General features: G+C 41.4%; 3 protein-coding genes across 5 annotated transcripts; 1 reads left to right on the forward strand and 2 right to left on the reverse strand.

Annotated features, from left to right (window-relative positions):
- Window positions 1–11,909: 11,909 nt before the first annotated feature.
- On the reverse strand, window positions 11,910–24,009 carry kif7 (kinesin family member 7). Of its 3 annotated transcripts, none has more exons than XM_041934530.1 (20): window positions 23,945–24,009; window positions 22,373–22,765; window positions 22,020–22,217; window positions 21,494–21,893; window positions 21,047–21,394; window positions 20,044–20,224; window positions 19,770–19,937; window positions 19,372–19,530; window positions 18,947–19,092; window positions 18,691–18,812; window positions 17,573–17,728; window positions 17,282–17,487; window positions 16,968–17,165; window positions 15,629–15,754; window positions 15,283–15,459; window positions 14,984–15,199; window positions 14,488–14,694; window positions 14,173–14,371; window positions 13,425–13,586; window positions 11,910–12,652 (listed from the first exon to the last, which is right to left on the reverse strand). In XM_041934530.1, the coding sequence occupies exons 2-20, from the start codon at window positions 22,701–22,703 to the stop codon at window positions 12,258–12,260; spliced, it is 4,095 nt and encodes a 1,364-aa protein (XP_041790464.1). In that variant the 5' UTR covers window positions 22,704–22,765; window positions 23,945–24,009; the 3' UTR covers window positions 11,910–12,257. The 3 variants fall into 3 exon arrangements, with proteins under 3 accessions (XP_041790464.1, XP_041790446.1, XP_041790454.1); XM_041934512.1 differs by having other exon boundaries at window positions 20,032–20,224; XM_041934520.1 differs by having other exon boundaries at window positions 20,032–20,224; window positions 22,373–22,891; window positions 23,945–23,998.
- A 7,343-nt stretch (window positions 24,010–31,352) lies between these two features.
- Window positions 31,353–37,538, reverse strand: LOC121608649 (fibulin-7). Its single transcript, XM_041939922.1, has 8 exons — window positions 37,470–37,538; window positions 35,471–35,630; window positions 35,208–35,378; window positions 34,499–34,624; window positions 33,212–33,397; window positions 32,986–33,123; window positions 32,531–32,666; window positions 31,353–32,337 (listed from the first exon to the last, which is right to left on the reverse strand). Exons 1-8 carry the CDS (start codon window positions 37,536–37,538, stop codon window positions 31,974–31,976), a joined length of 1,350 nt encoding a protein of 449 aa, XP_041795856.1. The 3' UTR covers window positions 31,353–31,973.
- Window positions 37,539–41,259: 3,721 nt separating this feature from the next.
- LOC121608370 (C-type lectin domain family 18 member A-like) lies at window positions 41,260–51,184 on the forward strand. The gene is made up of 12 exons (XM_041939630.1): window positions 41,260–41,383; window positions 42,373–42,464; window positions 45,830–46,063; window positions 46,191–46,288; window positions 46,684–46,805; window positions 47,199–47,306; window positions 47,402–47,494; window positions 47,993–48,099; window positions 48,232–48,361; window positions 48,511–48,607; window positions 49,244–49,335; window positions 51,147–51,184. Exons 1-12 carry the CDS (start codon window positions 41,260–41,262, stop codon window positions 51,182–51,184), a joined length of 1,335 nt encoding a protein of 444 aa, XP_041795564.1.
- The last annotated feature ends 13,024 nt before the right edge of the window (window positions 51,185–64,208 follow it).

The raw sequence follows: 64,208 nt of genomic DNA on the forward strand, positions 1-64,208 counted from the left end.
AATTTATTACTCAATTTAAAAAATATTCTGTTAGAAATAATAGCAATGTTATAATAAAAGAAATACTAATCTAGGCTTCCACATTTAAATACTGCTACTCCAAGTAATAATTACAAAAATGTAATGATAATAATGATGACAATAACAGGAAGAATAAGATTTGTATTATTTTTCTGACTACACTACCACATACAGTATCTAATACTATGCAGTCTCGTGGCATGTGCTTCAGACATACACACATTACACAATCTTTTTAGCAGACATGTTATTTAGCTGCAGCTCAGTAATAATGTAGCAAATATCGTCAACACTCAGCGCTGATCTCTATCTGTCTGCCTCAGGACTGCTGTGTCCTGCTTGTCTGCTCCGGCCTAGAGCCGATGAATGGCGACTGGTCCACATCAGGGGTCTTAGCTGCTCAGACCCACTCGACCATGGGAAAAATGGGCTGTGAAAGGTCCCCTGTCGCTGTTACAAAGCCAAGAACAAGCCGTAGCAGGATAATCGCATGTATCCCCAGATTAAGACAGGATCGCAGCTGCGGTATCCTTGTGGGAGGGAAAGCAGGCAGCAGGGACGTAAAACATACAATGTCCTGCCTTCAGGAGAGCTCACAGGCGTTCCTGTTCTGCACAGGTTCTGGTGCTGAGGCTGTTTGGACCAGCAAAGACATGTCTGGGCCTTACTGTAAAACAGCTCTTACAAAGGATGAGACCTGCCAGTGCGGGCTGACAGATGTCCATCACTGGTTCGATCCCTCGCTCTGATCTATGTGTTGTATTACACTCAAAATACTATACTATATATACAATAATTAAATCTCCTTCTATCTTAAAATACCAGCTGCAGATCATCAAACCACCCAAAAACACACTGCGCCAGTCAGCTGTCTCTCTCAGACACTGACAATAAAGACCACCATATTCTTGTATCTGAACATATTTTGCTGATTCTGCCAGTTTTAGTGTTTCTATATCAGGCTGCAGTGCTTCTACTCTTCTTTAAGTTTTAGAAACCTCTCAACTTTTACATGTGTCTATTTTTAACAAATGTGTGAACCCTTATTTTAAACATTAATTGAAGTAAGATTGTACTGTATTCTTTCTGTTTCTCTTGCTCCCAGACAAAATAACGTTTTAGATAAAATAAGACAAGATAGATAAGATAAAACTTTACTAATCCCCAGCCGGGGAAGTTCGGGTGATACAGACAGCAGGCGTTAGCAGGAGGAAAATAACAACAGAACAGAGATATACAAAATACAAAATAAAAGCTGACTATATATATGTACATTTTATACAAAGAACTATAAAAATATGTAAAACAATATATATATATATATATATATATATATATATATATATATATATATATATATATATATATATATATATATATAGCTGCAATTAACTGTAAAAAATATTGGCATAAAAATATAATGACAAGTATTGTATAGAATTTCACAGTTTTAGCAGAAATTGCACATGAATTGAAATTGCACATGGTGGGTACAGATAATAGTACAGCATTTACGGAAGTACATAAATACATTAGAAAAAGTATGTTTTAACAGATACAGATATATTTTGGATTTTAGAGATTGTCAGGATCTAGGATTTGTGGTATTGATCTTTTTTTTAACCTGCTTTCAGGTGACGGTGAGTTACTGTGATTGCTGATGTGATTTCCACATCAAGAATGTCCAATACCACATTTACATTAACTTTTGGTGTTTTGATCCATGTGTGATGCTTCAGTTTTATGTATAACATCTTCTTTATAGCATTATTTCTTTTGTTTCATTTTATCTTATTGTCTCTTCATGCCCAGGTCCCACGTTGGAGTGAATTTGCTCCTTTAGTTTTGGTTTATTTTCGTGTTTTGTGAATGTGTGGGGAAGTGTTGGTTGTTTACGACTAAACCAAACTAAACGTTAGGGAGGCCACATCTTTGCAAACAGGAGAATTGGAGTTCCTTCTGCTAATATCAGTCACGAATTATCCACATTTGACACAATGGCCACAGTCTTTTCCATTGACATTAGTTCTGGCATGAGACTACACACAGCCTGTGAGAGAGTCACTCACAGACATTAAGCTGCAGGAAGACAAAGGGACAACTTTTCCAGGAGACACTCATATGGCTGCAGTGCTTATGCAGGCATCTGCCACTGTCTGGTCTGGCGCGGTGTTCCCACCTCATTGCTCAGGGTTTACTGCAGCGAACCTCTCACATGCACAATGTTGGGAAAAGAAGTGGCGGACCTTTGTCAAGTGCTCCTTTCACAAAGCAGCCATTGTGGAGCGAAGCCAGGATCAGAATGATAATGTGGACTCTGGCTACTGTTTACCAACAGGGCCTCCTGCAGCTGCAGTGCACAGCAGCGACCTGCAGCCTCTGACTGGGCTGCACTGGGTTTGTGCATCACTTCGGGTCTTTACCTGTATACAGGTGCGTATCAGGTGTAGGTCACCTTGTGTTTGCCCACTAACGGCTCGTAAATCTAAAATGTTGCTTTAGCCTCAAAAATCATTTTCAGAAATTTCTTCAATTAAGAAATCATTTGCATTTCCAACAGACTCATTAGAGACTATTGTTGATATTGTTGTTTCTCCTGTAATCATTTTAACTATCAGACTATAACTATATTTAATTTCTGCCACTAAAACAAACACATCATGTAAAAATAAATTCAAATTTTCAGAAACCCCAGATTTAAATATCCTCTGGTGGTTTTTAATTAATTTGATTTAATTAATAATTGAATTAAAGAATAAACTGCATTTTTAAACAGGCTAATAAGGGTGATTTACACATGTGCTCTGTGTTGGTAGTCACACTGTATTTCGCTGTATGAGCTCATATTATCCCCCAGCTTCACACCTGCCCCTCCCCCCAGCTGCTGGTCTAATTACTGCCTGGTGTCTAATAAAGGAACAGTTCCCCTTTTATGTTTCAAGCCGTGGCGTTGACTATGAAAACCACTACTTGTCTCTGTGTGATGAGGAAACAGCAAGTCTGCATGAAACTCAACAGCAGGCTAACAGAATTATAAGTCTGATTGTTTATTGTGTGAGTTTATTCTAAGAACAGGACTGGTTCTAACTCAACAGTCTTATCAATAACGATCACTTTGGTTGTTTTAAATGAAAGTGGGACAAACGGTTCAAAGCAGTGACGCTCACTGAGCTCGTGCCCTCTTAACTTCTCTCTGGAGATTTTGCAAGTTTTGGGGGGGATTTACATTCTACATTCACAAAATGCACACATGGTGGGTTTCTGCAGGCTGATTCCAACAATACGTTCATTAATGATGAAGAGTATTTCCCCAGCAGAATTTAAATCCAGCTTTTTAGAAAGATTTTCCTTTATGCTTCAGAAAGAATGAAGAATTATACAACTATTGGCTCTGGTCAACATGTTCAGGGCAGGAGGGTGGCAGCATGCACTGAGGGGACGCAGGACTGTTTCAGAAACCCTGTTTTAAAGCCCTGCATGGTTGAAAGATGTGGATGTTTTAACTAATTCTGTGCTTTACTTCATATATAGAATAAAATTTCCTCCTGCTTTTAATGCAGGCCTTTCTCAGGGCACATCATCTTAAAAGATGGGGTTTCATTTAAGGATGGCTCATAATATATGCTGCACCTTTCTAAAAATATTTCATGCAAATAGAAGTGGACCATAAATGACGAACGGTCCATAATGAAAATCCCAGAGCTCCGTCTTGTTCTGCAGACGCGCAGATAACAGCGGATGGAGGGACGTGCTGCTGCGCCTTTAAATACTCGCCCTGCTCCCCTCGTTTCTATGCAATTATGTTAATATGCAGAGCTTGTCTGGCTCCTATTCATTATCGGCTGGAGTTGCGTGATTGTTTCCTTTATTTTGCAGCTTTGTAAGGCCACTCTTGGGTTTTTGGCAGGCCGGCTTTTATCCCACAGCCGCGGTCTGGCGGAGGGACCAACAGAGAGCGCTAATGTCGGGGAGAGACTTTCTGCTTAAGCGCTAACGTTTGCAGCACATTGTCCTCTGTGAGGCTCAGTCTCTCAGCTTCAACACTGCGGATACTACAGAGCGCTACATCCGCGAGTAGCCTGCTACCTCTGGGCTGTCTCGGTAAAATCACCCGGGTTCATTCTCCTGTCATGATGTCTATTTAATTGTACTGAAGTGGAGGCGGAGGCCCTGGTGGACCTCAGTGTCACCTTGTTCACATGTGTAACATCACTCATGTCTGCTCAGCAGCATCACCATGAGCTGAAACACTTGCAAATATTTGCAGCAAAAAGAAGGCATTTGTTTTTAATGCTGGCAGCAGAGTAAGCAGGCTGTGAAGGTGAGAAACTGATAAACACTCGTTTCAAATGGAGGTAAAGAAGGAGGCGTTCTGCTTTCTCCCTCCTATAAATCTTTATTAATTAGCCCTTGAGTTATGAAAAATGCCCAGTTGAAAATATCCAGTCTTTGGCTCTGACTCCTTTCCTGTAATTAATGTCTACTGATGAAAATGTGAATCTGCAACATTCTGCTCAGATTTTATTGGAAAAATACATCCAGATTTCTTTCCATCTTCACTGATCTTGGGTCTAGCTATCACACCTAAAATGCTAAATAATAATTAATGCAGTCATTAACATGAGCTGAATGTCCTGTAGATTTTACAGGAGATTTCCAGACTAAAGGCCTCTTGTTTTGGCCTTTAATTCTGTGCCAGATAAAAAAAAGAGGCAGCTCTCAGACAGAAGCTTCATATAAGGGCCTTACTTAAGGCCTAATAAGCCTTATTTATCTGCTGTATTTTCAAATAACTATTTGTCCAATAATTTCTGTAAATGCAAGCTAGCAATATTTTGGACTATTTAATAGTAAGATGGTGTTTCTTATTAAAGAAAACAAACACAGATTACACAAAAGCATATTAGTGTTATTTAAGTGTTTTTATTGCTGTCTTTTCTTCTTCATTTTAATGTTTGCTTTAGGTTTCTTTACTTTTAGGCAGAGTTTATCATAAAGGGTATGTGGTGACAGTGGATGTGACAGGTGATTTCATGCAGTTCTTCACAGTCTTTAATTACGTTACAATGCCCAAAATGAGGTGTGACTAATTAGATCTGTGAATGTTGTTTTTTTTTTTTTCTTGTCGGGCAACAACTGCTTTAACTTGTACAATCTGAATCAGTATTTTTTTAAATAAGAGCTGTCTAATGTTTGCTTATGAAAGGTTAAGTGTGTTACGAGGTGTTGTTTCTGTAAACTTGACTTCATAATTAGACTCACGGGCCTTCATGTCCCCACTTGTGACATTAGTGGGATCTCAGAGATTTCAGGTGTGCAGGAATGTTCCAGCAGCTTTAATGTAATCACATGTTGTGAGATTGTCCACCACTGAATCACAGATTCATTCATTCTGTGTTCAATTACAGTAGCAGTTACACGTACGCCGACTCATTTATTGGCCTTTAAAAGGTCTCGGTAATGTGACCTCACTAATTAGCTTCATCATGATCTTCCTATAGTGAGAGTTAAGACAGGAAGGCTTAAAGGCAGGCCGATTAGGGTCCGTCAGACAGCTAACGATGGACCAATTAATGCGGCCCTGCTATGTGCCAACACATCCATTTTAGAGGCAGAAGAGAGACTCCGTCAAGATGGCTTCCTTTTAGACAACATGATGTTCTGGCAGTGGAGGAGGCTGAGCTCTAACCTGCACCGTCTGACATGTGTCTTCACCACAGGAGAAGGCCTTTCTTTCACAGTACGGGTGTCACAGTCGTGGCAGACGAGATTCCTGAAAATATATTATTTTCTTTCTTTACATTTTCAGCACCTGCTGCAAAATTATTGGCAGTATAAAACTGCTGTTTAATCTGTGTGTGTATGTCAAACAATGGCTGAATTTACATCAAAAAATTGTGTGTCATTCAAAAAGAAATGAGGTCTTTTGTTTAGAAAAAAAAGAAATTGTTGCATTAATAATAATTCTGCCTTTTAACACCAGCAAAGGGAGATGGTAGATATTTGATTTGATTGTTAAATGCAGGACTGAAGTTCAGGAAGCAATGTGAGACTGTTTGTTTTTTCAACAGTGGAAATAGTGAGACTTTAAAATCAGTTCATTCATGTAAAATCTACATTAAATTTATATAAAACGTACAAAGTTCTGCACATATGGAGCCATGTATATTCTCACACTCATTTTGCATCATTTTCAGCCGTATGGTTAAAGGCAGAAAAAGCACAGAGATGTCTGTTTTAAAGGAATTTAGGATTTAATTACATTTTAAGAATTTAGACTGAATGATTAAAGCATAATTTCTGTTTCTATTTAGAACTAAAGTTGATTCAGCTGAAGGAGATTCAGCATAGTATTTAAAGTGTTTGAGTTTATTAAAGCGATAGGAACACTGAGAAGGAGTTCACTTGGTAAATGTTGTTAATTGTTTTAGGTGTGTGTAAAGGAGGTGTGGGACAGCAGATTCATGTGTGTTTGAGTACAGTCGTAAACAGCAGGGGCTCCTATTGGATCTTTAACTTTCAGATATATTTTCTCTCAAAGAGTCTAATTGGTTTGAATAATTATTCCCACGTTCCCTGCAGTCACAGATGACGAGCACATCCTTCTGAAAAGTTAGTTCCATCTTTTGATGAGTGGAATCAAAAGACACAAAGAGGGTAAATATTAAAACGTCAGAAAATGTTGTTTGTGTGTGGCCTTCTCGGCGGGGTAATTAAACATGGAGTGTGTGATACTTATTGGTACTTGAAAGCCTCAACAGGAGAAAGAGATTAAGAAACTTGTGAAATGAGATATTTATCAGCGGGCCTGAGGGGGACATTTTCAAAGCACATCTAACTGTGCACAGAAACTGAAATAAAAACACATAGAGCTATTTATGATGCTTGCCTGTCTCACTGTGACCATAGGCTGCAACTAATGATTATTTTCATTACAAATTTATGTAATTGTTCTATAAAATATCAGAGATCAGAGAAAAAAAGGCCCAAACTATTTATTAAAGGCTTAGATGATGTCTTCAAATTGCTTATTTTGTCCGATCAACAGTACAAAATACAAAGATATTGAATTTAGTATCGTACAGGATTAAGAGAAGCAGCACAGAGGAGGAGCTGCAACTGGGAAAAGTTTCCCATTTTTTACAGATTAATCTATTATCTATAGCTGCCTGTTTTTCTGTAAATTCACTAAATCAACTAATCGAATAATGGTAGCAGCTCTAACTGTGACAATAAAACCCTCATGTTAGGCATCATAAAGCTTAGTTTGTCATAACCTACCTTAAAAGACATCGTCATGTCCTCTCGCGTCTGTGTTCCTTTTGTTTAAGATCATGAATGCAGGAAGTTGAGGGTTCGGAGGTCATTCCTACTTTCGGTTATCTAGCTTTATGACGGATGATTAACACTCATACAGCTAGATAACCAAAGACAGGAACAGGCTCCGGTGTTTGCTGGAACAGCAAAAGGTAAGCCTGAAGCTTCCTGGGAACAAAGAGAATGATTATGGAGTTAATGCATGTCTAATTACAGGCTTAATTTAACACTGCAGGGGCTTCAACTGGCAATTTTAAAGCTGAAATAAATCAAGCTTAAAATTCCCCCCATAACTTTTCTCCAGTAAACCAAACCCTCTTTTTAGAGCTTTCCAATGACATGAAATGTTTTTCTCATCCAAATACACAATTAAACCCTTTAAAATACACTATCCCTCCTGCACTCCAACAGCTCTCAAGTCTATGTAGCCTAATTGTAATTAAACACATTTTAGGCAAATACAGAAGGCTAACAAACCTACTATATGGAAAAAAGTGATGTAGGGTGACAAACTGCAGCGTATGTAGCTGTTTTTGAGCATTGTGTCGACTCTTATTGCACCGCACATGCAACTCATTAATGATCAGATATGACACTGGCTTTCGTCTCTGATTTGCTCCGAGAGGGACTTCAGTGTTCAATTAGCTCCATTTCAATCACAGCCTCAGTTCAACAGTAAAGATTTTTGCAGTTATACCATAAAACTGCACAAACATTTGGGATGTGGATGCTTTCAGGGGCATGTAGGCCTCAACCCCTCCGCCTTGTAATTTACTCATTTCTATTTTTTTTAAATATGTTTTACAACTATACATTGCTGCATTTCTGTTTTAACAGTTGTATGTATCATAACAGATGTAATTATGTTATGATGCTGCCACTGAGTGAATACTGAACCTTAAAGATCACTTTTCTACACTTGCTGTATGTAGAATTTTTCCTCCAACTACATTTTGTTATTGTTGAAAAAAACAAAAACAAACAGCCAGTAATTCTTAAAAATACATCTTACATTTGTATTATAATTTACACGGTCACTCATCATAACCTGGTGATGAACTCGCGCTGTTCTTTGTCACTGCGCGTGACGTCAGTTGTTATAATTGGGAGTAGATGCACTGACAGGGCGTGCGTCACTTTCTTTGTACATCTGGGAGAAAACTCACATATATCACACATTTATCACAGCTCGGCGTTAATCAACACGTTGACAAGGCAGCAGACTGTGTTCACTGTGGCTGTGGAAGCAGGACGCGTTCACAACCCTCACACCATGGGTGAAGTTGCCTTTATTGATCCGGTGTACTGGGGGTCTGTGAGGGCCCCTTGGTACCACGGAGCAGGCCTGTACGCTCCAGCCTCATGGCCACAATAAACAACCTAACGTTGGCTTTGGCGGATGGGTCAACCCAGAGCTGAACAGATTTGCTCCATGTGCGATTTTAATGCGAGACATGTGAATGTAAACTCGACAATAATAGCCCGCTATGACTTTATTGGCTGTAGCTTTAACGATGAGCCCTATTTGAAAACTCAGCCTTGAATATAACACGGTAAGATGATTGCATGCTGTCTATATGACGTCCTGTGTCTAAAACATGTAGAATATTAGGCCAGTGCGCCTGCAGACTGGGGATGAGATGCATTCATCGAAACATGCCTGCAGATGATATCTGAGGAAACTAATCAAGACCACAGAATCCACAAGACTCACTTTCACATCGTGCAAGACGCCTCCTGCATCCGCGGACACTAAAACATCCACATGTGATGTCGGGGGCGGTCGGTAGCATCGCTCGGGCTCCAGATGTGCAGGACACATGAGTTTGTGTGCAGCCTCGCTCCGACGAACAGGTGAGCGCGTGGATCAGATCGATAAATCCCACACCGTCCGCCGAGGCTGTGGATCAGATATCCTTGTTGAATTGTGTGTTTGTATCCGTGAACAGGGTCCAGGTCCGTGTGCTGATGTCGGTCAGACGAGCAGAGATATGTGTGTGTGTGTGTGTGTGTGTGTGTGCGCTGGCCCTTCATCCGCAGTGTGTAAGTGAGTGTGTGTGTGTTTTCCCTCACTCCGAGCTCGTGAGGATGTGTTGTGTCCCCTGTCGGAGCCTTCACTGATCTCCTCTCACCTCCTCTCTGCCTTTTTCTCTAAACGCCTTCTCCCCCCCGGCGGCTTCGCTGATGTCACACAGACGGCAGGTTGCTGACAGCCAATCGCGTCTGTCCTCTCCGTGCGTGTGTGTGCGTGTTTTGGGGGTGCGGTACAGGAATTATATTGAGTGAATTATTTTACAGATGTGATTGTTTTATCTATGTCTCTGTGAGAAATATGTGCTATTGTTAATTATTAAGTCAAGTTAATTTTCTTCTTACATAATCAATAGCTCTACTGTGCAGCATGTTATAGTCTTATGGCTCATGTCATTAAATGGTAAAGGTTAGTTCCATTTAATTCCAAGGATGGGACCACGTATAGTATTGTTAAGAAGGAAATGAGGGAACAGTTAATGACTTAACTTTTAAAAAGAGGTGATATGTCCTTATTTATGCCCCTCAAAAGCCACTATAGAGAATTTGAAAATGGCGCCCCCCAGTGGCAATAACCTGTGGAAGACAACAGTGCACAGTCAGAGTCTGTGTTGCATGCAAAGGCCAAACATGTTGAGTGCATTTCAAAAATCAGCAAAGCCTGCCTGTATTTGCACGTGGTCCTCTCTTCTACTATTGGCTGACATGCATTACAGCCAGAAATGTGTTTCAGGTCACTCTTTGCTTGTGGTGTGCAAGTGCGTTCTCATGCCTGACCTGGTGGGAAACAAGATACAAACGGTACAGAAGCCCATTCATTAAAACTTTGCTCTACGAAACCACTAGAGGTAAAAAACTCCACAGTTATTTCAGAAAAAACTACAGTATATGCTTCATGGGCCTGTTGTACACTGTCCAACTCATTATCCGCAGAATAAAGACAAAAAAGATGTACCTACTGTGTCAGGAAGTTTGTTCTCTAATGGCTAAAGTTTTAAATTTAGACTTTAATTTATTCTCACTGGACTACAAGTGTCGATAGCCGTCCAGCGCTGATGGAATTAAATGCATCAGTGCAGGAAAGTGCAGCTCAGATTGATCCAGATTTACTTGGGTTTTGGTGAGTTAAGTAGCAATTGTGTAGTTTTCTATGAGGATGCGGCACAGCATGAAGCGGTTAAGGCAAGAATCTCCCAGATACACTGCACCCCACCTCCTCTGTTACACAGCAGTCCTGAAACCAGCCCTCCCCCCTCAGATGAGCTGGATCACCCCTGTGCCAGAGTTCCCTGCTGTTCTCTTTTTAAAATGATTTCAGTCTCATTTCTCATTTCTCTCTTGCAGCTGCCCTTCCCATTGCTAACATCACCAGGCCTGTGTTTGAGCTAGAATGATGCACATAACTCACCTTTCATTCCATTTATGAATTGCAAATATATATATATATATGTATATGTATATATATATATATATATATATATATATATATATATATATATATATATATATATATATATATATATATATATATATATATATATTTGTTCCAATTAATTGTAGCAATTGAGCTCAATTTAATGGATTTATTGCTCACTCCTTTAAATTTGCTCTTTGGTCCAAAATCAGCAATAACACATGGACTTCTTTTTGATCTGACAAAAAGCAAAAAACTGTTGCTTGACCCTCAGGGAGATGTCTCCGGAGATATTACTGACTCCCCTGAAACACTGAGGATATACTGCCCTCTACTGCTCAGATGGCAAACCCCCATCTCACGCGTTTGATTTCTCTGCGTTCCACTATGCGGAGATGACCAGCTAAAGAAATATCCTGCCTTTTCTTTACTGATTTGTCTTCCACTTGTATGTAACAGGACAGATCTGCCGAGCTCTTAATCATGAAATAAAGAACCAGGATTATTTTTAAGGTCCATGAAGGAAAAACTTTGATGACAATGAATGATGCTCCAATTAAACGCAGATCATAAAGCCTCAGATAGAGTGTGTATAATGACACAGTTATTATCTTCATAGACTATGTTCAGGTTTGACGGTTTCTTACATTAGGTCAGTATTAACCAATAGGCTAAATGGTCTTAGACTGTAGGTTCTTGATCTATATTGGAAACTGGCACCCTAAACCAGGCGGTTTCAAAGTATATTTGTTCACTCCTATTATTGTTCTTGGTCATACTTCTATTTGGGGGATATCATGTTTCAGTGTTATCTATCAGTTGCATTGTTTTTGGGTGCTGACTGAATTTTCCTCCTAGAAAAGGACTCCAGTCAGCTGTGGCCTCCCAGAACCAGCCTGGCCAGTCACAGCTGCACTTAAACCCTCACGGCTACACTAATCTGACATTTCACAGCAGCTTTCATGCCTCATCTACATCAACTGTGATAACATCCAACCTCACCATCGATTTAAAAAGGATTACAGGCCAAGCGGCAAAAATGATTTCCCTATTCCTGTGCTGTTCACGTAAAAGTTTTCTGAAAACCCTTGATTTGACCAGAGAGAAAACACATGCCACATGAATATGGATGCCAAAAACATTTTAATATAAAATACTGTAAAGGTAGAAAGGCTACATGAATAGAGAGCAAGAGAATCTCATTTTGTAATGATGCAAATGATTCACCTCTTATTGACTTTCATGGCTGGTAGGACCACATCCCTACCAATTACTGTATAATTACCATAAACTTTACCTTAGTGAAAGTGCTTCATATAAAATCAGTGGGTGTCCTTATTCATTAAAAAAACTTTATATACAAGTACAAAAGTTGAAATTGAAAAAACTACAGACAGATAATAGACGAAATATTTCAGAAACCACAGAACAAAAATCTATGTGAATGGTCTTAAGTAACATAATACACTGATTTTCAGATGGGATTCTTCCGTACATCAATGAATGCATTGTTTGAAGTCAGTGGTCCGACGTTGAGGCTGGAGCGGCGGGACTCTCGGCGAGACTTCACCACAGGCAGGGCTGTCGGCACGCCCAAAGACCCCAGACCGGTTTGAACTACACGGTTGACGGGAGCCTCCCCAGCCGCTCGAAGCCACAACTCCTCCATAACAGCAGGTTCTTCTGTGGGGAGAGAAGAGCGTCTCCATGTGGACGGGAGCGGGGTGTTCACCAGCTCCCGCATTTCCTCCCTGGACCTGGGAGGTTTGTCAGACTGCCCCGCCGCCCTGCCTCCGGGGCTGTCCTCGGGGCAGCGGGGCAACTTCTCCATGCTGCCGGTAACTGCTGGTTTTCCGTCAGATGCCACAACTGAAGACGACACACGACACCTCAGTAAGTATTACACAGACCTGAGGGCTACAACTCTGAACTTACTGAATCACTGCTGGGTTCAAACTAAGGTCTGAGTTTTTGTTTCATTTGGTTAGTTTTGCTTCATATTGCATTCATGTACATCCTGTCATCATCACCTATGTGAGCCTCCCTGTACTTGCAACTGATTGATTTGATGGGCGTGCGCTTGCTGTGGCGTATGTTTGGTAGGTAGGCTTCTAGTGCAGTTTAAATGAATGAAAAGATTAATTTATTTGCCACTATAATAATAATATGGCATTAATAAAGCTGTTGGACCAAATGTGCATGAAACATTTGGTCTCCTCCTCTTCCCATGTGCTACCGTGGCTCATTTTGTGTTGGCGTTTTGTTTTTTCATTTTTTTGAGCCTTACGAAACTTCCTGTAACTGATCCGAAAGTCCGAAGCATCCAAAAAAAAAAACCAAACAAACAATTTTCACACTAGAAACAGAGAGACCACGTCTTTTTTTCAAATTTCTAATTTTGGTTTAGATCAAACTGAAAAGTCCGAAATGACTTAAGAGAATGTCTTTTGGCTGAACTGTCAGTTTCTTGTTAAAACAAGAAATTTGAAGACACCACAATGAGTTTTAAAAAATGTTTACAAAAGTCTGCTAAGTGGGAAGAAGTGGAATGTATGCATATCTGAAGCTTGATTATCATATTAATCTATTATCATAATCATAATTAAACACAACAAACACCTCGATCTAATAATACGTTTACCTTTAGCGTGCTCCTTTGACTGCGCGGCTGAACCACAGAGCTCCCTCAGTTTGATGCTTAATTCCAGGTTAGCAGCCTTGTAGTAGTTCAGCTCCTTGCTGAGGTTGTGGATCCATCCCTCAAACTGCCGCTGTCTTCCTGCCAGGCCCTCGTCTATTTGCTCTATGTGGGTGAGAGAAGAATATCAAAATATTATTTTATTAATATAATCATTATATTAATATGGAAGAACTGGCTACCTGTCAAACAGTGGCGAAGGGATTTACAGCGGCTCTGACCAAAGACATAGCAGGCGGGGACAGGACAGGAGCGAGAGGGAGGTCGGGCATCAGAAACATGTAGAGCCAGAATATTTTCACATCTAACTCTGTGAATTAAGGGTTTATTTCAACCAAAACAGAGTTGGTGATTGTTGGCATAACGTCAAAACTGCTATTTCTTTGCGTTCTGTTGATAATTTAGAACATTTTAAAGTACAAGTCTTAGAAATTGCACCTTTATACTTAAAGAAAGAAATAATCTAATGAAAAAATCTAAAGTGTAGAAGATGTGCTGACAAAAAAGGTTAATAACTTCACTTGCCTTTCTGCATTAAACCAGTAAACCTAAAATATACCCGTGGAGACCAATGAGTGAGGAATTTCTAATATATTCTAAGTGGTGAAAGTACATGAACATATGCAGGCGACCTTTTTTAAGTGAGAGATAATAAATTTTAGTATTTGTAAGAAGCCCATGAGATCCGAACCTCGACACTGCTGCAGCAAGAGCTGAACGCTCCTCTCATGTTCCTTCTGCTGCTGTGTGAGCCGCCGATCTGTGTCCAGCTGCGTGCGATCGAGGGCGTTCTCCAACCACTGCACCAGCCTCTGCTGATCGTCTAACTGCATTTCCAGCTCAGCCAGGGCGAGTTGCAGCTTACGCTCCTCCTCACGCAGAGACACCACCTACAGGAAACATCATATCAATTCTCTTCAGCACACATATTAGTGAGTTCAGACATTAAGAGTCTTGTCAGCTCATTTTTAGGTGAGAACATGGTTAAAAATGGAGTTACGCAGACCTTGTCAAAGTACTTGCATAGCAGAGCTCTGGTCTCAGAGGCAGACAGGTAACTGAGTTTGGCCATAAGGTTCATCTCCCACTGGGAGAGCATACTGGCAGACGCCCTCAGCTGTCTCTGCCTCTGAGTGATGGCCTCGTTCTTGTACTCAATAGCTGCATCCAGAGCCTCGATCGCCTCGTCAAACTGGAACAGTGTTCGCTCCTCCTAGAAACGTTGAAGGGAACGGATGGACTTAATGAGAGCATGAACATTCAGTCACAAACAGGTAGTATTACAGTTACGAGTGAGGACTTGTTACATGCTGTCTAGTCAAAGTTTCTATTGTTGCCCTGTGAGTACTGAATACATGTTTGCAGCACAGCAATATCTCTGTTCCTCTGAAATAATTTGATCTGTTTCTGTCGCACAATTAAAATACAGTATGTTCTTGTCAGTGCAAGACACAAAAGGAGATACAAAATCTAGAGTCTTGAAGCCCAGAGTAACGCCTGACCTCGGGTGAGAGCAGGTTACCCTGCCGCAGCTTGTCGTCCAGCTCCACTCTTTGTTTAAGCAGCGAGTCTTTCTCTTGACGCAGGTTGGAGATCTCTTGGCGAATCTGTTGTGAGTCTTGAGCGCTGCTGCTGCGAAGAAGACCATTCCTCTCACTCAGCTCTCGCTCAAGTGACTCAATGCGCCCTGTAAGTGTCACCAGGTCTTTACTCAGGGCCTGGAGGGAAGACAAAGAATACATTTTGAAGTGTTTGCCAGTGTCATGTGTCTCCCAACTGAGCTGTTTGTGGTTGTTAATACCTGACTGGAGCGGAGCCTCTTGGTCTCCAGGCCACTGCGTTCCTGTAGCAGGGCTTCTTTCTTGGCCAGGATTTCCTCTCGTTTAGTGAGCTCTCCTTCCAGATCTTCTAGCCCTCTCCTCTGTTCCAGCACCCGCTCCATTTCTTCATCCAGCCAGCGTTTCTGTTCCTCAATCTTCTGCTCACACATCATGCAGGAATAGAGACACACAGACGGGCAAACTGAGGCAACAGGAGAGTGAGACAAGCAAAATCCGAACACCTCGCCTCAAACCTCCTCACTAAATTTCTTCTGGAGTTTACAGGGAGTGTGCTTTCCCTGACTGCCAAGCTAGCTTTCGTCCTACCTGTTGCTCTTCCAAAGAGATGACAGAGCCGTTACTGCCACTGCGTCTCTGTCTCTGGAAGGCAGCGATCTCCTCAGTCTTTATTCTCAGGATCTTTTGCTGCTGCTCATTCTTTATCTCAAGCTCCTACAGAAGGGATGGAAGGTCGATTAGAGGACAAGTATAGAACAAAACAATGTCTGCCTTAAAGACAAAAAATGCATTATACAGTATACAGATGTGTTTTACTTTAATCCATTGCCAGACATTTGGCTTTTTGATTGGTAGTGGTAACATTTTCCTTAAACAATTGCAGAGGGCTTGGACAGCGAATTGTTGCTTATTCCAAATAAAGACAGACTTTTTTTACACACACGAAAAACAAACATGTCATTTGCGATAAACTGAGGCTCACTTGGTTCTTTTTCACTCATTCAGAATTAGAAGCAAAGACTAGAACCAGAAATCTATGGTTTGGCAAACCTCTGCTCTAAATTTAAAGTGTCACAGCAGTCAGACGCATTGAACATTACTAGTAGTTCCCTGCAACTGTAAATACACACATTAAGTTTTAAGAATGTGGAGATGTGGAACTGGCTAAGGGACAGAATTACTCAATTGAGCTTCTGGATTCATCTGAAAGAAAATCTGAAAATGGAGAAAAAAATATTAATTGAAACTTTGCTGCTAAATTGAATCTCTTTTAGAGTATAGTTTCTGTAAACAGCACGAATAATTGTTATCTGGCGAGCTAACTGGCTATACACTTTGTTTTCAGGCGGCAGGTTTGTAAGAACACATAAGTTAAGGTGACTCCTGCAGTCACATATCCCGTTTGCAGTTCAAGTTTCAAGGGCCACTTCAGAATCGGTGCCTGACCTCGAAACAGTTCTGTGCATTTCGAGAGCCAAAGAACCAGCAAAGAACCAGCTCTTGGCCAGGAAAACTGGTTTGAGAGCGGCACCGACACTTTGCTGGTGTAGCACCAAGACCCGCTTACATCAGGGGCTGGGGGTGGGAGTATTATTTAGTTGGACAAGACCAACTAAAACCTTGTGACTGCAACTGCAATGCCTGAGGCAATGGTGCATTAAAACTTAAGATTTTGCTACATTTCTTGCTCATGTTTTGTTTTTGGCACGAAGTCCTGATCTGAACAAATAAAGTTAAAGTTAAATGAGTGCAACTAAATTGGATTACGATCTATGTTTTAATCACTGTTGGACTTCATTATGTACACTGGAGAGCAGTGTTCCTTCCAAATTTGAAACTCTATGGTGAAGTGACACCATTAACACAGAAAATACCCACAATTCTTTTCCACACGTTCCTGCCCTCTGCTGTATTAGCCCGGGGTTACCTTGACTCTGTGAGTTCTTCGTTGCATCTCGGTCTCCAGGCGTCGTTTCTGCTGACTTTCCTGGCGCAGCCGCCTCTGCAGCTGCTCCTGCTGCTGCCTCATACTCTGAACGCTTCGTTCCAGCTCTAACACACGACGCTCGCTCTGGGCAGGGAGGTTAGCGAGACGAGCTGTGTCCCTCTGACGCTGACTGAGAACCTAATACAAAAGACACGTTTTGATTTTCAGACGTTCAAATGTGCAATGTTTTGTGAACCAGTCTCTAGTTGTCTGTTGTATTATTGTTCACGAATACAGAGATGCGACAGTCAAACCTGAACTTTGCTCTGAGCAGCAGCTATTTTCCTGCGACACTCCTGTGCTCTGGTCTTGTCTGTCGCGCTGATCTCTCTCTCTTGCCTCTCCAGATCCTGCAGCTGCCTCTGGGCCTCCTGCAGCTCTTGTCGGGCCTGAACAGCTTCACTCTCCAAAGCCGTGATCTTATGGCTGTACTGCCTGTTCAGGGCCTGAGCATCCTTACCTAAAAACCCCCCACAAACGATTCATTTGAAAAAACACAGACGAGAACTTCTATTTAGAAAAGATGCAGAGATCTAAATTGCTACCTGTTTTGACTAGCTCTTTGATGAGTTCTTCCTTCATGCGGATGGTGACAGACAGTTCCCTGATCTTCTGCTGTGCCTGAAGAAGTCCGAAGTCTGAAACGCCTTCAAAACTTTTCAGACTTTCACGCACAGATGTCTGCCCTGTACTGGAGTTGGCTATACAGACATTTGAGAGAGGACACAACAGGTCATCAGGGTGGTATGATGAGGAAAGCCACAGGGCTTCAAGGCAACATTCAAGTTTTAAGCCCTCATGTCTGATGTTCCTGAAGTACCTGGACGGATCAGTTCTCCTTTGACTCCTGAGACTAAAATGCAGGCAACAAGAGCATATGAACAGATTTTTAAGGCCTGAGGTTACTTTGACTACCGGATCAACACAAACATCTGATTGCAAAAGGAACCAGAACACAGTACAGAACTTAATTATTGTGATCCCATATGCAGCTGGTGTCACTGAAATATATTTTAAGATCTTTCCATGCACAAAAAAAAAAAAAAAAAAAAAATCCAATATATCTCCAGTTAAGTTCACCACAAGACTGCATGCCTAAACACCGGCAGAGCGTCGCTCTGTGTGCTGAGACAGTAGTAGAAAGTTTATAGATTTGAACACTGTCGAAACAAAGCAACTTCACCACAAGCACATGATGTAACACAGGAGTGTACACATGTGTGGTCAAAAAGGACCCGAAAAGAGTTGAAGCATGTGAAATATTCAAGAAAAAGAAATCACAGCCTGTGGTTTCACTTTTTCTGTGGAACTGAAACTGTTTTTCGATAAATCACAAGTGAATTTTCCTGTGAAGATTCTCATTCATCCAGGTCATTGTAAGCTTCAGGGCCTTCAGTCCAGTTGCGAACGACTGAAGGCCCTGAAGCTCACGAGTGAATTTGCGTAAATTCAATCTGCAAATGTGCAGAAAACAACGGTAGTTTTAGAAAAATGTGTCTGTGTAAACAACATGATTTGAATACTGAGGTCACAATTTTGTAAATATCTGAGTCTCAACAAACAACAAAAATCCAGTGGATCCTTTTATTTTGACTTGGTTCTCCATTCAATACTCCTAAAATTGTTTCTCACATATAGGGACATCTGAGGTTGATTGACTTACATGCTTTTCTGGCTAAACAGGGGTGCTGGTCTGGTTCAAGCAGCTGAGATATGAGCCCTCTACCCCCGGCTGCTAGTCCTCCTGACAGCATGTCCCTCTTGGTCCAGGTCAGGTTCACTTGCCTTTCAGACATAATAGCATGAGCACATGTAAAATGACATATACACTGTCTTAGTGTATACATTATATATTTTTCTAACACTTAAGTTAAACAGTGTTTAAGTTGCAAGATATAATTTCTGTAAACACAACATACTTGCGTCTCTCCCGGATGAGGCTGAAATGACTGCCCTCTTCTTCCATGTCCTGCATTTCTCCTCCTGCTGGGATCTCCTGCTCCTCACAGAGACTACCATCCTGTTCAGCACACAGCCCATTGCCAAGGTAGCCCACTGGACTGGCCTGGAACCACACACATAAACCCACAGATCAATGAGTAGGCTATGACATATCCTGGTGAACTGTATAAAAATAAGCAGATGAAAGTAAAAATAACATAACTTGACCTTTTGTGCATCTTAAAATAGATTTTTCTTGTTCTATGTCAGTATGTGGGCCTCTGAGATGGTACATTGCAACTTTTGTATATGTGTGTCCCATAAAACAGCCTTCATTTCTTACTGCTTCTTAACTTTTGAATCCACACCACAGGCTGAAACAGTGGCTCTGCTGGTTGGTTACCTGTCTGTATGTGCCTCCATTCTGACTGTGCTGCATGGAGCCCATAGGGGCTGTGTGTGGCCGCGATCTCAAGTTAAGGCCCAGGCCCATCAGCCCTGGAGTAGACAGATGACACTGCAGCTCTGCTATCAAGTCCTGTTGCTCCTTCAGCTTATCACTCTGAGACAGAAGAGCACAAGCAATCAAATAAGTAACATATCACTTAAGGCAACAAAAGTGTTGAAAATCATGAGCTGGGGGTTCATACTCTGCTCCCAAGGTGGCTCATATTACAGCTCAGCTTGGTTAACCCTGCTATGACCCAGCAAATTTAATATCAATAAATGCAGCATGCCAAGACTGAACTGTGACTCACTGCACTAATGGAATAACAACGCTAGAATTCCACTGCATCTCACCTGTTGCTTGTATTGCTCCATAGCGTCCTCAAGAGCAGCTAAAAAGTCTGTGTTCTCTCTCTCCAACCGCTGGATCTGTGCTTGGAACTGGACAATGCTGTCTTCTTTCTCTCCATCTTTCTCACTTTCATGCTCATGGCTCCAACTCTCCTCCGCAGCCTCTGGATCCTGGGAAATATATAAACACATGTATAAACATATTAGTGCTTGATATCTACAATTCCTGAAATTTTGCAGACTTTGGAGGGTAAAAGAGACACACCGGATTCCTTACAGAAGGCCTTCCTCTCCTTAATGCGACACTGTCCTCGGTGGAGATGTTCTCAATACCGCTGTCTGGTCCTGAGGCAGTGGTCAGTCCGCTCCGTTCCTCCTCCACTGAGCACAGCCACTCTTTCACTCTCAGACTCTGTTCTGCAGTCAGAGCCCCTTCACTCTGCAGCTCCCGCAGCAGCCTGTGATGTATTAGTAACAGAAGAGTTCACAGGAAGGAATCACTAATGCTTCTTCAATCTGTAAAACACTCATTCGCTCGGGGCATTCATGGTGAGAGACACTTGAGTGAATGAAGCCTGGTATAGATGAGACAGACAATAGCTTTATGCTGCCTCGAACTCCATTGTTTACCAGAGAGTGTGTCATGTATTCCAGATTCTTAAGCCAGCAAACAAGTGTAAACATAGAAACACGTCCCTGAGCGTCCCTGGCCGTCATGTTGACTGCAAATATGTCAGTGTACGAATGGCTTTTATAGAATTTCAATAGTTTTGCAGTCGAGTTGTATTATACAGCGATAAAGGCTACCATATATTTGGCTTTTGCTAAACAGATACTGTAAGACTTTTGTCTCTTTAGAGATGTGTAGATAAAAATAAAAAGATAAAGAAATGAAATCTTATTATGTAAACTACGTGAAATTTATCAAATTTATGATAGAAATTGGATTTCATTTGGCTCATGTCCATCATTTGGATGGTTCATATGATGGCAGTGGTTTGCAGGAACAAACAAAATGAAGGATTAATGACTGCAAACAAAGACTGCCTGGAATGTATGGCATGAAACAGTGATGATGGCCATCATTTAATATCCCTAATTTAGTTTTAATACATTCTGAATTTGTGTGCAGGAAACCAATAGGTTCTTAATTACAAGGACAGGCAGAATACACACTAACTAAGACAGTTAGTAGTGGTCAAAACCAGCTATTTTGCCCTAAAAGCAAGTTTGAACGTGATACAGACTTCATTTATCTCGATCAATCAACGTGCTTTAACCTGTAAGCAGTGTCTGTGCACGTCCTATAGTGGGCACTCTGGACTTGCAGTCTGCTGATCTCTCCCTCTCCGAGTCGTGGTCTCCTGTTCGGATCAGCGTGAGAAATGATGCGGGTCTCTGAACGCTGGCGGTTTTCGAGAGCTCTGCGAAGGGCCTTGATTTGTTGCTCCAGCCCTTCCACCCGATCTGGCTCACGCTTGCAGTTGACTGTCGCCCGGTTCTGAATGTTCCTGGCCCTTGCAGCGTAGTTTAGTGTATTCAGACTCTCATCAAAGTCTGAGGAGGATGGACTGATGCAGGCAATCATCAGTGTTTTTGAATTTCCTCCCAAAGAGTCTTTTAGGATCCTGGGTGAAAAAATGAGATAATATAAATGAAACAAACTGACATTTGACACGATTTCTGTTAGAATATTACAGTATCTCAGGGACATACTGAAAATGTACCTTGTGATTTTTGAATCTCTGTATGGTATGTGAGAGCCTTTCCTCTTGGGGTCTCCCAGTGCCCCGATAACATTTCCCAGAGCCAGAAGGCCGCTGTTGATCTGGATGCTCTCTTTCAGTCTCTCTCCAGTGTTCCCTGTCCGCAAGATACGCTCTGACCCTGCCAGGTCAACAAAGTGGAACTTGGAAGACAACATTTGTGGTCCAGAGCTTGTGGCAGTCCCATAAAGGCGAGAGCTTCCCCGACGCTGGTCCATATACACAGTAAAAATGGTATGTGACCGGCTGGAGTTTGGATTCATCTGAGTTGCGCCAGTGTGCCTGGCTGTGTTTCCTGACTCTAGTAAACTCAGCACCTCATCAAGACCCTCCACTTCGCACTCCTTTATGCCACACAAAACTATGAAGTCACAAAGACAAAAATATGAAACACAGATTATTAAATACATAATACAAGTAAAATGCTGCTTAACATATCACAGCCACAGAAACATGCTTAAAGAAAATTAGGCTGCTTTTCCCATACCAATATTTCCTTTATCCTCCCGGATGTGGATGTCCTTGCTGGCTGTCTCCACCTCCAGTAAGTCCTTGAACTCCTCTTTGTATACCTCCAGATAGGAGACTCGGACAGAGAAGTCTGTGAGATCATTTTCATCAAGCAGCTTGAAGACATCCGCAACAGCCCTGGGGATGATACCCTGCTCCTCATCTCTAAAGGAACCTAGAAACACCATGAAAACACTCAACTCCATGCGACCGGCTTTTGAATTGTCTTATGCAAAATGGCCGAACCTTAAGCTGAGCCTGGTTTATATTAATAAAGGATAAACTGAACTGAGGTGGACAATGAAAGAAATGATAAAATTAATAACTTACAAATATTAGCTTCTCCAATAGTGTAAGTCTTGCCCGAGCCTGTCTGTCCATAGGCAAAGACTGTAGCATTGAAACCTTGAAAGAAGGCGTCTATGAGTGGCTGGACAGACACAGAATAAACCTCCTCCTGACAGCAAGTTTCTTCAAACATGTAGTCACAAAGGAAGTGTCGGTCGTGGCCCAGCGTGACCCGACATAGCTCTGAGTCCACGGTGATACAGCTCTCATGGCAGTGTAGAAGCTCTTTAGGCAGCAGAGGACGCACTCGAACAGCTACTTGGACCGCAGAATAATCCCCTCTGCTTTGGCCACCCGGCACTTTTGGAGACATTTCTGCTGCACCGCTGGAGCTCTTCTGAGTTCCTCTGCTATGTATGGATCATCTTTGGGCCACTGGAGGGGACAGAAGTATTGTGCCACCAAAGTTTTTTTTTTTTTCCAACATCTTAGGCCATCTGGCCTAAGGATGTAATATGGCCATGAGCGAGAATATGATTTGTATAACCATTTCACTTAAAGCTGCAACAGGAGAGGATGATATGGATCAATACATACTTCAATAATGCATTATAAATATGCAGTGTATTTGCGATATAGCAACTATCATGGAAAGTCAAGTAAGAAACTATTAAAGAAGAAAATTATCCAAACTTAATGCCTGATGTTGACTAACAAGTTAATTTAAAACCTGACAAATAAAGGTACTTCTTCACACTGATTTAAAAACAACAACAACAAGTTCAGCCTGCTCATTGATTTGCAATCACATCAGCAATGGCCTATCACAGGAGATAATGAGCAGACAGCTGACACATTCATACCATCTCACAGTATATGCCCTTGTCTCTGAGTAGGTTTCTGAGATACTTTAAAAGGGCTTTTAGTGTGCATATTCAGACTTAAAGCAAGATGCCTCTGTGCTCCTTATTTCCCTTACAACTTAAAAAAAAAACCCTCAGCACAAACAACAAGACCTTAATACACTGTTGATGCAAACTCAACACGTCCTGGAGCTGCTCTGCTACTGCACGTTACTGTAAGTAACGCGAGACAACGAGGATAAACAACAACACAACAAAGTACGTCAATCCATATCGTTTTGGAAAGTTTATCCAACTTGACTAACCTCCTTAAATTCACGTTAAAAAATAACTTCCGTCAACTGTATACGCAACGTTTGCATTTTAAAGCACGACGGGAAGTAATTAAAGTTAACTTACTTTGACCATGTTAGCAAGGTGATGTTAGCTAGCCATCTTTCCACTGTTTCACACAGTACACGGTAAGGTTACAGTTATCCGTTAAAAAATGCGTGGCGGCTTTTTTCTAACTCTCCTATAACAACAATATTGCCAACTTCCACACGCTAGTTTGGTCGACTGTTTGCCGGATAACTTCAGCTAAGCTAAAGTTAGCCAGTTAGCCAGCGGTCCGAGCGACAAAATCAAAACATGAGGATGAGGCTGGATGTCTGGAAGCGCTGCAACACGTTCCCGCGAGAAAAGGCTAACGTTAAACAGCATGCGATGACTGGGTGGGTCCTGGTAACCGCTAACAAATGACACTACTTACTTTAATGTCGCAGAAGCTCCACCGTGGACTCGGGATAACTCTGGAGTGATTTTGGAGAATGGAAGTGGAGGAGCAGCCGAGGGGAGGAGCCCGGGGGAAGTTTGGGCTGGATGTTGGGTGTGGTCTGTAAAGCATCATGGCTGAGAGGTAAAAACCAAAAAAGTCCCCTGTGGCTGTTACAGTACTATATATTATATCATTAAATTATTATTACTCATACGTTCATGTAAAAGCTGCGTTTTTGTATTGAAGTTGAGGTGGAGCTCAATTTGAGTTATTTTGTATAGGACTGCAGCTCATGATTATTTTCATTATGAATTGCAGTTATTTTCATTATTGTTTATTATTTTCTAAATTTGTAAAAATTCAGAAACCAGTGAGAGATGGCATCACAATTACCCAGAATCGAAAGTGACACCCTAACAATGCTTGTTTAACATCCAAGAAATTACAAACAAACAAACAAACAAACACTTAAAACAGATTTAAATTATTCAAAGCAAAATCTGCAAACCATCACATTTGTGAATCTGGAAACATTGAATATTTTTGCATGAAATGACTAATCGTTTCAGCTGTACTTATACTGTTGGGTAATTTCATTTATAACAAAACATCATGTTTTATCCATCCATCCATCCATTTTCTTCCGCTTATCCAGGGCCGGGTCGTGGGGGCAGCAGTCTAAGCAGGGATGTACAGACCTTCCTTCTCACCAGACACTTCCTCCTGCTCTTCCGGGAGGACCCCGAGGCGTTCCCAGGCCAGCTGAGTGACATAGTCCCTCTAGCGTGTCCTGGGTCTTCCCCGGGGCCTCTTCCCGGTGGGGCATGCCCGGAACATCCTCCCAGGAAGGCATCCAGGAGGCATCCGATAAAGATGCCCGAGCCACCTCAGCTGGCTCCTCTCGACGTGGAGGAGCAGCGGCTCCACTCTGAGCTCCTCCCAAGTGACAGAGCTGTTCACCCTATCTCGAAGGGAGCGCCCCGCCACCCTGCGGAGGAAATGTTTTATAATCTCTTCATACACACTGTGTGCAGAAATCTAACAGAAGCTGTATTTCCCTCCGAACTTAAGTGGAGTAGAAATTTGAAGCAGCATGAACAGGAAAGACTGAAGCAAATTACAAGTAAACTTGTACTTGACTAGTATTTGAGTACATGTAGTCACGTTCCACCACTGGGTACATAACATAAAACAAATGTGCTGTGGGGTCCTATGGAACATAACATGTAGTTGAATCTTGTTAAATGCAGAGCAAAAATCCATACAGGATTTTAATAGAAAGACCACTAACACTTTCGAAATAGATTTTCTGGCATCATCTGTGCGCTGAGCGGTCCTGAAACCAAACTGAGTTCAATGTGTGTGTGCATAAGTGGCAGCACATTGCAAACCTTCAATGGATCAGATTTAAGAGCTGCAGGTCCCAAATCATTCATCAGGAGTTCCTTCCATATACAGTACGTATCAGGTAAAAGGAATAAAATACTGAACTATTGAGACACACAAGATTAAAGGCCCTAAGGAGCTGTGGGGCGGCTGTGCTCAGAGTCAGAGGGTGAGATGAAAGTCTGCTCACCTTAGCCGTCTGTTGCCTTCTGCACAGGAAACATTCAGTCCTGGCTTTAATGTCACTGGATTTTGTCACTATAGAAACAAACACATTGATCGTAGAGGGTTCAATATGTATAAGCAGTAAGTCAAAGGCAGCTGTATTTCATTGTAACTGCACAGCAAGTCCAGCTGTCATTGCCTGAGTTCTTGTATCCTGTGACCTTATGATATCATCTTACCGTTCCCACTCTTGATGTCCAACTATCTCAGTCACAAAAACCAATGGTTCGGACATAGTTACATTGAGTCTGTGGCATAAATGTTTAGTATGGTTAAGACACATTGTGACAGGTTGAAAATCATTAGAAATAGCTGGAAATAGTCAGAATTAAATATTTCAAAGCTGTTGTGTAACTGTGATTTAGTTAATAACTTTGAGTTGCAGTGTGACCTTGGCTGGGTTGTGCATTTTGAATATTAAGGTGGACTGTGACATGTTGTCTTATTATTGTATTTACAACAAAATCGCCAGTCTTCCAAAGCATTCAAAACATTAACTTTGACACCTCTGTGTCATCCTTTGGTAAAGAGAGAAAAGGGAACAAATTGTTGGCAAAATATAACTAACATTAACATTTGATTTTATTCCTCTTGATGCATCACAAAACACACAATGTCAAACTCATCCATCAGCCTGATAAAATTGGTTTAAAATCTAATTTATATAACCAATATAACCATGTCTTGTCCATGTTCATAATGTAACAACATTTTTTAACTTTCCATTCAGTGTGTCAGAACCTCCAGAATCCATTCAGTTTTCATGTTCACCTGCATGAGAATGAGGACAGTCAACTGAATTAAAAGATGACAGTCTAACTAATGTTGCAGATATATCATATGCAAACTACAAAAATCAGAAAATAATAATTTAATACATCCTGGTGCTTCATACATGCTGTCGGTCCTATAAGCGCACGTTACTATTATCAGTAAAATGCAGTTATCTAGACACATTGCTGCATGCCTGGTGTGACATCCAATGCTGAGCTCTAGCAGTCTCTGAATACAGCTCCTTCATGCATTCATTGAATCTGCATGAGTCCCATTTACAAACATTACAATGACTCTAAGCTGTTGAACGATGGGGGAAAGTGGTGATTCCTCAGTTGGACACCATACAACGTTTCTGATGCTTTTTTCTATGCAGATTTCTGCATTTGCTCATGCTGACATTCAATCATAGTGCTGAGCTGAGACTCAGTCTTGCAGAGCTCCCTGAAAACATGTTTGGCTTTAGTTGCATAATATGGATTTATTAAAATTACCAAGCACATGTTTTGTTGTTTAACATTATGTTCAAATCCAAAATGAAGCAATGATTGTATCGTGCAAATAAATGGACTAAATAGAGCAGGGGAGGACAGATGCTACTGTCCAGTAATGTAGCACTGATATCAAGCCAGTCTGGACAAACAACTGTGATCAAAAAAACAAAAGAAAAAAGTTTAAAATTAAAAAAGTAAAGTAAAGTAAATATTATGTAAATATTGTAATACTTGTTTATAAAGCCCGCCTAACATGTCGGTTTCCCTCTCTCTCTCTCTCTCTCTCTCTCTCTCTTTCTCTCTCTCTCTCTCTCTCTCTCTCTCTCACACACACACACACACACACACACACACACACACACACACACACACTTATGCTCACTCACCCCTTTGGTATCACTTACCTGTCTTCAGTTTTTCTACATACGGATCTCTCGATCATTTTATCTCAGCTGCTCTCTTCTGTTCCTCTGTCTGGTCAGCTATTTGTCAGTCACCTACCAGCTGAGTGTCGTGTCCTTTATACAGCAGCTCAGTGACAAGTGGCTCGACAGCATCTTGACGTCATGAGCCTATAGAGCCCGAAATGCCCCTGTACCGCACTCCAAAAATATTTGTGTAAATTATACTGTTTGTGTGGAACAGTGTCACACTGTCTGATGGGTGTCAGCTTGACTGCTGCTGTATGAAAGTTAGGCGCCTTTACTGATCAGTGTCTTTGTTCTCTGTCATGACCCTACACATACTGTTGATTTATATGTACTGTACATATACTTGATAAAATGCTCAGTGATGAGAGCTTCTTTTTTAGATTCATATAAGCTGTTGATTATTGTCAGTTTTCTTATTTTAGTGCAAATATAATGGAAAAAGAAGAACTTCACAAAAGTTCACACCTCAACTATTGATTTGCCCCTCACAATCCTCACCTTCAGCTTTTACCTCGAGGGCAGGCATGTTCTGACACAAAGGTGCATGTAGTGGTCAGTCTTGATCTGAGACTGAGTGACATGCTGCACTATGATGCAGACTGTAAATGTGGATGGTTAGAAATTAAAGCCAGGCCTCAGACCACAAAAATATTGTTAAGTCCCAGCATGATACAGCTATTGGGTGTCAAATTTAAGTTTTAGCGTGACTTCATTTCATTATCAGGGCTATGTTCAGACAGACTCAATTGATGCACCTTCCTCTCACATCATGAGCCGTTTTATAGGTGCTGTGATGTGATTGTTCATCAAAAAGTAACAGTCGATTATTGATGTGAGCTTGTGCTCCGCACCGTTTCATAGACATTAAAAACTGTGACATATGATAAGAGAACAATGATGATGATGAGACAAAAATTAATCAAATAGAAAAGATTTCATCAATGAGGAAAGCTCAGTAATTACACTTCATGCCAATCTTAAAGGAGTTTCTCAAACTCTAAGTCGAGATCAATATAGAGTGACAAAACTGGATGACTTGAATGGTCAATAAGGACACCCTTCATGCGTACAGTGCAGTCACACCAACACCCACTAAAATTGAGTGCAGTTTTCTCTACAGCACTAAGACCAGTGAACAAAGGTTTCTTTTTTGTGGCTGTGAACAGACGATGTTGTGATGCTTAAAGAACTGAAGCTGCATGTTACATCTTAACAAAGCAGCCTCAAAGATAAAAATGAAGGAGTGCGAAAGATTGAGCCAACTCGTGTGTCACGCTCACTCATGAACTGACTGATCCTGCAAACATGCAAAAATAAGTGCATCACTGCCAATTACATATAGTGAAAGAAAAGACTGCAATCAGAGTCTCTGTTTATTGGACCTGGTAGATATTCACAGCATCTGTACCGTGCAGACAATTTTCCAGAACATTGTGTTTTTAAATGGGGTGGTTTTAGTGTGGGAATGTAATTGTTCATAGACATGCTCATTCACATTCTGACCTACAATATTCACAATAACTTCATTTATTCACACAACAAAGGCAGATGTGACTTGTTTTAATATAGTGGCCTAATAATAGCCAGTGTAGAGAAAAGGTGACTGGTAAACAGGGACACAACAAATTCTGAGACTGCCACAGAAGTTTTAGTTCACTTTAGAGGTCATTGTTGGATCCACAGTGTGTTTTTTTCTATCTCTCTTGCATTCTTGTCAGGTGTTCATTTCCATTCCCTATTGGCCTTTTCCTTTGCATAGTTTACATTCATTTCCTGGAAATTGGCCTTAACCATACCCATAACCAATACCTGCCTGGCCATAACCCTTACCCAAACCTTAACCGTACTTTACCTTAGCCCATGTCTTCACCCTATTGAACTGAATTGATTTATGTTATGGAGACTTGTGTTTTGTCCACATAGGGAACGTGATCATCAAAGAATTACAACTACAGCTGTTTGATCAGTTTTAGCCAATAAAAGTGACATTTTGGCTTTTTGAGTGAAAAACTGGAACTTTGGTCATTTTCTACTTTACATGTTACAAACTGAGATGACACACTCCAGAGTGATGAACCCAACAAATCCGTTTGCCAATTAAAGCAAGTGATGAGGAAACATCAATGTTTGTTTTATGGCTTTACTGTGCGTGTGCAGCATGTCTCCACTGGGACCAGCAGGGGGCAGTGTAACATCATAGTTTGAAGATGCACATGAACAGACACAAGTTTTCTGACTTTAAGACATAAACACAACAACAAAAATACTTATTGACAATTGACTGGACAATAATTGAGAATGCACTGAGCTGCAACAGAGCAAAAAGAAAAAGAAAACATCAGTGTCTTAATGGTGCAAGAGCAGATCGGATGTCTGATTTACAATTAGAAAGTGCCTTATACCCTCATATCCTGCCTCTACTGACCTGCAGCACAGGCCTGACCGCAACTACTGGCACTACAGGCACTACTGGCGTGCCTGTTATCCCCCCTCCCCTCACCTGCTCACCCACATCAAACAGTCCTGCAGCAAACTGCCTGTGAAGTCCTGTCTGCTCTCCCTTGAGCCTCAGCAGAGTCAGTCACACTCTCCTTTGTTCCATTAAACTTCAGATGAGGCTGAGGTATTCCCTTTCAAAAAGTAAGAACCTGTGATAACCCAGCCTGCTGTCAAAGAGAGACTGCTGGTTTATTATAACCTCACAACCAGACTGAGATCAGGATATTGATTTCAGCCCCGAACACACTGCCAGCACTCATTAGGAGGTTTTTCAAAAAAATCTGTACGGTGTGACTCAGCCACACTGGACAGAGCTGTAGTGAAAGGATAGTGAAGATGGAGGAGTGGGGATGTGAATGTGGATGTAATATGATATGGTAGAGGGAGGAGGAAAGGAGAGGACAGTGAGGGGTGAAAGAGCACAGACAAAACACCAGATTTCTTTCTCCAGTCCAGTTTATGTATATTTGCGCAAGTGGCTGTTGTGCACCAGTCTGGACCTGCAGTAAGCAATGTTACGGTAAAACAGAGAAAGGATAGGTTTTATATGGGCTCTGGGGTGGGAGCTATGGGGGGACAGGAGTAGAAAAGCAGTCTGGATACTGGATCATCACCTCTCCCTGAGGGGCAAACATGAGGACGGCCTCCCATTCACCTCTCCTTTTGCTTATTCTTCCATTAAAACAGAAGAGGCAGCAACAGAGTGAAGAGCAGTGAGAGGTCTATTCTGTGCTGGTAGTAAAGACAGCAGTTTTTAATTCAGCCTGCACCACTCGGCCTCCGACTGGCTGGCTGGTGTGAATCATCCCCTATTCAGCCTTCTCTATTCAGCCATCACTCTCTGTCTGCCTCTCTATCTCCATGCATCTTTTTTCTTCACTCAGCGTGCAATCTCGTTTTAGGATCCCGTGGCTAAAGCTTCCCCCCCGCCCCCCAAGCCCCCTTCAGTGGAGTCATCAGTGAGTCTCAGCCACATTGTGGAGCCCCTCTGCAACTAAAGACATCCTGTAAGTCTCCAGTGAACCTACACTTTGCCTCACTATCCACAGATGTACTTTTGTGCGGCTTCTTTTTCAGAAAGTTGTGTAACACCAAGGAGTAGATAGATGGCTGGCACAGCACGGAAGTGACACATTTCATCACACTTTTTTCAAACACACACCTCCTCGTGAAAGGAAAATGGTCGTGCACACATTACCTGCAGGGTGCATGTGACTCCTGTATTTTTCTGTGAGTGCTTGTTTTGCGAAGTTAAAAGTTAAAGTTTTTCATCCACTGTGAGAACACAGTGGCTCTTTGAGCAGCCTGCTGCTGCTGCTGAACAGCACTGCTCTGTACTGCAAGAACTGAACTGAAGTGTTTCCCAAACAACCACCGCTCATATACAGTACATCACTGCTTCTATATATATATATATATATATATATATGTGTGTGTGTGTGTATACTATGTATTTACTGTATGTATCAGACTGCTCTTACAGCATAGTTCACTTTAGGGAGACAGCAAATTTAAACATTCTAGTCATACCAAACATTTCATGCATGTGCAAATAAAAGACCAAACTTTGTAGGGGGTCTAAATGGTGTTTTAATGATAGTATTGGAGACAAAGACATAGCAGTTGTAGTAAAACAAGAATATAAATAAAACAGCAGTAAATTAGCAAAGAGAATTACAAAATCGTCACATGTCATGATTATGTGTCCAGTATACATACCATAAACGTCAACACAGCAGGACTGTCATTTATAAAATAACACTTTCTTTCAGGGTGGACTGTGGATGTTGCTGCTACATCATGTCGTTCACCTTTTATATCTCCTACAATCATTTATATCTTTGTGCAATAAATCTATTTTAGTTAATCCACACAAAACACTTGTTTCCATGGTTAGTCAACCCAACATCACACGTTTGTGTCTCCATAGCTTATTACCTATGCCCCTGAAGAACCCATATTCTAAAATATTTATTGCACACAGGTGTGCAAGACAAGTGCTAATCCATCCATCACTGCAGAGTCGACATGCTGGCTCACGCTTATTTAACTACACTTTTGAGCTGCAGCAACTTCTTTGACTTTATAGATGGTCGCCACGATACATGAGATTATTACACATCCATGGCCAAATATAGAGTGCTTAGCTAAATCCAAACCAGACTCCTGTTTGGCCTTTGTGCTCTGTGTGTTTCCACTTTCATTCTTCTCCTTCTAGAAGTCATACTGGGAAACAAACATGGTGACTTTGGTGATATACCTCCCCAGCTGGACTCGTCTCTCCAGCTCGCTCATCTCCACTTCTGCCTCTAGCGTGGCGGGGCCCTGCACGGGGGTCACCAGCATCAGCTGACCTGTCACACGGTCTGAACGCTGGACTGTGAAGTGGCGCCGAGCTTGCCTTCCCCCCAGCAGAGAGAAACGAAGTGTGTCACCCATTGGACGAAGCGCTGAGACCCTGAACATGACACGAGGAGCTGACAGGTTGGACACGACAGCCAGGTAATGGTAGGAGAAAGAGTTGGGGGTCTGAGCACATGCCTTGTTGTCCACCGGACAGGGGTTACGTTCACAACGCCTGGAAATGTAAGTGAAAAACTGAGGAAGATGTAGCTGAAAGAGTTGATTCAAGAGTGAGAGATGGTTCAGTGTATGGAATCAAAGCTTCATCCCCATATCTACTTGTTGCTGTGCATCTCAAATGAGAACTCTTTTATTTGTACAATGGGGAGTGAACTTGGATATAAAAAGTAGTTACAGCTGATACTCACATAGGCGATGTCTTGACATATGTCGCATTAGGGATTTTGGGGCAGTCCACACGGACACACTGGAAACCACCGTACGTATTAATGCACATCTGGTCTTTTGTGCAGTTGTTTTGTCTGGTGGCACACTCGTCAATGTCTGTGAGGGGACATCAACACAGTTAGACATTTACTCAAACAGGAAAGTTACTTGGGATGTCATTCACACTGTAGAAAATTAAATTCTTGATCGTTTTTGTGAAATGAAGCCATTTTTGGTGAAACTTGCAGTTAAATGCACTGTAAAGTTATTCAAATTTATGAGTTTCCAGAAAAAATGTAACAGTCCTACACATAGGAGGCTTAGCAAGTATGTTATATGAAAAATTGGAACAGAGGTGGTTGCGTTCTGCGGTTTGGATGTGACATTTTGAGGGCAGATTTTTACATTTTTTTTTAGATTAGAAAAAGAAAAACACCTTTACAGCTGCGTCCATCGCGGGTCACGTTGTATCCGGTGGGACAGGAGCAGCGGTAGCCACCAGGGGTGTTAACACAAGCATGTAAACACAGTCTCCCAGCCTGGCCATTATGGAACAGCTCACATTCATCTATATCTGAAGTGAACATTGCATCCATAGTGAACGTCCAAGGGAACATAAATGAGTACACCCGATTTAGTTACAGAGCAGCTATCAGTCCTACCAGTGCAAGTGCTGCTGTCCCTGCCAGAGATGGTGTATCCTGGCTCACAGGTGCAGTGGGTGGTCCCCTGCATTATAGTGCAGCGCGATGGACGAACAAAGGGCCCAGTGGTGGCAGCAGGCAGCGTGGAGGCCGCGGCAGTGGCTGGGGAGGTGGCGGCAGAGGTGTTTGTCATGGTGACAAAGACTGAAAGAGGAGGACAGGAAGGAGGTAAAGAAAGCTGTGTGTTTTCATTCCCTGCTCAGCAGCGTTCAGTCAGTCATTAACAGACAATGTGTAACAGATATTGCTGATGTGTACGACATTATGATGTGAGACAGAGTCAGTCACACCTGCCAGTTTCAGATGGAACTAAAGAGTAGAGTGATTGGCTTTTATCAGCATAAAGTGCTGGTATGAGGCTGAAAAGGTGCCTTTAATCCAATGTGCAGATATCACCCTGCCATGTCTTTCATGATGTACCTCCAAACATCAGCTGCAATTCAGCTAGAAGTCTTTTTACAGGGTTTGGAGCAATTACATTGTACATTTTTTTTAATTTGCCATGTAAAAATATTGGCATCATTTCATCATCAATTCACACAGATGTGTGTGATATCATGTGATTTCTAATGAACGCGATTGACCTCTGCTAGAATTATTAATAAATAAGATGCAGCAAAATAGACTTAGTGATGATTAGCATATAGAAATAGTGCATATCATTGTAAAAAATACTTTATAAAAGGGATCCTTGTTAATAGATACATATTCAGTCAATATATTATTATTGGTCATTATCTCTCTCTAATACTGATACCCACTACGGACTGGCCATAGTCTCTACAAATGAGGTGACCCACAGTAACAAACTGCAAGTTAGTGTGGAAATATTAAACAGACTGAGAAAAACAACAAACTGGGCTCAACAGAGCCACAGTCTCTCTTTGTGTATTAACTCCACCATCCACATCAGCTGCCACTCAACCAGCACCGTCCTGGACTTCAGGCTGGAATTCAATAAAACCCACTTTGTGGTATGTAGCACTGGCTTGTATTGGCAAGCCAAACCACTGGCCAGTATAATCTCCTTTAGCAGACTGGGAGGATTTGGATAGCTGCCTAAAAAAAATGTGCACAGCAGTGATTGTCTTAGATACTTGTTTGTTACATGAATGTCCTAATATTAAGATTAAGGTATCAAAACATTTGTGCCACCCAGGACCCAAACTCATACTTGTTATTTAAATGTGAACAGCAGTAAGATGTGTGTGTGTGTGTGTGTATGTGTGTGTGTGGTATACCTACATGTTGGCACAGGGCTCTGACAGGTGGCTCCGGACCAGCCTTTGGCACAGACACAAGAGAACTGATTCACTTCATCCACACATGTCGCACCATTCAGGCAAGGAGAGGACGCACACTCATTGATGTCTGAGGGAAAAGACAGAGAGGAAGGTTACACAAGGAAACTTCCAGACACGAGGACATATGGAACCAAATATCTTTGATGCTTAAAGATAAACTAATCATGGCATATGACATCATGGCATATGCATGTTAGAGAGGGAGCGGATGAGTTTATTTTAGGTGCAGCCAAAGCCTGATCAAACAGCCTTTCAGCTGTTATCTTAAAGTCAGCGAGCTGTCAGAGGACACAGAGGTTGGAATATCGCATGTCACAGCATTCAATCAGCTCTCTGGACAATGACCAACGTACATAAAGGGGAAATATGATCACGGGTCACGTATGAAAGGTATCTCTACATGGAAAAACACTGGTGACATGCATGATGCACAAAAGGAGGAATGACAACAGATAACAGGAGAGGGGAAGGTAACAAAGAGAACGATGACAAGCCTAAAAATGTGATCAGTGGGTTAGATAACAACATCAGCGGATGGTCAGGTCGAAGAAAAGGAGAGACACTGGTGGGAAGAGGATGAGGAGGAGGAAGTGGAGAAAGTGACCATCATAATGAGGCCAGGTGGCAGGAGACCGGTGCTGGTCTCTAACCTCGGCAGCTCGTCTGCTGGCCACCCCAGGTCAGGCCTTCCTGACAAACCCTGCTCTCTGATCCAACAAGTTCATAACCAGGGTCACACAGGAAGTGAACCTCGTGGCCCACGCTGAGTGACTTGCCAAGTTTCCTCCCATTGATGGGCGCGTCCAATTTTGGGCAGGTACCTGCAGGAAAAGTAGTAGGTAAGAAGCAGAATGGCAGATATTTGTTCATCTAGCATTTGAATAAATCCGTCTTTCTGAGGGTTTTTGCTCACTGTTGATGGCTCTTGTTGTCTGCTTCCCTGCATTGCTTTGCAACAAGTTTATTTTCTTCTTCAGGTTGCGAAGACTCTGCATGTACGAGGCTTCATGGGCCGAGAGAAGCTTCTGTACCTGCTTCAGAGAGCCCTGTATTTCCTGTCTACTCGGACAGTCCTGGAACAAAACAGAGAGGACAATTGATGTCAGTAAATGTCAATTAAAATGTCACAACAGCTTGTTCAAAGTTGATTTGCAACTTAATGACAAGATCGCAAAAATCTATATTGGAGTTTATCAAACCAAGGATTTCAATTTTTTGCTTTTTTGCAAATACACGTGTTGGCACATGATTGTAAGTGCTTTCATTCAATCATTTTGATATGAGAAGATTGTGATTTTTGTCAAAACACCATTCTTCTAATCCTTAGGAGCATTTAAGACTGTATTGGTTTATATATAGTGTCACTATTTAGATCTTGAAAGCTGCATACGTCACATTCACTTTTTCATCATTATATTTTGCTCCTACAATTCTGCCAACAATTAAATTTTTAGTTCCCAGTCACCAGATTATCTCTATCTAATTACACCTGCTGTTTTTTTCTTGTGCATATTTTTGAATGTGGCTTGGAGGGAAAAAAAAAATCAGATCACCTTAAACGCCTGTGAATTCCTGAGGTTACTTCACCAAAGTAAATCCATTGCTTTCTTACTCATTTGTGCAGGTAGATGGTTTAATTAAAACCAAAACAGAAGCGAGCTCCACTGCATGTCAGCAAATGAACGTCTGCTGAAGCCCTGTGCGGCACAGAGGCTGGGCTGTTACATGAGTGAGGGAATGCGGTGGGATCAGAGCATGTTTAGCTACTGTAAGTATCTGCAAGCATGACCCTCCTCTTCTCAAAGCTAGATACTGTAACCCAGTCATAAACACAGGGACACTCTCTGAAGGTAACCATTTACTGTGTGGTTTTTAGGTGTGACCCCGTGTGGAGGTTTAAAATCGTCATTACATGAAGTTATGTAAGCGTCACTGTAGCGGAGGGGATGAAATCAGCAAAGTATAGTCAGCCTGCTCTTTGTGATGTGGTAGGGTAAGCCAGCCGGGTATAAACGCCCTCATCATAAACACAACCTGTGTTGCAGTCCCCCTTTTGATTGGCTGGAGGGGCGAGGGAGTGGCAGTGTTTTCTATGCAAGTCGTCTCCTTCATTCAACAGCGTCATTCTCCACCTTCTGCCCTGTCCTCTCATGCATGTTTTCAGACAACCAATTAGTGTTTTCATCCAGCCAGAGTTATGTAAGAAGAGTCAATATTTGTTGAAAACACCTTTCTGATTTGGACAGACCTGGGGTTTGGAGAGACTTCAGTCGGCCGGGGGGGTCGGCTGGTGTTTATAGTGTAGTTGTCAAAGGCCTCTTTCTGCCCATGTTAAGCTACATTTCACATGGCTTCATGTTAACTGGGTGACAGTGTGTAGGAGGCATGCAGCACTGGAGCTCAAGATTACAGTACAGTACTGTTAAATCTACCAGATGTGTCAAACTGTTGAATGTGTGACAACTTTTAAACACTTTGAAATGCAACTTTAAACAACATATGCACACATACAAGACCAAAAGCATCACACTCGCAGTCTCATGGATGTTCATAAAGATATAGACATGTTGAATATCTCTCAGTAGTAACACACAAACAAACATGCACAAACACAGACATGCATGCAAAGGCCAAAAGAGAATCATTGACAGGCAGATGCAATTTTTTGGAAAGGTTTAGCAGGCTTGCAGCGAAGCACAGTATAGATATATTGAGTGCATGGACATTCACAGTGGGGCCCGTTTTACTTAAAGTAAGAGAAGAGAGCTTACGCAGATTTTGCATTTCAAGCCATGCACGGAAGTAAATTGATCAATTCAATAGATAGAGTAGAACTGATATAAGCTAAGGCACCCAACTGCAGCTGTAATTCATTGATCAGCTCATTAGACTGAGACACTGGACTCGCTCACCTGTCCAAAAGTTGCATAGAATGAGCAGAAGCACAGCATGGTGGTGACAATCGCAGTTGAAGCAAGCATGTTTCCACTGATTCCAATCCAATCGCGATCAGTCCTCAAATGTGTGAGAAGCTGCAGGCAGTGGGAACTTTGAGTGAGTGCAGGGACTCCAGGTGAGAGAATGACCACGGTTGGCAGTGGAAAAAGCTGCTGCAGCAAACCACTGCGGAATGTTGGGTTTACTCTACAGGAACCAATCAGGGAAAGAGACTTTAAGAAAAATGTGACCACATGATTATCCCTTTACTTAACTCAGTGTGCACTTCCTCCCTATATCATGTCTATGTAGACGAAGAGGAAAACTGAATTGTGCCAGAAAAGATGCATCATGCACAATCTGTCCAGAAACACCAGATGAGATTCACTCTGAAGGACAAAGACATGTGGCACTTTGCAAAACGCAAACAAAAGGATAAAGTTAAAAACACGGGATTAGAACATGCTATCACTAGTTTTAATGTTTGGTGTTGTTAAAGGCTTGTTTACAGCAATAATATCTGTAAGCTCAAGAGTAAACTCAGCCAGTATTGTCAGTTATATTTAGATGAAAAATGGCGTTACTATACATGCACTCACCTGACTCAGCTCAGTCAGCTCAGCTTTCGCCACCAGTGATGGACACAATGTTTATTACCTGTGATGAAGAGAAGCTACAGAGAAGCTGTGCCCTCTGCAGGATTATATTCACACATGCATTTCAGCACTGTATACTAGTTGGACTGAACGAAACAAAAAACATTTTTCTCTCAAACCTCACATGGCTGCATCCTGATAATGGGCTCAGAGCAGTCATATATAGCCCTGACAGTGGGGTCAGGGAATACAACAAGACAGGTGAAGGTGACAGGTGGTAAATGTTCATTTTCTCCTTATATATATATTACTATTGCAGACCAAACATGGTGATTTAAAGCTGTGAAAAGACTCATTCCCTTATTTTTCTAACCAGACTGCTAAAATCAGAAAATTTCCACCTGGCTCGCTGTTATTTTTTGAAACTCAGCGCTCTTCACGGTCAGACAGACCTTCATTTGTCCTGAGGGGAAACTGATGTGCAGCAGTTGCAGTACAAAGTAGGAAAAAGTGCAGTCCAACAGTCAGTACAAGTTAGCAAGTTAGTTAACAGTAATACCATTCTCACATCTGTCAGTATGGTGGAGTATGGTACTACAATACACGTTAGTAGGGGCAGTGAAATTGAGAAATGTTTGTCAGGCTGTAAGGCTGCATCTGTCCAGACTGACAAAGCCAGCGAAGTCAATATTACATCACTTTCAAATTTACTTTGTGAGATTCACTCTGCACGATGTCTGTATCCTCAGCTCCTAGTTACAGAGGAATAAAATTGCATTGATTCTGCATATGAAACTGTCGTTGTGGAAAATCAGATCGTTTAATTAAATGTAAATATGTGAGTGTGTCTCAGTTTAGTTTGCAACTGAACAACGCTGCCGCAGAGAAAACATTTACTGTGTAAATGGACTTTTGTCCTCAGTGTGCAGCCGCCACCACTGCAGTTCAAAGACTAATGAGGGGGCTCAGGCTCTTGAGTACTGCTTTGAGCCCAAGCAGCAAGGAGCTTACAATGATTCCTTCGGTTGTTGGATTCACCTGAGAAATCATCTTAGTGGGTGGCTGCGTCTGACTGGGGCCAGAACAGACTGTGTTTGCAGCTGCCGTTTGGCTCAGCAGGGTCAGACAGTCCCTGACTGATGCAGCAAAATCAAAGAGATAAGAGATAACTGGGCAGCCTGGGGACTGAATCCCCAGTGCAAAATCCATTCAGCCCACAGGGGAGAGAAAAGAGTGGGAGTCTATTGTGTTTGTGCTGCAGTCATCTCCAGACTCTGAATCATCCCTACAATGTGTGAATCACGATTCATGCTTCCCACACACGGCCCATAAAAACAACATTGTCCCCATGTCCAAACAGACACCCAGACAGCTCCATCCTGTACCTTTCCACGCTCAGACCTATCTGGACATTATGTACCACTTAAAGTTCTGCCGCCTCATTTTCTGCTACAAGAAAAATTACCTCCTACATCTCAGCCTGCACATCAAGCTTCACCTGCTGTGATTCATCTGAATAACGGACACCAGTCTCTCAAAACAAACCTCCCCTCATTTAACAGTGATGAATACTCAATCTCTACCAAGAGTAAACCTCTCTGTTTGTCATTGGGACATGATGTTAGAGACCATGAAGCATTTGTCCTCCATGGCTGACTGGCACAAGTAACACACTCGCTGTCTGTGCTGGAAAGTAGGTTAAATATTTACTTTAAATGTACTCAAGTACTTAAGTACAGCAGTGAGAAATTTGCACTTCCCTTGATTTCCATTTTATGTTATTTTATTATTCTCATCATTTCACAGAAAACACTTTTTACTCCATTACATTTGTTTTACAGCCTTCTCGTACGTTGCAGAACATGATTTTGCACACAAATCACATGATCGATGTGTTGTTAAAGATCAAAGCTGCTGCAGCATCATCTGCTGTGATGGCTGCACACTTAAGTGAAGTAATACAATTCTAAAACTTTTAAGACTGTTTCATAGGTTCTGGTATTCACAAGCAAACATGAGTTAAGAAAAGTGGACTTAGAGCAATGAGAAAGTTTCTTTGATTGAATCAGCTGCATATTTTTTAAGTTGTAAGTACTTTAACAAAACAGTAATTAAACAGTTACTTTTGTGTCTTTTTTCCTGGAAAGATTTGCTACCTGGGATTTAACTTTTATTCTTGAAGAAGGAGAGGTCAGACTAAGCTTTCTATTCTACCCTCCATGCAGTGGTGGAAAGTAACTAAGTACATTTACTCGAGTACTTCAGTACAAATTCAAGCACATCATGTACATATTGTACTTTTTATTCCACTACATTTGTGTGGCAGTTTTAACGGCTAGATGCTTTTCAGAAAACAATGTGCCACACCCTTGCTGTCTAGTGATTTTTTTATTTTATTTATAGGCAAAAGGATTAACAGTTCCTTTATTAGTGAGAAAACTTACTTAAGATGAATGCACCATTAAAAAAATGATTTAGCTGTAAAATGCATCTTCACAAAGCTGAAAACGAGGCTGTCACACATGTGAGATATGTGCTTCTCATGTGACAGAAACGCTACCAACATTTGCTGATTTACAGCATGTGATACTTTGCTGTAGGTTAAACTACCCAGCAGTACATGAAGAAATAATATCAATCCAACATCATATGTGATAGTAAAGAACTGACTCGGACCATTTTACTGCATACTGAGTTGCTGAATACTTCTATATTTCAAAGTAAGGCTTTGAAATCAGGACTTTTACTTGTAGTGGAGTATTTTCACAGTGTGGTATTACCACTTTGGATCTGAATACTTCTTCCACCACTGTCTCCATGAGGATGTTGTTTGCATCCACTCACAATGCAAAACGTGCAGGAATCACTTGGGGCATTCGCGTTGGCTTTGAACGCGTAGAAAGGCGTCAGATGTTAAATGCGTCATGTAGCCTGGCTTACTCGAGGAATAGCCTATTGATCTGCTGAAATAATAAAAGGTTAACGACACTCTGCAGTAGGTCTCCAGTCCCTGCAGGGCGAGTGAACTCTCTTTGAATGGAGACGTGCTCTGCATGCGCTGCAGCCCGAGGTGAAAGCTGTTCGAGTGGAAAGAGGGAGGAGAAGCTCAGGGAGGCAGGAGAAGTGGAGCAAGTGGCCGCTGATGGTGGAGACTATTCAGGGGTTCACGATGGAGTCTATCCCAGCTTCCCGGTGTCTGGATCTGTTCACCGTTTTGTTTCTGCTGCCTCTGCTTATCTCCGCGCATCGGATTATCAGAGACACACCGGACCTGCTGAAGTCCACCTCCACCGGTAAAGAGCACTTCAATTTGTCCACGAGACAGTTACCCACGAGGGACACTCGTCTAGACGAGCCCTGGTAGCGCGGGATGAACTCCAGCAGCGTGCACACATTCTCACTCCTAAATTCAATCTAGACTTTATTCTTCTTCATATGAAAGTTATGGCCAGTCAGTCTCAGGGGACGCAGTTTTTGTCCTCCGGGGTCAGTCTTCAGGCTGTGGACACTGAGATGTCCAAGTCTCTGTCACTGCCCGCTGCGCTGCACATGTTTGCCAGCAGTTTAGCAAATTGCCATTTTAATGGTAATTCAACAAATTATTAACCCATCACTGAGTTTTTTTTTTTTTTTTTTTGTTAAATCGGCTCAGTAATATGTAACTTAAAGGAGCAGAATAAGTGAATTTTCCTGGCTGGTTTCCTGACAGTAAATGCAATTAACAACAACCTGCCCCTATATTCATGATTTAAGGATTTTAGGCCCAGTTTAACCTAATATAGGGTTGATCCAAGATTACAGAGTAAGGTGACTTTACTTTCACCTCTATAAGCAGTATATAAACCTATTATAAACTGCTGTAGTCATTATAAGATGATAAAAGGACGTTTAAAGTGTTTATTAATGTACCTTATCTTTAACATATATAAACTCTTCTATAGAGCCAAGTTTTGTATTGTACATTTTTACTTACCAGGTTATTATTAAGGGGACTTCAGTGATATAGGCCTAAAACATGGCATGTGTGTTTGTACATTAACAGATGATTATTAGGGGATGACAAAAAATGTCAAAATATTTTTTTGAGTTTTGTGTGTTTAACCTGACTGACCCTTGAGTCCTGTTGTGATTAAAACTGTGACAGGCTGTATCATCTCATGCTCAAATCTTGCAGACACACACACATGCACACACTCAAACATCCCGCCAACACATTAGCATTCTGTTGCCACAGCAACAGCCGTAAGAGGTATACTAAATGAGCGTTAATGTTTTCTTCCAGGGCTCGGGGTGAAGGAGTACTCGCAGATTGTAGCCCAGCACAATAGGCTGCGCAGCCGGGTCCAACCCATGGCAGCTAACATGCAAAAAATGGTTTGTGGCATGTATTGTCTGCTTCTTCTGTGTGTGTTTGAATGGTATGAATGCTGTCATCTGAATGTGACACTGTGCACGCTGCTAATTTTCACACCCAAGTTTAGTCTTACTCTGCAGCAAACTTAAAGAGTCACTGTCCTTTACTGTAGACTCTCTCGCTCGCCACTAGTGGAAGATATTTTGCCACGTGTTGTAAACTTAATCATTATGCTTTTTGAGATTGCAGCTGCTGATGCAAAAACAGAGAGCAAAACAGCAATGAGACCTCTCAGTAATGATCAGACATGTGTTCATCTGCATGTGAGGCAACAGCTCTGAGATGCACAGAACGACAGTCCAGAAACCTGGTTCAGAGCTCAGTTTTTTCTGTTTTTCACAGCGTCGTCAGAGGCAAAGCACAATATCACACACAGTTCTCTCACAACGACATCTGTGACCAGGAAGGACACTTGAAAATGTGACCATTTGCTTTGGTCTTAAAAATAGTCCTCTTAAAGAAGTGAAATCACTAAACAAAGACATGGATTAAAAAAGGTTTTTAGTTGAGCTGTCTTCCTCCGTAGCACTGATAGTCTCAACAGGGTGAAATACTGGAGTTAGAGCACCATTTGTTCTGCCCTGCTGCAGGCTGAGTGATAGTGTGGACGGTTAGAACGGAGCCAAAATCAATTAGCTGTGCGTAGTCTTGAGAGGGTCGCACAGTGAAACAACACCAGTGAATCTCTCTGGGGGTTTTTCAGGTGTTGTTTTTTTTTTTTTTTTTTAGATGAATAAGCATAAAACTAAGCAACATTTTGCAATTTGTCTCTTTTTACTAATGATCAACAGGCATTGTTCAAATGTTGTGCACAACATCAGGAATGTGAGTGATAAAAACAGGTAAAGGCTCATGTTGCTGAATGTGCAGCAATCCAGCTAAAATGATTTTTTGACTCAGGTTTTTCTAATCCCACTTTGTGCAAAACACCCCAACTAAATCCTCTCCCTATCTCGTTCCATCTATTGCTTCGCCGTACAGTGCTTATCTGCGCAACTGTCTTGCCTGCATGTGATTATGACCAAGAGGTGCGTAATGATGGATTATGAAAGTCACAATGCACTAGATATCCTCTGGGCCTAATGTGAGATTTGTGCCAGGGCAAACTGTCGCTTTGTCGTAGATTACATCGTCAAAGCCACCCATACAGACTGAGCCTCCTTCTTCGACTGCTCTTCAGCCTCCGAGAACTGTGCTCGGCTGATAAGGCGGTAATGAGAAAAAGAGGATGTGGATAATCATTCTGCATTCACAACTCTGGTATTACAGGTAATTTCCCTGTGAAAACCCTCAGAGGAAGCTTTGCCGAGCTGAAGAGGCATATTAAAGAGCTTTACTGATAAACGTTAAAAGGCTCAAGGCTTCTGCTGTGTTTGTGAATATCTGAATAAGGGTTTTTTTTCTCACACAGTAAGCATTGTGGTGAGATTGTGTTGAAGTGATTATAATATAGTCCTTTAGGCTTTGCTTTCAGGGTGAGATAAAATACCAATATTTTAGGAATGAATGATTCTCCTCCCTTTATACCCAGTGCCCTGTCTGCAGGTTTTCTTTGAGCTTGAAGAGGCTAAGAAGTATAATGAGGTCATGCCATCACTCTCAGAGCCAGAAGTTCGAGTATTTACTTTTCATGTGTAAATCACGACCTCTGTTTGTGAGATTTTATTTCACTAATCTCTCTCAGAGCTTCTCAGGCGCCGGCGCTTCATGTTAATTTTATCAATTTAGCTAATTCAGTATACAGTAATATAGCAGTTGTTGATGGTGGCACAAAGACTATAAATACAAATCTTTTTTTTAGTGAGACGTTCACAAGTGACACATTCAAATCCCACTGCTGATACGACACGACGTGCTTTAAAATGAAACGCACTCAACGAAATATTGCCCGGTGACCTTAAACCCCTCTGGTGGCATCAAAGTGTAAGCCGATGACTTTGGCGGGCTGACATCAGAGAGCAGATGAACAATGAATTCAAGGGGGCTCAGCCTTCCTGCACCGCACATCAGCGTTGTGCCTCTGATGTCTGTCTCCCAAAGTCTTATTTAGAGATTCCATCTTTCATAGACGGCACAGACTGGAATACAAATATGAGCAGGATGCTCTGAATGTGCTTACAACAGAGGGATTTGTCACTTAAGATAAGAAAATTGTTCTGAACATTTGCCTCTTTGACCTAAAGGAGAGTCGAATTTATCAAGAGAGTCTACCACTTTGAAATATAGCACGGTTTTATCAACGGTTTATAAGTCTTAACATTAGCTGCAGAATTCACAACTGTAGGATGATAACCTAACGTTAGCAACTATGTGTGTGTCGAAGCAAAAGAGCGGTACCGGGATTAGGAACAGCAGATACCGAATTGTAATCCCTTACACTACACTGTTACTGCTAAACACTGCTATAGATGCATTAATTAATAACGTATTAATCCAGGATAAAGCCATTAACTACAACTTACAACCCTTTAATACAGGATGTCTTATTAGAATGTGCTGCTCAAAAACTGACCAGTTAACTTAATTTCTTTAACCTTATTAATATATTTATTTAGACAAAGTTTGAATCTGTAACTTTCCAGATGTGAAGCAGCGAGAGAACCTGAAGTGATGTCTGCACTACAGCAAAGAGTGATTGTGGAAAGTTTGTGGGGAAACCAGTTGTTTATTTGAATCAGCCAGTGCAAATCATGGAAAATGCACCAGTAAGTGACGTGTTTACACCAGTGTAGCACACGATGAGTGTCAGTCTGTATTTGCAGGCCCGGACGTGGGCTGGCAGCTTGCCTCAGGGTGTCTCCCTGCCTGCTGCCTGCTGCACGACTGGCACTGATCCCTGAAAAGGATTAAGCGGGTTAAGAAAATCACTTATGTACTATTAGGAATGACCTTCACGCCAAAGAGTTTTTCTTTCATTCACTTTTAATCAGCATATGCAAAGTACAACATGAGCCTTATTTCGGGTTTAAAGTGCAGCTTCGACCCCAAAATACCCCGATAACATATCTTGATAATTAAATGAGTTGGTGATGATTTTTATTTATTTTTGATGTAATTGCCAATAATTTTTTCATTACACATGTAGAATTTAACAGCTTCAGAATTACTTCATTTGTATCAGTTTGCAAAAAAATATAAAATAAACTCACAAAAAGAAAATTAAGGTTTATTGGACCCCAACATGAAAACTAAAAGGTAGCTAATGTAATTTAACATTAGCTTCTTGTGCATATAAGACACAGCCAGAAAAGGCAAAAATATGAGCCAGTTTTACTGTGCTTGCTAAATATTTGAGATGTGTAAAAACTTTAAATTGTCTTTCTAGGAGTGGAGTGAGAAGTTGGCCTTACTTGCAAAGGAGAGGGCAGCATTGTGTCATGCAGACGACCGCCCTCAGCGCTCCTCATCTTCCGGCCACATTGGCTGGAACACACATCTTTCTGCCTATGGTGTCACCTCGTTTCCTGACGTCATTGACTCTTGGTTCGAGGAGAGAAAAGATTTTCTCTACCTGAGTGGGAAGTGTGGCGAGAACGCCACCTGTCAGCACTACACACAGGTATGAACCAGCGGATACAAACTGTTCTCGCTGTATGTTCATGTGGAGTCGTACTTTTACAGATGCGTCATATTTTTTCCTGTAAAACTGCTGATGTTGTTTGTCTAAACCTTCTGCTGGGGTGTAGCTGGTGTGGGCCACTTCGAGTCACGTGGGCTGTGCCAGTCAGCTGTGCGTGAGAGACGGAGACCGCTGGGAGACATTTGTCTGTGCATACTTCCCTGGGTAACAATTACACTCACCCCACTAAAAACAAAAAAGAAAGAAAAAGCTAAATTCAATGGAAAACAGTATAGTTAAAAGATGGCTAATTCATTGATTTTTTAAAAATAATACTCAAATTTAAACAAAATATAGACAGTTTTACTTGCAGCAACAGCAATACTTACTGTATATGAAAGGTTGCAAGTCCCTGCAAGTGGAGAAAGAATTAATTATTAGTGGTAAGACTTCATCGACTGAATTACGAACCACATTCACTTTATTTCACCAGAATAGTCCACTTTGTATCAATACTGCTTTCCAGGGAGCCCTCGGCACATGTTAAAAACACTACAAGCTACTACTCCAGATGTTTTCTCAGTGTGTGTGGTCTGCAATGTATATTTGTGTTGCTGCAGGGGTAACTGGGAGGTGAATGGTCAGCTGGTGATGCCCTATAAGACGGGGCTGTACTGCTCCCTCTGCACCTCTTCCATGTCTGGCTGCTTTAGACTGTGGGACCATGTAGGTGGATTATGCGGTAAGACTATGTGTGTGTGTGTGTGTGTGTATATATATATATATATATATATATACAAACACATTACATCTATGTGTGTATGTGTGTGTATATATAATCATAATATTTAGCATAAAAATGAGTTTATGTTCACTATATCTCTGAGATATATACATGTAATATTTTTGCTTTTGTTCACTGTTTCGACAGTTATTTTCTATGCATGTTTGGCATTCATGACGTATTTTGAATGTTGCACAGCATCCTGCTGATATCATTCAACTAGAATCGTACTTGTGCTGCAGTGATGTTGACAGCACTTTAAAAATGATCAGATGTACAATTTTCAGATGTTCATTCTGCAATGTTTATGTGCATGTGTGTTTGCTGGTGCACGTGCACATCTGTTACCAGAGATTCCCAAGAATCCCTGCCGTATGAGCTGTGGTCAGCATGGTCATCTTAACATCTCATCCTGCAAGTGCAGGTGTGACCGCGGCTTCACCGGCCGCCTCTGCCAGGGTACCAGTCATTAACTCGTACACATGCATATTGCTATCAGGTCTCATTATACCTTAGAATTTTAATATTCACTGTGCTGTGGGTCTGTTTTTCAGTACGGTGCAGTGTGCAGTGTGTGCACGGCCGTTTCAAAGAAGAAGAATGCTCTTGCTTGTGTGACGTTGGCTATGGTGGTGCTGAGTGTGCAGGTAAGTGCACTGTGGTTTAGTGTATGCTTCTTTGTGTTTTCATGCACCTTAGCAATTTGTACTCCGAGACACAGATTGGCTTAAAATTGAAAAGCACACACAGCACATGCTGAGAAAATCCATCTGGTTCCTGTTACATTCTGCATTTATTGTGAGGGAGTCTGGTGACATGATCAAAAGCTGGTGGAAACATGGTTATGAGATTTACAGTGTACATCAAGTAGAAGTGGCGCAGTTCTATACCTTCAATTACTGAGGGTGAAGTGTCTCAATGTATTTCTTTGCATTATCTTCTGGCTAAACAGGATACAAAATGATTTTACATAAATTGATTTTGTTTTCTCTTAATTTTCTTGGACATAACGCTCAAATATTATCCACATTTCCAATTACATTAGCTTAAAAGATTACAATATATTTAAGTGTGTTCACTGAAAGTGATGCTCAGTATCCTTACTGCTCATTTTCAGGGCGTTTTGGTGGTTTGTGTCCTAACAGAGAAAGTGCAGTTTCCCTTTCAGAGCTGCGATGTGATGATAGATGGTGATTGTTTCATGGTGTCTTCAGAAGCTGACACCTACTATGGAGCCAAGAATCGCTGTCAGGTGAGAGACAGGTGTGTGTTGCCCACTGAGAGAGTTTGACAAGCTCCCCAGCCACAGCTCATCATAGAAATCTACATATAAGGACTTTCACTCTGCTTTCAGTGTGGCCTTTTCTTTTGTTTAAACCACCAGGAACGAGGAGGTATTCTAGCTCACATCCACAATCAGAAGGTTCAGGACATCCTGGCCTTTTATCTCAGTCTGCTGGAGACAGGCAATGAGGTCACCAACAGTGACTTTGAGAAACGAAACTTCTGGATTGGTAGTTTGTCATCCTTGTCATGCAAATATATGTTCAAATATCATGGACAGCACTGCCAGATGAGGTGGCAGACATCTGACCAGATGTGCTGCCAGGTGGAGGCTGTGGAGATGCTGCGTGGATAAAACAGCAGTGTTTTTGCTCCACAGGTTTGACATATAAGCCTCTGAAAGACTCATTTCGCTGGGACACAGGAGAGATCCCTCAATTCAGCAGCTTTGCCTTTGGGCAACCTGACAACCAAGGGTAAGAGACAGATTTACTAACAGACATTAGCTACTGCAGAGCACATTATACACAGAGCCGGCCAAGTGCAATGGAGCGAAACAACCAGGCAAACAACAAACAAGCAAACAAAACATACAGTAAAGGTACAGAGGTGCTGAAAGATTGAAAATTACTTTTGTTGGGCGCTTCAGGCCTTTCTTTTATCTTTATTGTTATGCAGATGTGTCTGCCTGGGGGACTACAATACGTATGACTTAAAGGTTATTGCCAGAGATTCCTGTTGTTTGGTCTTTCATTTGTTTTCATCTCTGAAATAAAAACGACAACTTAAATAGCTCTTAAAATAACATTTATATATACATTTATATTTACATTTTTATCTAAGGACTATAGCCAGGGAAAGACAATGCAATCTTCACCCTGACCACTAGATGTCTCTCTCTTTCTGTGCCTCCCTCGCTCCATTTTATCTATTTATCAATCTATCAGCAATAACTAGTTGTATAATAAAACAAGTAACTGTATCAGTAATATCTAGTATTAGTCATGAAGTCATTTGTAAATGAAACATTGTTTCCATATCTGAAAATGAATCTGAATCCGAATAAATGAGTTGCTATAATCTAAAAAACAGTGTTCTCCTTCTCCATCTAGCTTTGGAAACTGCGTCGAGCTGCAGGCATCGAGCGCCTTTAACTGGAACGACCAGCGCTGCAAAACACAGAACCGATACATTTGCCTGCATGGTGAGGCTCCTTCTGGGAGAGGGTGGAGGAGAGTGTTGAGGGGGGGAAGGTTTTGTATAAATTGCCATCTGGTAGACCTGCCTGCGAGGAGGTCGCATTGCTCACCACTGAGTCACTGTGTCACCATACAAATGTGAGCAATATAGACAATAATAGGCATTCAGAACAGTTAAGTCCTGCCATTGCTGATGTACTTTGGCCACACAACCAAATAGCTGATCACTGACAACGCTGCTTTTTCTCTTTTCCTCTGAAAACTATACACATGCTGCATGGCTACCTGTGTTTCTTCGAATGCAGCCTTCCTGCCTCTTGTGTGACCAGGTTTACATCTATCCTAGTGTTACAAGTGTCACTGCATCAAGCCTGTTCCCCAGTACATTCTGAGTGACTAGTGCAGCCTGTCTTGTTTCACATCTAGCATGAATCAAGCCTAAAATTCCCAATTTATGTACAACATATTTTTGAGAATTTTTATGCCTTTATTACAGGTGACAGTAGATACCAGGGATGCGCACCGGTCCACCAAGGAGAGCAATAAGACTCAGACTCAGTAAAAGCAGTGAACTAAAAGTGGCTAAAATTTGCAAACTTGTGTGGTCAGGTCATCCCTGCAAGCGACCCTTTTGCATTACACAGAGTGATCGATTGAGCGTTTCATAACTAATAGTATTATTAATATAGAAAAAAGTCACTTAATGGAGCTTTACAACATTTTGTATTTGTCTAGTAGCAGAATGGCTTTTTTCATTGCCCCTCCCACTACCTGACAGCATCCAGACAATTAGCTCCAGCTCTTTCACGTCCTCTGTCGCTGATAACCACAGCAGGGTGAAGTGTTAATCCACTGTGTCTATGAACAATGTGAACACAGCATTGAAATCTCTGTGTGATCCTCCCTACACATTTAAACATGGCACTCAGTCTAAATCAATGACACTGAGTGCTCGCCATCGAGAGCCTTTGAACGATCAATAACCGTCAGCCGCACAAAGGCCTGCAGTGTTGAGACACACTTACATTGATCGTAAGGAATGAGATGGTGGCAGATGTTTAGTTTTGCCCACATGATTGTGTCTTTGCAAGTTGTTGATGCTGGTATTGATCACTCACGGCTGACACGGTGATCTGCTCTGAATGTGGTAAACGCTGGTAGGACCACATTGTTACAACCTTTTTGCTTTTTGAAGACCACTTAATGTCTCTGTCTTTGTAGTTTGTGTTAACTTTAGAACAGGATTAGTAGGGGTCTTTAGGGTGGTGTATGAGCAATAGTAAAGCTACAGTAGTATAGAGGTTATTGAAAAAAGCTAAACGTATGTGAATATTCCTCAGTCAATTATTTTCCCACCCCTCCTCTCAAAATAAAAGCAACACTTCACTGAAGCAACAGAGAGAAATGCATAAATTGAGCTGATTAAAAGCATGCAGATCCCTCTATCCCATCACAGTGATTTCTTGCCTTCATTGCTGTGTTTTGTTAATTGGTAATAAAATGATAAGTGGATATCACACAGCCTGAGGCAAACACTAAGCTATGTTTCTCCAGAGTACTGGCTGTGCATATGCGTGTGTGTGTGTGTGTGTTTGTGTGTGTCCATTTCTGTAAGCATGCAAAGGACTCTACAGTTTCATGTCTCTTATGTCATGTTTTACATTATTAACAGTTTGGGCACAAACCACATAAAAAAAAAAACACTTACCTGGTTTTCCTTTTTTTTTTTTTTTTTTACAATGATTTTAAGCTCAGCATGTTTAAGTTACCTATTTGCATTATTTCTATAATGTGTGTGTTTGTGTGTATTTCACAGCTGCAGAGCACATTGCCCGCTGGGAGGACGGCAGGTGAAACTAGGCGTGTCATACGTGTCACATGTCAGTTGTGACGATGGCTGCTGTTGTTGGTATATGCTTTGTCAATAATTGCACCAATGGGCTAATGTAGTTTAGATGTTTCATCATTAAAATGTCATGTGTTGCTTTGGAAATACGTTGATTGTTTCATTCTTTGCGTATATGCCCTCTGAGTGAGCAGCTTCAGTCTGAATGAAAAGGCTGACATGAATCTCTGCTCTCTTGTATCTTCCTCATCCTCTGCCCTCATGTGACCTCGAAATCGATTTCGTCTGCCATCATTAAAGGATGTTTGAGTTCTCTTGATGCTGCTTGGAGCAGTGAGGGGAAGGAAAAGAGAAGGCTTCTTACAGTGATTATGGTGGGCTGCCTTGAAACACTAAAGCAGAGAGAAAGAGAGAGAAATCTTAAAAAAAAAAAACAGAGGGAATGTATTTTTAAAGATGGAGAATGAATTATGTTAAGTTATAGCAGGACACAGGATTTAGTTGGGAGAGCATGTGAATTGTATCTTGAAGAGATAGATAGATAGATAGATAGATAGATAGATAGATAGATAGATAGATAGATAGATAGATAGATAGATAACTGGCATTATACATATACCAGAAAGGCACCAGAGAAAGAAAATATCCATTAAGTGAGTGAAATACAGAATATATAGCGATTTCTCCCTCTGATGTTGTACAACTTAATAACTAGACGTTTACAACAATATGAGAGTTCAAAGTTTGATTTGAGAAACAACATGTAAGGTGTGCTGCTATGGTTTTGGGGTTTTGCTTAGTCTGTGTCTTGTTTTATTTTGAAAGTTAATGTCCTCCCATCATGTTTGGTTTTACTTCCTGTCTTTGTGTGTTTTCCCACTGATGATGTTGAAGGGAAAGGCAAACTGTGGCTGAGCTGACAAAAACTATAAACTTTAAAAATATATCCAGTGTGTCTAAATGCTGGTCCAGATTATCATGAAAAACTTTGGAGAGAAATTTTTATTTTCTGAAAGATTGATTCAGCAGCTTGGACAGTGAACTTTTCTGTCAGAGTAATGCCTCTATTAGATTATGACTGATATCTCTCTTGTGGGCTTATTGCAATAGAAATGCCCAAAAAACTAAAATACTGTTGCTAATGCCGTGACACATTTCAGAAACTTGGTTACCAATTAAATCACTGGGAGGCATCAGGTATTTTGAGGATGCCTTCAGTCCAAGAGTAAATCTGAACCTGAAGGGAGGCGGTAGATTCACCTGACGCCTGTCAGAATAACACACGTCAAATCAACAGATTCCTCAAGGTGCTTGATATGTCTCTCATCGCCCACAGCGCTCACTAACACAGTGACTCAGCAGCAAATCTGGATCTGCCTGCATGCAGAGGCCACAAGTTACTGAGTCCAGAGGAAACAGGAGAGGACATGTAATAACAGACAAACAATATGAGCATGACAGTAAAAGTTAAAACAGTGAAGTATGAGAGAAACTGGTTAATAAGGGAAGAATAATAAAAATTGAATTATAAATTGATATATTGCGTTTGTATTTTCATTTTTTACAGTGTGCTAAATGTAAATGTGTGAAATAAATCCTGCAGAAATTCCTGGTGGTATTCGAACCTGACACAAGAGCGATGTGTTACCAGACCACGTCTGGTTTTGCTTTGTGTGTGAGCGAATGGTTAAAATGTTGATGCAGTCAGCGAGTGTTTAATGACGGCTCTGAGGTCCAACACCACACTGCCCTCTCAGCAAACACAGGAGGACCCTGCTGGATGGAAGATGACGATACACTCAGAGGGAAGAGAGGGATAAAAGCTGCAGATAATGGGGTCAGACAGACATTCAGAGCTGCTGTGAAATGGTGCGAATGAACAAAACGGGGAGGAGGTCACATGGTCAAACATCTGGGAGCAAGAGGAGCAAACCAACAACACCCTAATTGTCTTTCAGCTCCACTGAGTTTCAACTTTGCTCAACACGTTTTCTGTTTTCCCTCTGCAAGCTAAGTATATGTACAATATCTCTGCATCTCACGCATCTCAACCAACAGTATATGCCAGAAAACAAAAAAAAACAAAACAAAACAATTTCTTTCTATTCTTATATCAAAATCCAATCATATTTTCTTCCTCTAAAAGAAAATATGACATTGCATGTTGTTCTATGTTGTATCTAGTTTGTGTAATCTGAACTCAAGAGTTAGACCAAAGGTATTGTAAAGAATACAGCAATAAGGAAGCTAAATTGAGGTCAACTGTGCAAGCAGGTTATCATGACCCACATTTACGTTTGTGAGGCGGCGACCTCTTGAGGCTGCGCCAGCAAAGGAGGAAGTCACGTGATGTGGTATAAAGAGCAAGAAAGGACGTACCAGTACTTGAAGCCATGATCTTTTCCCCAGACCTAACCAAGTAGTTTTAGTTTGGCCACACACTGTGTCACCAAGTGAGGTTGGCTGTCTCATAAACTTTTTTGCTGATGTGCTGCTACGCGCTTGTGGCAGCCTCTCTAAACAAAGTGTCTGCTGAATGTGTTTTGCGTGTCTGTCAGTGAGTGTGAATCTTCGCCTCAGACTCGGCGCCCGCAGAGCTTCCCGCTGGTCTCATGGTGCCCTCTGATAAGCTGGTGCTGCAGAGGGTTTCAGAACAGCGCCAGTGGCAGTGGAATTAGCTTCCATTGTCATGATAATGACAGTGATACTCTTGCCCCATCCCCGACTCAGACCAGCCATTGTATGGAAACAGGAATGCAATTTCTCCTGCAGCAGGAACCGACAATCCTCTATGAGAGTGAAAGGTCCCTAAATGACTCTCCATTCAGGCGAGGCTTGGGGGCCAGCAGCCAATTAAAGTGGGAGCAGCAGAACAGCGCCATCCCAAAGACCTAAGGCTGTCTCTAAACACACACATTAAGCAACAGCAAGACACACATACAAATACACACACCCATTAGTCACTGTAATTTCCCTTTACAAAGAACATCTAATCCCCTAAAATACCTTTTTCCTTTCAGACCTGATTCTTTTGCGGGTGCAGGCAGTTTGTATTAAATAACTTGAGAGGTTTATTCAGCACAATATGTACACAGACTCAGGAACATGAGTTATTGATTTGAGAACGCCTAAGTATTGGAGTTTGGGGACAGAGTTCCTGAGGAAAGTGGAGATACTCTCCAATGCCATCCATCATGGTTAAAGTCTTCACTGGTGTTTACGGTATCAGACAGTCTCCTCTGGGTGGTTATCTGGCAGCTGAGGCAGAGTCACGGCGGAGGGTGAAGAGTTTCAAAAGTGTTCACGCTACTGAGCTGCGAGCAAGGTGAACTTGTGCCGTGGGGCTCCGACAGCTTCTCGAGTGGAGAAGAAGCCTATTGAGCCAGATAGGTTTGTTTTAAGCAACAGCGCTAATAATCGCTCACTGCACTGACAATTACTCAGAGATTCTTCTCAGAGCAAACACAAACACTCCTCTGAAATGCTTTGTTTATTCTGCGGCCACAGCTCCTCTCTTTATTTCCACCGCTGATTCAGACACGTTTCTGCATCGTAGAATATATATATATTTGAAATAACCACACACGTCTATTTTAATCACTTAAATGTTCGTATGTTAACAGCCTAATTATGGAATTCTAATGTGAATATCTCATTTGTAAATAAGCCTTCTGACTTAAACCTTTGATGCCAAACTATTGCATTCTGAAAGATGCAGTCATTTCATTTGAGCAATATTAGCTTATTTGCGCAATGCTTTCACTTGCCAGCACATATACAGTATCTTATCACTTGAAGAGGCTGAAGGCTTTGCGATACTGGAAAAAAAACAGGTTTCCATGACAAGTTGTTCGACTACATCAGAAGTGAATATGTATTAAAGAAAACAAATGAGAAAAAAGAGCTAGAGAGAGAAGTTGACCATCCAACAAGCACTGCTGATGGGGTTGGCAGGTGAGGTCCTGTTTGTGTTATTGAACCTGCTGTGTCTCTTGATGTATGTCATCTACTTTCTGGCCTGTGTAACCTCTGTTTGCCTCTCCTACTCTGAGTTAGCTCTCCCTTGTCTTCTGACCACATGGACTGGAACTTACACTATTGACCACGTCTGTATTTGTCAACAAATCTCTTGAAGAAGGCCAAAACCGAAGCTGAACTGATTCCACTAACAAGTCTGATATAGCTTCTATTGCTCTGTTCCATGACGCTCCATTGTTGTCCAAAAACAAATCAGTCAGCCAAACCGTTGTACGAGCTGACATTGCAGTGAACATGGACACTGTACTTTCCATGTGCAACATGAATTGTTCCTCTGTTGACATTAGCTGCCAATCATCCACAAGGCCACACCAACATCAAGTCGTTCAGTCCTGGAAAACTTCAGTCTGCTGATGTCAGGAAAAAATACGACCGCACGGTCATCAACAGGGCGCTTCATGAAAATAGAGCAACTGGCCCGAGTTATGCTGGGGGAATAACATGCATTCCAACACTAAGTAGAAAGGATCCATCCGTCGGATGATATTAGAAGACTTGTATTTAGATGAGGGCTCTCATCAGACTGCAGGGGTTTTTTCTTATTGTAAACAGGGCTCTCGTGTGCTTAAGCAGCTCGTGATAGTCACTGAAGGCTGCAATCAGCCTCCAATTATCGCTCTTTACATTTCAATGAGGAAATCCAGCTGCACTGTAGGATCTGATGATACAGGAGGAGGAGCGGCCCAGACGTTTATGAGGAGACGTAGATGACACTTACAGACAGAACTAGTGATGATGTTCAGGTTATTTCTAATCACCTGAACAAATCAAGTATAGTCCTGACTTTATGTGTCCCCTGTTCATGTCCTTACTGGAACTGGGACAGTGTTTCGTCTCTGCCGTTTTCCTTGTAGTGGTTTGTGAGTATTGCCACTGGCATTTCTGTTTTGATGCTGGGTTGAAAGCAAATGGCATGAGGGCATTCAAGGAGCATGTATTGTGTGAACAAGATTGAATTACGATTACGGATTCGATTTAATTATTTGTCCAGGCCATTTGTGTGTCTCTAACTTTGTATTCAAAATAACTAAAACAGACGAAGATGAGTACTGGTTTATAAAAAGAAATATAAAACACACTTATCAGGGTTTCAGATATGAACACAGATTAATTTAACATCAAACCAATATTCAGTCTAGTCAGAGGACTGCAGTGATTATTCTGTGCGTCCTCAATCACCATTAAACCATTATTTCTCCGTCCTTTATCTACATGATGCCCCCCCCCATCTCTCTCTCTCTGTCTCTGTCTCTCTCTCTCTCTCCCCTCCGCTTGCTTTGTCTTTTTTCATTTTCTCCTTTCAGCGCAGTCAGTATTGAGCGGCCCACAGCATTTGGATGCAAGATGAACTTTGATAAGAGTTAATGAGAACACAGCATTGTACGGGGAAAGAATGGCCCAGGCTACACTCAAGAGCCTCCTCACCAGGAAATGGACCGTAAAGAGCCACAGCCACATACTCCTCCGGGTTCGTAGGAGGGGAGGACGAGAGGAGAATCAGAGGAAGACAATGGAGGGGAGCAGGGAAAGACAGGAAAGAAAGGGCACGAAGGACAAGAAATTGGAGAAAAGGAAATATATGATCAAGACACAGAAATGTGGATGAATGGTTGCAAAACATAATCAAATAAAAAATAAGCAGGTTTTGTTTGAAAAAAGTGCCCTCTTGGATGCCCCTGTGCTAGATAAAACATGATAAAGTGCCATCTACAGTGGCTCAGTGTGCGAGTTGATAAAATGGCCGATAGCGTGCCCTTCCAGTGGAGAAAAGGTAATGGGTTAGGATTCAGTGACGTATTGGTTGCCCAAACTTTGTTGGGGTCTGCCTATAAATGGTTAAATAGTTAATGATTCCCTGTGAGTTTTAATTACAGAGGTTTAGTTTTTTATACTTAAAATCTCAGATAATAAAACAATTAATAAAGCCAATGCCCTATAAATTATTCATTTATTTATTTTTTTCCCCCTCAGAAAGCGACTCCACCACTGAACGTAATGACAGGTAATTACGGTATTCTATAAAATCTTACTGCATTAACATTTCAGTGATGACTAATCCAAAATTTCAATTCATTTTAAAATGTCAGTATCTGTTGAAGTGTGTTCATCGAAAAAACAACAGCAGCTGAAAATGTTGTCATTGCTGACCTCTAACACTGGAAATCATTTTGAGCTTTGAGCTCGACTTAAGAATGTCTGTTAAGGTTATATCCACCATATAAATCTCTGTGTTAAGTTAGCTGAACTTGGCTCAATAAGCTTACAATATGTTCAGCCACACTGACACATATTACAGATAAATTGAATTTGTTTTTCCATGTTCTCGTTTGAAGAGCTGTTCTTCATTTGACACAAAGAACTTAGAGCTGCAGCTGCTCCTGTTGGAGCTGCTTTGTTTCAGCGTTGGCACAAAGGCAATAAGTGAAACTGATCCTGGTGAATTCATTACACTTTCAGTGTGAGGGGGTAGAGACTGAATTCAGTACCAACCATCACCATGGATTACAACGTTTCCATTATTGTGAAAACAAACAACCATGACTTATTTTAAAAGTGTTTTAAAGGTGTTGTATACTAATATGTTGATTGGTTTCTTTAGAGCTTTAATGCCATGAGTTGATTGAACTCTGTACGGTACATCCATCTAGTTCATCATTTGAAGTCAAAAGAATAATGTTCATAAGTGATCTGAAAACAAAAACTAGAAATTTTAAGTTTAATTAGCTTGAAATAAATAAAACGTGTAATGTACTGATGAGAAATGATTAGCTGAATCCTGTATGATGTTTTACACCGTGACATCACTGTTGGGGGTGGGCACAGATGCACTTCTGACCTGTGGCAGCCATCAGTGATGCTGCATGAGGTCAGACAGAGAGGGCAGTGAAACACTGGTTTACAGCCTGATGTGGAGTTACTCTTTAATTAAAGCTAAATTATTGCAGAACCTGCTTGTTTTTACATCAACATGCTTCACACTGGGTCCCTGAGGTAGGACTAGTGTGCACAACATCCATAGAGAACTGAATTATCAGCCTTAATGTGACATGTAAAGACTGTGAAATTGTAATGAAGCATCTTCCCTAGAAGCTGTTTGATTTTCATCCATTTTCTCAGGGAAGTACAACACTGCCCACCAATCCTCAAACAGGTTCCACCACTTAGATATGTTGCTGTTTCTGCTGACAACCAGGAACAGCACAAACAATGTTGTCTCTATTGGTTAACAACCTGGTCGCCATTGTTTACCTGTCAGACATGATGTGCTTTTAGGGCTGAACAAGGTCTTCTTGCAATTGCCAACAAAATAAGAGAGCAGTGCTGAAAAACTGCAGTTCTGTCTCTATACTCTGAGCATCCTGACTGGCTGCAGCAATGCCCCTGCATACACACTTTGTGGTGTGTGTAGTTAATTCCCTGTTAAATACACGGTCTTGTACGTTTGCATTTTTCTAATATTTTAATGCTTCTAATCTGTTATTATAACGTCGTGTCTTATAGCTGGCTGAAGAGCGTGACTGATTCATGGTTCACAGTTCAATGCTTAAATTGCTAAAAAAAAGGTGATTCTGAAAAGAAAATGAGGAAGGGAAATGAAATGAAAATTATGTTTACTATCAGAATCCACAGAGACATGTCACAGTTCAAACCTTATAAAACAAACTGACAGTGCGCCTTGAAAGCAAGCCATTCTGGATCTTTTTAAGATCACGTTTGTCAAGAAAGATCCACACCGCTAATTCCCTGCCTGGATCACCACAGTCTCCTTCTGGAGAGCGTTATGTGTTCACAATCTGCTGCCAACCTTAAACGGGAAAGCAACGCTCACACAAATCACAAAGATAGCTCACTAATGATTATGTTTTTGCAGCTTGGCTTAATTTGGGGTATTTTGATGAAGTTTTTCTCTTTTTTTACGTCAGCTGTGGCAAGGGTGATAACTTTTCCCATTAAAGTTTGGCTTGGCATAGCCTGGCTAGGAGTAGCCTGTTCTCTACAGACAAGAATCTGTTAGAGGAAATAGTTAAGACTGCATCTGAAATCACTGGTTATTCCCAATTGTTCCTTTCCTCAATCTTTCCTCAAAACTCGCCTCTGCTGAAAGAGTTTGCGTGCTGTAAGAGAAAACTCTTTTTGAGGAAATAGCTTGTGGAAGACGGCTTTGGTTCAAAATGTATTGATTTTAGAGAAGTGTGTGCCCTAAAGCTGCTGAACCTCTGAATGCTGAATTTCAGGCACATTCTAGGGTGGCATTTCAATTCTAAATTATCACAGTATTTTTTATACATTACTTATTTCTGGTGTTTAATTGATTTGCATGGACGGTTTCCTTAGCATTCATGAGATGTGATGTATTGTAGAATTTTGTGTTGTGTTAAGTGTCCTGTGTGCACCAAGAGCTCACGAAACTTATTTTGCTGCAACGCCACTAGAACAACTCAATTTATCAAGCCATGAGAGTTAAATTCACATCTCCACGTCCCTTTGATTGGATCCACATATCTGAGAGGAGACAGAGAGGGATGCTGGCAGGAGAATACGGGAGGGGAACCAATAAAAAGAGCTTGGAAAAATATAATGGGGGATAAAATGATGGTATCTGAATATGAATGGCCAGAGAGGATTATAAGATGTGAGTTAACATAAGACATTAAAGACTGTAATGTAAAGCATGGCTTTGCATTACAACAGAGGGGCCCCCGTCATCCTCCACCGAGGAGAAGGGTCCCTAACAGCAAGAGAAGGCGAGAGGAAAAGAGATCAGGAGGCAAATGAGTGGAACATCTTGAGAAGGCTGCTGATAAATGAATAAATAAAGAGTTGAGAGAGGAGAGGGCTTCTCAAGGATGTCATATCTTAATTGAAAATGACAGCTTCAATTAAAAATGTAATCATTCTGTCCGTTTTCTAATTAAAAGCGAAACGACTGATAGTTTTGACTCATTAACTTCAAAGAGTGATGCAGCCTGACAGAGTGGGGGAAGTGTATCACGTGCTGGATGGAGAGGGAGCGAGCAGACGAGAAGCGGTGCGGAGGATGAAGAGGACTGACGTGTCAAGAGGGGATGATCGCCTGCAATGACTGTCTATGAGAGAGGGGCCCAGCTCTCGGCCAGCGGATGAGTGGTTAAATGATAATAACCACAAGGACACGAAGAAGCGACTATTCAGTACAGTCACACAGGTTGTTCGGTATGACAAAAAGCGCAGGGCACACAGCAGAAAGTGACGATTTCTATTCTTTTCTTCAACATTACTGCTTTTGTGAACGAACACAGCCAACGCTCATTCGAACGTTTTCTTCTTAACGAGCTGAGAAGACACACACACACACACTGATCTGATGCTCATTACGCCAGTTACAGATATGATTTGTCATCAGGAGGAGGCCATATCTGGTCTAACCCACCTGTTGAGAGGTTGTTTGCTGTGCATTAGAACAACTGTTAGGCAGGTGTGTGTGTGTGTGTGTGTGTGTGTGTGTGTGTGTGTGTGTGTGTCTTTTGGCTTGTTAAGAAGAAAAAGTTAGCATAAATACAGCTTTGAACAACAATAACACAACACGAACAACATGAAAGATGTGTTTACCATGGCAGATTTGACTAAATAATAATCAAATTATTTAGCATTAGCTTTTTGTTTAACTTGTACTGGTGGATATAAAAGAAGCTTTGATTGGTTCAACCTGTTTCTTTTTTTTTTTGTTTTTTGTTTGTTTGTTTGTTTGTTTGTTTTTTGATCACCTGGAGGAAGCACAACAAGCTTTAAACACAACATGGTCACATTTACATCACTGTGTGGAGTTGCTCTGGGGCACAAACAAACAGTGACTTTCACATCCATCAGATACAGAGCAACATTCATTCATTCGGAGATGTCAGTATTCACTCTCTTTTAGCTCTGCTTTGCTCTCCACCAACTCCTGTGGGAAATATCTTTCACTTAAGCTGCTAAATGCTCTGCTGTGTTCACTAGCTAGTTGCTAACTTTGGCTAGCTGCCATTTGGAGCTGGGCAGTTACTGTACAGTGGATTTAGCTGAAATCAGCCGCCTGCTGCAGATGGAGATGACTCCTAGGAGAGTGGTGGGAGTGAACCAAAACAGAGGGGTTGTGGGCTGGAGCAAATCAGCCAGGTGACAGACACTGAAACCCTCTGTGGAGAGTTCATATACAAGTTGAACTAATTTACTACTTTTGTGTTATTAAGTGAACACAGAAATGTTCATTAAAAATCAATATATTATTGATATTTCTTTATTTTCGACCTGTCCGGGGTGTCCCCTGCCTTCGCCCAAGACGGCTGGGATAGGCTCCAGCCCCCCCGTGACCCTGCAGAGGATTAAGCGGTGTATAGATAATGGATGGATGGATTTCTTTATTTTTATAACTTCTTAGGATAAGTAATCAACTACCTGAGACATGTACGTGTAAAAAGCTCTTGTTTTTTTAAGCTGTATTCACTAACCCCATGAATCATCATGCATGCATCAGCTGTCAGGATGGATGAACTTTGAATATGAAGACTATTTAATATATCATATATTGACTATTGTACGGCTGGACTTTGATCTATATTAATGTTATGACTTAATATATAACTTCATTACGCATTTTCCTCTATACACAGTATAAGTCTGTGACTAGTGTCTTGCTCAAGGACACTTCAGCATGCAGAAAGAAGGAGCTGAGAATTGAACCAAAAACCCTCGAATTGACCTAAACAGCCTCCATCTGAAAGGAGAATTACAGATATCAGTCAAGATAATACAGGATGTGACATTTCCCTGTTTAAGATATTAATTTGAATATAGAGGAGACACAGTGATGCTGATATGCACAACACATGCAAGCACACGCACGCACTTAGTTTGTGAGTCAGGGATTTTGTCCAGTCACTGGGATGAATCATTGTTGCGTTGGTTCCTTCCCAGTAACATTGGTCTTGGTCTGTCTTACACAGTGTGACAGGAACCAGCAGGCATGTGCTGAGACACTTCGATCGTCATGAAAAGGTTTGTTATCAGACAGAGAGCGTGCGCCACGTCTCTTTCTCCCTTTGATTTTTCAGCCCTAACACCTTTAACAGCCATCTCTTCATCACACATAAAAGCAACACATTGATTTTGAGTTTGTGCTGTAAAATCCATATCTGCAACAGAGAGGAAAACAATACGGTAAGTGTATCCAAATGGAAGGCCTTTGCAATTTTGAACAAATTAACTTGACAAAAATAAGGATTTGGACCCTTGATCAGGGCCGAATTAAAGACATATTTAAATAGCTCCACTACACTCAACAACTAAATGTTATTTAGTTGAGTGGAGTGGATTCTTGATTTCAAAAAACGTTATTCATCCAACAAAGGCATGCTGACCTTGTTTGCTCTTATTTTATAATTCTTTCTGTTGCTCATACGTTTAGTGACAAACCACCAGCCACAGTCGTCTGAGCAGCTCCACTGGAGCAACAGAGGAGAGAGGCGGGCAGCACTGGTACTCTTACACATATGGCTGTTTTCGAACACTTGGATGGGCGTTTTCTTAGTTGCATCATGAGTAAAACACATTTTGGACTATCGACACTGATCAGCCCAGGCTTCGCAGCAAAGGTGCTCTTGACTTCAGTCCTCAAAAATATTTGAGGATCTCTGGCAGCACAGAGTATAATATGGATTGATTGTGACAAATCTCACCAGATGTGCCTTAAAATGACAGATAATATCTTAAAATCAGTTTTAATGTTCACAGGCAGCAGAGAAGGAGTTGAGTGATTGGAGGGAAATATTCTCTTAATGTTGCTCCTTGAACAAAAAAAAAAAAAACGCCTCCTTACAGCCACAGCAGTGCACATTTTTAATGCATCTAATAACTCACTTGTTTAAATGGTGCTTTTTCTAAAATGGTTACTGACTTTACTGATGGATCTTTTCAGGTTGTGCTCCTGCCTCTACACACTCTCTATCCTGCCTCTTTATCCTGTCACTTCATCTGTTTCTGTAACACCTGCTGCATAAATAAAGTCAACCAAATTGTTTCATTTTTAACCAGCAGGAGACATTTGAAGGACTTTCTGCAAATTCCAGAGTGCAATGATAACAGTACAGCCAAATGTTATCAACGCATGTGTCACAATTTTCAGGTTTTTAGTCGTTGTCTTCATTGCTGTGAATCTGTATTGTTGAATGTTGCTGTACAGATTCAGCAGTTTGCAGCCAATCAATTCCCGTTTAGACCTTTGATACATTTTGAATTAACACTGCAGCTCCATTGCAGTTTTGGTTCTTTACTGCATCAAGGAAGTGACCTGAACCAATGATGGAGCTCTGGAGCCCTTTAGTGCATTTCAACACACCAAACTTCTGAGCAACTACATTTGCAATAAAAAAGTTGAAACATGTCTAACTGCTGGTAAAACTGTATAATGCTGCTAAATTGTCCAGTATTGAAACATTGTAACACTGAGATTATCTTTAAATTATGTTGCAAATGCAACTATTAAGAGAGAAACTTCCCAAGCCAGATACTGTTTCCACTTCTCTCTGGACAACAACCTTGTTTACCCTCAGTGGTAGCTGTAAGGACGAGGGCTGAGTCTGGCCTTCACTTTCTGCACACATTTTTCCAATCCACATTTCATATTCTGCTACGCTAACAAGCTCGTTCCTCCAGCTATCAGAGTCCTGCTGCCCTCTGGTCAGCTTGTCTGTGCTTAGTCCTTTATTCACAACAGCACTCTGACTATTTTCTTTGCATGAATCTGTTGCATATGATGATGACTCCACTCAAACACCAAAATATACCACATATACACTGCCAACACACACATAAATACACACACATTCTATATATATAGGACAGAAAAGCCTGACATGATCCCAAAAAATTGGCATCTGGCCAGAAATTGAACCTGTTGTGTAATCATTCACAGCAAGGACAGGAAACATATCATTAGACCATTAGCTTGCATTATGTTGCTACATGAGGTAAGTGGAA

Source organism: Chelmon rostratus, chromosome 1 (assembly GCF_017976325.1).
Source record: "Chelmon rostratus isolate fCheRos1 chromosome 1, fCheRos1.pri, whole genome shotgun sequence".
NCBI classification, from domain to species: domain Eukaryota; kingdom Metazoa; phylum Chordata; class Actinopteri; order Chaetodontiformes; family Chaetodontidae; genus Chelmon; species Chelmon rostratus.

Coding starts and splice junctions, on each gene's coding strand:
- LOC121608370 (XM_041939630.1), top strand. CDS start 41,260: ATGGAGTCTATCCCAGCTTCCCGGTGTCTGGATCTGTTCACCGTTTTG. Junction 41,384..42,372: donor GCTGAAGTCCACCTCCACCG/GTAAAGAGCACT, acceptor GTTTTCTTCCAG/GGCTCGGGGTGAAGGAGTAC. Junction 48,362..48,510: donor GAAACGAAACTTCTGGATTG/GTAGTTTGTCAT, acceptor TTTGCTCCACAG/GTTTGACATATAAGCCTCTG.
- LOC121608649 (XM_041939922.1), bottom strand. CDS start 37,538: ATGCTTGCTTCAACTGCGATTGTCACCACCATGCTGTGCTTCTGCTCA. Junction 35,379..35,470: donor GACAACAAGAGCCATCAACA/GTGAGCAAAAAC, acceptor CTTTTCCTGCAG/GTACCTGCCCAAAATTGGAC. Junction 33,398..34,498: donor TCAGAGCCCTGTGCCAACAT/GTAGGTATACCA, acceptor CTCCTCTTTCAG/TCTTTGTCACCATGACAAAC.
- kif7 (XM_041934512.1), bottom strand. CDS start 22,703: ATGTCTCCAAAAGTGCCGGGTGGCCAAAGCAGAGGGGATTATTCTGCG. Junction 21,894..22,019: donor GGAGGATAAAGGAAATATTG/GTATGGGAAAAG, acceptor GTGACTTCATAG/TTTTGTGTGGCATAAAGGAG. Junction 17,729..18,690: donor CTGTTTAGCCAGAAAAGCAT/GTAAGTCAATCA, acceptor ATGTCTGTATAG/CCAACTCCAGTACAGGGCAG.